General features: G+C 47.7%; 1 protein-coding gene and 1 long non-coding RNA gene across 2 annotated transcripts in view; one reads left to right on the top strand and one right to left on the bottom strand.

The window, feature by feature from the left end:
• ZNF367 (zinc finger protein 367) overlaps positions 1–20,667 on the bottom strand; it is a 63,405-nt gene extending 42,738 nt beyond the window's left edge. Inside the window, exons 1-2 of the mRNA XM_085640209.1 lie at positions 19,651–20,667; positions 783–933 (exon numbers count right to left, since the gene is read on the bottom strand). Coding sequence (XP_085496335.1) covers positions 783–933; positions 19,651–20,040 — 541 coding nt within the window. The 5' untranslated portion in view covers positions 20,041–20,667. The remainder of the gene's footprint in view (positions 1–782; positions 934–19,650) is intronic.
• A 33,061-nt stretch (positions 20,668–53,728) lies between these two features.
• On the top strand, positions 53,729–64,173 carry LOC146865925 (uncharacterized). The gene is made up of 3 exons (XR_014976727.1): positions 53,729–53,853; positions 63,867–63,964; positions 64,067–64,173. It is a non-coding gene; the product is annotated as an uncharacterized LOC146865925 (long non-coding RNA).
• Positions 64,174–72,089: the final 7,916 nt, after the last annotated feature.

Raw genomic sequence — 72,089 nt, 5'->3', positions numbered from 1 at the left:
AAGCTTGGAGGGCAGAGTGTGTACTGGTAGGGCGGGATTTTTTGGCTGGAAACATCGTTATCATGGCATTATATTAGGAAACCTCATTGGGTGTGATGAATTGCCTTAGGAAAGCACCAATGCACTTAAAACCACAGGCATAAACTAACCAAATCGCAACATTTATTAGTGGGGGAGACTTCGAGGTTCTCAAATGAGACATCCACTAAAATGGGGTGGATGGCTAGTACACAAACTGCGCGGGTCCCCGCCCTTTATATCAGTGGACAAATGCTGGGTTCCAACTGGTGGTCATTTCTACTTGTGACGGCCAATCACCAAGTCTTCTGTCTACCAACCCAATTTAGGAGAGACCAACAGTTCTTGGATTTTCCAGCCACAGAACCTTCATGCTAAGTATAGTAGACCTGGGAAGAGGAAACAAACAATGGCCCATGATTCACAGGGAGACTACAGTAGTGAAAGGGGGGGGGGTCAAGCAAGATTCCCCTGCAGCCCCATGTGTGTCATGCAGCAATCAGTGTAACAGACTGAGCTACACAGGCGTATGCAGCCCCTGCAGTAATGCCATACGAAAGTGTCCCAGGGACACAAATTGGGCATGCATGCCCTTTGCAACCCCAGGACACTTTGCGTAATACAGCTGCAGATTTCAAGGGGGCTCAGGTATAGAAAATGTTGACACTGTTACGCAGCATTCAAACAATTTATGGTCAATTGGGACTGCATGCATTTTCTTTGGCATTATAGCTAGCTTTCTGCTCATAGCACGCCCCACTTACCGGTGTGTGTTCTTTTATGAGCTTGTAGCGACTTCTCTCGTGGGAACACCCGGTTGCAGATGTTGCAACGGATTCTGCTGGAGGAATTCTCCCCCTCGTTTATCAATTCTCGAACTGTATCTGCTCTTGGTCTGCCCCGGCGAGTACCATCCTGCTTAACAAAAGGAGAGCAATTAAAAATGGGGTCCTTTTTCCAACACATTCTACTAATTTACACTATGTTCTTCCTTGTTAAATTTCGTCAGTTCATCGCTAAGTGCAAATCGTGGATGGTATGAGGAAAAAAAAAAAAAGATAAGGGGAAAAGGCTGGTTCAGATAGAAAATACCTGCCACGCATTAGACCATAGCTGATCCATCACATTCAAAGGGCAAGGAATTATTCTGGACACTGAATAGTTATTGGGTGTATGATGGGATTCTTAACATTTCCTTTGCAATGCATGGGACAGTATGCAGAATGGTATTGAGACCGTGATCATCAACATGCTTTGAAATGTGTAACAATATCTTGGCGAGCCAAACCAATAATCGGTGTGTCATTGACAAGAGTGCCGGGATTGCAATAATTTGATTAAACCGCTTTTGCCCTATGCCAGATATCAGCTAATCCAACTTAATGTCATCCAAAGTATATATTACTTCAGTAAAACTACACTGCGTGATTCCAACTAAGTACCTATGTTGTTGCTACTTTCCTGGAAAGTTCACGCACATGATTTGGAACTTTCCTAGGAGTTCCAACACAGTGGAAATGGGCAACACGTTGCCCTCCTTTGTTAAGCTTCACTTGCCTACTGATTTTCAGGTATGCCTGCACCCAATAGGCAATGCAAATCCCAAAGTTCAAACTATCCGACTTCTTGATAATCAAGCACTTGCAGGCAATGCTTGGACTTTGTATTCGGGTACCACATATTCTCAGTGGCTAGACATACAGACACAAAGGCCTAGGCCCTGGATTGAATAAAAAAAAACTCCAGTCCTGCCATATTGGGAAATATTTGAAGCCAATATGTAGACTGCTAATGCAACATACATATTCCAATGCAAATTCTCCTTCTTTGCTTCCTATTCGGGATGCATCATCGAGTGCCAAGGAGAGTGTAATGGTATTTCATTATAAATAGTTATATTGCATGCATCCATTGCACATTACTGTGTACTTTGGAAGCTTACCTCCATGTATCTATGTGAAAGTTGCTTCTTGAACTGTTGACATAGGGCTGCTGCTTCTCTGTTTATGTTTGTTGAAAGGTTATTTACTATGGGGGAAAGCAATTGATTTTTAACTTAATTTGAAATTAACTTAAATGGGCCTGTTGTGTAGTTATGGTTAGTCTTTACCAGACCTATAGCATTGTGTGCAGTGTTCTACCAACTCTGGAGATTCACTGCACTGTTCCGCTCTGAATGCATTCCCTCACCTAAAGCAGCAAAACATAACATTTTCCATTCCAAAACTTTATTCGACAACATTTTCCATTCCAAAACTTTATTCGACAATTAAGTCAAAAGTAATATATAAAAATCATTTACAAATATACAAACTAAAATACAAAAAATCATTACAGATTTAGATAAGTACCTAAAACATGATTAAGCTCTATACATGTTAAATGAGCCAATATCTTTAAAATCAAGTATAAAACAAACAGTTTTCAGATTTGTACAGCAATATGCCACCATCCCTTAATTTAAGTAACAATGCAGCAATGCGTCCTAAAATGAACATTTTATTTGATCAGGGGCTATGCATATTCAGTGGGCACTTTAGGGGCTTATCAGTTTTGTCCAGATTACCCAAGCCCACTTTATAAGTTTTGCCATGGCTATTGCAATTGCCGGGCTTGGGTCAGAACACAAAATTCGCATAGCCTCTTCATGCCTTCGAGTTCCAATCAGGCGACATATAGGTGTTACCCATTTCTTCCATGGTAAATTTTAAAGGGGGCAAAAATACATAAAATGGCTCAAAGATTCACTCTTGTCCCTGCACTTTGGGCATTTATCGTGAGACGCTCCAGCCCATTTAGTTGTAATTGATCAGATCGGAAGCGTACCTGCTCTAAATTGGAAATAGAGCTTACGATCATATGGTTTCTCAATCAGGCCCCAATACAATTCCAATTTTGGGTAAACCTTGAATTCCAAAAATCTGCCTGTAAGGTGGGATGAACAGCCTTTAAAAGTTAAGTCAGAACAGATCAGTTCCCAATATTTGGTCTTCATGGTTTCTTTTTAAGGGAAAACCGCATTTTGAGGATCTTCCCATAAATCCCCCATTCCCAATCTATCTAACAGCGATCTTATTGACCTCAACCAATATATCTTTTGAGAGAAATCCTTTTCCATGATTTCCTTCAAACCCAAGGCATAATGCTTGAGCTCCTCGGTAGTCCATACCCTGCGCCAATACAGCAGTGGAAGTAAATAAGCTGTATCTTGGAGCGTTTTCAAACCAAGGTCCCAGAATAGTGGTATCAGGGGGGTACTTTGCGGGACACCAGTGGCTTTCCGAATAAACTCATTTTCCACTAGTGTCAGGCATTTTAAATTTTCAAACCCCCATAGCTCAGACCCATAAAGGGCCGAGCTAAGAACCTTCATCCCATAGATCTCAAGGAATGGTCCAATTGGTTGAGTCTGTGAAGTTTTGAATCTTTTTAAAAGGAAACCTGCCTGTTGCTGGTACTTCATTATAGCCAAATGTATTTGGCTTTTCCAGCACATATCCTTCTGCAGCGTGACCCCCAGATAGGTAAATGCGCCGACCTGCTCTAATGGGGAGCCATTCATAAGGATGGTTCCTCTGAAAGATTTATAAGACTTACAAGGTTTAGGTCCATTAAGGACCATAAACTGTGTCTTGGCAACATTTATTTGTAGGCCACGCAGCAGGCAGAATTCTTCAAATCGCCGGAGGGTCAGCTGGAGACCACTAGGTGTTTTTGAGATTAACAGAGTATCGTCCGCGAACATGAGGACCGGAACACGATTACCAGCCATAGCATCCAATTTCATGCAGCGGGGTAGACACTTAAATCAAAGGACTAAATTGGCTGGGGTCCGCCCATAGATAAAAATATCAAATGGAAGGAAAAGCAGCTGGCTGCCAGAGAAGGAGGGGTCATTTTCTTATCCCTCGTGAACTCTATAGGCGTAGTAGTCCTCTCATAGACTACCTTAATTGTAATTCTCCAACAGCAACAACCTCATTCAGATACAGACACCCCACTTTCTAGGTTCCCTCGTCTCTTTTTTTAAGAAATGTCTCAATTATCACTTATTCTGTGTTTTAATGCTATGACCATGACAGCACTTGGATTTCTATGTCAGTGGAGACTGCACTGCCTCCCCTGCTTTTCTTCAACAGGGCACCCTATCTAACTTCTCACTCTGAAGGAGAACCAACCAATAGCACAAAAATGTACAATAGGTACTGTGGCAAGGGGGGGCCAACCAACATCGCATAAATGTGTACAAGTGACTGTGGTTTGGAGAATTAAGATTTTTACGTGACCACTCTAATCGTCGAAACCAACAATTTGCATTCAAAATGAAATGGACATTGCTTACAACACTCAACCAATACAAATGTTTGGGCTTTCATTTGTCATCCAACAGCACTCTACCATTAACTAAAACATCACATACCATTGTTGCACTCATCCCCACTAATCAATAGAATCAAAACTCATCAGATAGACCTACACCGTCATGTACACAACACGATTACAATTCCTCATAGCTGGCAAAGCACAGTGAAATCAATAGCTGTCATTCACCAGTCCAACTTACACTTTAGAAACACGCAGGCAATGTTAGCTTAATCCCTTCTCTGCTCATGACGGAACCACTCCGTCATGAGCCACGGTCGCGCTGTGCTCATGACGGAGTGGTTCCGTCATGCTGCGGCCGTTGGCTGCCGCTCCGCCCACGCGGCGCCTTTTCCCCGCATGTGCGGGCGTCTAACGTAAGTGGGCGGCGCCGTGACGGAACCACTCCGTCATGAGCACAGCTCGCCCGTGACTCATGACGGCGTGGTTCCGTCATGAGCATGGCGGCGCCGCGCTCACAGAAAAAAAAACCAGCGCCGCGGCGGAATTCACGCCGCGGCGAAGGGGTTAACAACTTTTCATGCAGAGCCCTGCAAGTCAGTGATGTAGCACGTAATCTTTCTATAAAAAGCCCTACACTCAGCGGAGTGAGGAACAACAGATTCCCCACAATCAACAGAAAAACAGTTGCCACGACTGCTAACACACAACATAGAGCCTCCTAAAGTTGCTTTACATGCACATTAAGGAAGCATGTTGAATAAATGCTTTCGGAGAGCAAGATGGAAACGAGCTGAGCTCGCGCTGCTCGGCTGCTCACGCCGGACGCGTAACGCTCGGCTAGCTGCCCTGCGCTGCCACAACGTAGCGTTTTCGGCTCTGCAACGCATACACTAAAATTGCTCCTCTTGGAAAGGGGACTCGTATTGGAGATTTCATCCTGGTCGAGGGGCAGTCGGTCCATTTTCACCTGTTACAAGAAGCTGGTGAAAAAAGCATTTGTTACGCTGTACATCGCTAAAGACCCGCTTTTGTGCTCTTCCCCCCTGGCACTTTCTGCAGCTACTACCGGTGCTGACGATCTCCAAGACCCCTGGACTGCTCCTTACAGAGATCCTTGCGAGGCGAAATTACTGAAACACAGAAGGCTTATTATGAGCAGACGTGGAGCCCGGAGAGGCTCCAAACAAAAGACTCCCGTTATTACACCGGACCTTAAAGATGCAAAAGCCGCCAAAGATGTCGCCATCGCCGCTACTGAGGGAGCCACAAAACCTAAAAACGAGGTCAGTGGGGATAAGAAACCGCAGGGGAAACATGGGGGCAAGCCGGGGGGGGGGGGGGGGGTGCTGTGCCTCGAGACAAAAATGCTGAGACCTCTCTCCCCCCCCCCCCCCTGCAAAAATCTTTCTGGGACTTAAAAAAAAAAAAAAAATCTTAAACCCCAGTACGAAACCTCTATTCTCCCTCACTACCTACCTACCAGTAGATAACGCAAAGGTTGGGACACTCCAAACAGGGTATGGAGCTGACCCCGCTGCTCTATCCACTCTGCCAGAAAACGATTTGACTGAAATAAGAGAGCCCACAGGGATTCAGGATGGGTCTTCCCCTGTCCCAGCGCCACCACCACTACTCAGACAATAAAATTTCTCTGCCACAGCCCTCCCAACAGACACAGGAAGCTGGAAATGTACTCAGCAAGAACAACCCAGAGACCTCTCGGCTTATTTCTGATCCAGACCTCGGAGTAGGGATTTACAAAGTAATTCAAAACCTGTTGGTACCCCCTGGACTCCTGAAGCAGGGGGCGGGGGGAAGACTTCTACTCTGTATCAGACAGCACTCCAAACTCTTCTAACGAAGATGTCTCTGGAGAAGCTAGTGAAGAGGACAGTGAGACCTCACTTCAAACCACAGGCACAGTACAGCGCCAGAAAAAGTCCGCCAGCAAAAACAGGCGTCGTAGTCATCTAAAATGGGATTACTCCGACTCTCAGGTATCATATCCCCTAGATGAAGACGATCTAAACTCTACTTAGTGGGGCAGTTCCAAGAGCCTACATGCTGAAACGGCTGAACCTTCTTTAGCTTCTATCTTGACTTCCATTAAGGAGTTTCACGAAGAAGTTCGGGCGGACAATCGAATCGCCAAAAATGCTGCAAAAAAATTGCAGGGTGGGTTAAGGCGTCTGAACAAAACCTGTGTAGACATTAGCGAGCGGGTTTCTATGGAAGAAACACGAATTGATAATCTGGAAACTGATGCTGCGATCACCAAAGAGCAGGGAGCGTCTAACACCGCTTGTTTGATGGACTTGATGACAAAGGTGGAGGACCAGGAAAATAGTCAGCGCCTGAACAACCTCCGCCTTCTTGGCATTCCAGAGGGGAAGGAGGGGGATGACCCCTGGCGCTTTATAGTTCAACTACTTAAAAGTCTCCTTTCCAGATCATCCAGGTTGGGATTGGGACTATGAAGTCCAGAGGGCACACCGTTTCCCCATCTATCAAAAGCGACAACATAGCGGTGCCAACTCGTCAGGAGGGCACCCTAGAGTGTTCCTCGTTTACTTTGGAAATGTTTGTCTTAGGCAGATGATCTATGACCAGGCCCGCTTTAACTCCAAGAAGGGAGCAAATGGTGTAACATTTTTTGCCAAACCAGACTTCTGCCACCAGACTGTTGAACGAAGATGGCGTATGAGGCAACTAATCTCCCCTTTTCAACAACTGGGGGCAGAAGTGTTTCTCATGGTCCCCTCAAGGCTTAAAGTAATACTAAATGGGAGCACTAAGGTACTTGGAGGAATTGAAAGGCAAGAACAAATGACACTTGCTCAATAGGGCTTAAGAACGAAGTCAGACTTCAAATTAACTTCTTTATTTTTTGTTCCTGGCATTATTTCTTTTTCTCTCTGCTTCTCTAATTGCTATTTCGTCATATTCTTCATTGTATGTTTTTTTTTTCTTTAGGCTGTTACTATATCGCTTCACTTTATTACGTTATTACGTTACTATTGAAGATAGCTAAGAGCTAAGAGAAAAGGGCATGCGGCTGAACCTATAAAACCTAGAGTCATAGATTATATCAGTCCGGCGTGGCAAGCAGTTGGAGCTCAAGCTGATTTCCATCATTCAGGCACTGCCCGATTGCTCGAAGAAGGGCGGGGGGGGGGGGCGGGGGTGGGGTGGGGTGGGAAACGCACAACAAGAGAAAAGTTTTACACAGATAAATTCACCATGTGTTTTTTTTTATTATTCTTTTTTTGTATATACACATGCATACCTAAGATGTACTTGCTATGGCATAAGACAAGACATCAGGAATTTATAGCGCTATTATCATTTGCTGGCCTCCTTTTTTTTTTTTAAGAAATGGCTAAGTCAAACCCTCTAAGAATTGTCTCCGTTAACATTTGTGGGCTAAACGACCGCTTAAAAAGACAGAATGTTGCGCTGGGGCTTCGCTCTTTGGGGGGGGGGGGGGGGGGGGATATCAATTGTATCCAGGAATTTCATATCGAGGGTTCTCAGAGATATTTATTAGATTCGATGGGCTTTCAAGTCTTAGGAGCCACTACGCAGGGTTCAAAAAACAAGGGAGTGGGTATTTTGGCTGAAAGAAAACTCTATTTTCTCACCCAGGGCCAAGGCTGACCCCTTAGGCAGATGGGTGATCTCAGAGTGCCATGTTTCAAATAACCCCCCTTTTACCCTGTGCTCAATTTATAGGAGCAACTTAGACGATCCAGGAGTCATAAATTCGGTCTCCGGGGAATTGGCACACTGGCCCATCCCTATTGTCCTTTGTGGCAATTTGAACTTGCATCTACCCTCCAACTGGGACAGTGTTAGTCACTGGAAATACAAGGGTAGGAAACCACAGGTATATCAGGCATTGATAGACCTCGCACAGGTACATGGTCTCAGAGATTGTTGGGCAAGCTTAAATCCTTCCTTGCCAGGGCATACTTTCTACTCTGCTCCGCACCACACCCTTGTTAGACTAGATTATTTTTTCCTTTCATCCTCGATTATTAATAATTGTACTATTGAATTGGCCCCGCGTTTTATGTCCGATCATAATCCCCTTATCAATATTAGAAGCCTAGGGAAAGCCAAAGCGGTCTCTACTTGGACCTTTGAAAAAGCTCTACTCCAGGATCAGTTGTACAAAACACATATGCAAGGGTGGATAGAGGAAGTTCTGGAATTCAATGTTGGCTCGGCCCCTCTTATGATAGTTTGGGAAGCATTAAAAGCTGGGGTCAGGGGCGAAACCCTGGGTTTCTCAATACGCAAAAACAAAAAAGAGAAAGCGGTGATAAATAACTGACAAGGAAAGCTCAGGGAGGCTGAAACTCAGCTGACTCACCACATTCAGACCGGACAAAACATCGATACAGCCCAGAAGGAGGTAGTGTTGGCCAGAGCCGAAATTGGGGCAATTTTTGCAGAAAAGGTCGCCTCAAAATGGGCAAGTACCCGGGAGAAAAATTATGACTGTAGTGACAACATTGGACACCATTTGGCTGTCAGGACTAGGCAACAGGTCTCCTATAACGAGATTCGTACGATCAAACTCACATCAGGGGTTGAGACTAACAACTCAGATCATATTCGAAACGGATTTCAGGATTTTTATTCCAAGCTTTATACTGAAGAGATCTGTGGCCCTAGCGACCTAATCACCCTTGAGACCACCAATTACCTTAGTGAGGTCAACCTCAGATCTCTTCCTTTAGAAGACATGAATAGACTAGATACAACTCCCACATGGGATGAGATATTGGAGTCGCTTAACAGTTTGCCAGACGGGAAAGCCACTGGGCCAGATGGCATTCCAGTAGAATTTTATAAGTCCTTTGCTCCACAGATTAAGACAATCTTTACAGAAGTAATAACTTCTACATTTAATGGAACTTCACCACCAACATCCTGGTCCATGGCTAGAATAGCTATCTTCCCAAAGAAGGACAAATCTCCAATAGAGATGAGCTCATATCGACCGATAACGCTCATTAACTGCGACTCAAAAATCTTTTCCAAAATATTAGCTAATAGAATCTCTTCTGTGGTTGAATCGCTGGTCTCAGAGGGGCATTTCGGGTTTAGTCCGAAAAAAGGGACAACCGAACATGTTAGAAGGGCTATTACTCTTTTTGACGCCGCACAGGCTTCCGGAGTCCCGATGTCTCACACTCTTGGATGCTGAGAAAGCCTTCGATCGGGTCTCCTGGCGATTTCTGTGGGCAGTCATAAAGAGAATGGGATTCGGACCTAAGATCACGCAGGCAGTACAAGCTCTCTATCTTAAGCCAACAGCCTGTGTCTCAGTGAACGGGCAACTAACCGGTCAATTTAAGATCTCCCGGGGTACTAGGCAAGGCTGTCCATGCTCCCCACTGCTGTTTGCCCTTTACCTTGACCTCTTCATCAAACAAATAGAGGAATAACGAGATCCTTCCAGTCAACCTCCAAGGAAGCTGTATTAAGATCATGGCTTATGCTGATGACCTGGCTATCACTTCACCTGACCCCTCAAACACCATAGTGGCTCTGGAAAATGAGGCGAAAAAATTTGGGAGGCTTTCTGGCTACGCTCTGAACCAAAACAAAACCCAAATTATAATAAACAGCCAAGTTTTATGGACTGACTTTCGAGTGGTCTCTAAAGCCAAATACTTGGGAGTCTCTATTTCATCAAACTTAGATGAAATTGTTACAGACAACCTAGCCCCTTTGGCACTACACACAAAAAAGGCCCTGAAACAAATGAACAATTTGCATCTAACCCTTGTAGGCAGATGTAATGTCATAAAAATGACATATTTTCCCAAACTCTTGTATTTCTTCCGTACAATACCCTTGGAGTTCAGTAAATCCAATTTGTTAAAATTTCAACGAATTTTCACACAGTTCATTTGGGCTTACTCCCAACCCAGGAGGGCACTAAGGCAGCTTTGTCTACCAAAGGAGCGAGGGGGTTGGTCCTTTCCCAATATTACACTCTACTATTGGGCCTCGGTCCTACAATACAGCACAGAACTGCTAAAAGAGGCTCCACCCCTCCAGACTATAGGCCTCCCCACGCCTTTTCAGCTATTGCTGGGTGAACAGACCTGGGGCTGCCTACTTCGGGAGACCACCTACGGATACTACAAAAGGGTGAGGTTTAAGACACTACTAAACTCCTTTAAAACCTTTCGCAGCATCCGTAAACTTTTTGGGCTGGGTAGACTTCACTTTTACACTTCTACACTAAACAATGTCAACCTACCTGCTATATTCGGTAGGGCTTACTTTTCAGACTGGCACAAGGCCGGCATACTGAAATTAGGAGACCTTGTTACCTGTGAAGGGATGGTCCCTTTTTCGGAGCTACTGACTAGGTTTAAACTCAAATATGAAGACGCTTTTAAATACTACTGTGTATCTGACTTTTTGTCTAGGAAGGCAGGTGGGCCTTCTGGCTTCAGGGAAATTGACATACTTAACATCATACGTAAGCCAGTCTCGCCACGAATTGGTCTATTATATAACATAATAGACAGACCCCCGACGACCTACAGAACATAGCCGATAAATGGTCCAGCAAAATTGACACTTCTAATACCACTTTTTTTTAATTCACTCTCCCTTTCACTGAACATTCTAATTTCAGCTAAACTACAGTCCCAACATTTTAAAACTATTTTTTTTCTATATCTCACCCCTAGTAAGATCGCGAAGTGGGGCACTGGCCAAGGCACCCTCTGTCCAAGATGTGCGGAATACGGGGCCAACTCTATCCATATCTTCGCTACATGTTTAAAACTTTCCATCACTTTAAACAGAATACAGGCATTCTTAAGGGAAGTTACAACTCAGCCCATAATTTTGAATCCTACCATTATCTTGCTAGGAACACAGATCGAGACCTCCCAGCTGAAAAGAGATGGCTTAATTTTTATTGCCATGGCTGTTTGGAGGTTGTGTGTGGCCTCCTCCTGGTTAGATCCGGAGCCCCCAGCGTTCTCACATTGGTTAGCCCGTTTTATTGCCACATACTACTTAGAAATCGCTATATATGCAAAGAAAGGAAGAAGGGGACGGAAGAAGGGACTAGAGCTATGGGAAAAAAGGAGTCTTTGGCTTGTACAGTCAGGATAATGTATGCGCTTTTCCTCGTCTCCTGTTCTTTTTTTTTCTCTTTTCTTTATGTCTTCCTGTTCTCTGTGTTCTTTCTTTTCTCATAATCATACGCAAGTTTTTTTTCTCTTTTTGTGGGGTGGGGGATGGGTGCCATTTTGTAATACATATTGTAATCTTTTCCTTTTTTTGTTTTTTGTACTGGCAAATTAAATCAAAATTACAAAAACAGGAAGCATGTTGAATATTAAATGTTGTATAGATGTTCTACTAACACAACACCAACAAAACAGACACGAGCAAGCAACTGTTTCTCCAGTCAAATGGATAGCCTTCCCAGATCGAGAATTTATTCTTGCCACAACAATGGTTGTTAGTGAGTCTTCCTTAGTCCCTTGTTTGAGGCCCATCTGCCTGTTGCCACGCTCCAGTCAAACGGATAGCCTTCCCAGATCGAGAATTTGTTCTTGCCACAACAATGGTTGTTAGTGAGTCTTCCTTAGTCCCTTGTTTGAGGCCCATCTGCCTGTTCCTGTTGCCACGGTCAGTTGCAGTTGGTGGGTGCTCCATGGACTGATGCGCTCAGTGGTGTCCCTGCCAACCAACGCACTGTGGCAGTTTCGTTCGGGAATGGAGCAACACAACAGAATACCCAGCCCAGCATGTGGGATCTCCAAACTGAAATCAGATGGGTGCTCCTTGTGCAGTTGTGGCCTCTTGGCCAGGTTCACCCGGGGAGAGAGATTAGAAGATGCTTCGTCAGGCAGTCACAACTTCCAGGCTGAGATCAGCTCCTACTATGATATCGGCTCCTCTTTCAGATTAACAGGGGTTTCAGGCACCAGTAGGGTGCCAGGCAGCACAGGTTGATTTCAAAACAAATTTAAAAGCTATTTAGGATGTTACAATAGGCCGGAAAAAGTTCCTATTTGACAGAATAGCCAACTGTTTATGCTTTCCGAGAAGTAGACAAAACATCTGTTCCCAGCCACCACAGACGACGATCCCAAAGGCGCACATCAGAGCAGGTTTATTGAACACATGTGTTCCCGTCCAGCCCACACAGCAGCCGCTGAGAGAGGGACTAAAAAATGACTCGCTGTGGCGAGTTTTTCAGGACAAGACAGTTTTCCTGGCTACTTGCCTCGCTACATATATTTGTGCTGCAGAGTATTTTTTCTTGTCATTTAGTTATTTGTCTCCACATCTCGGACTTGGGCTTCTACGCACTGCACCCGCATTCTGCTATCTTTAGAACTTCTTGCTGTCATTTAATCAGGCATGGTATTATAATATTGGCTGTGCTTGGCTCTCCCTGCCATGACAACAATGCCATTAGTGAACTAAGAAGCAAGTTAGTTATGTGCACTCACGTGCAAAACCATACACAGCACTAGACCAACATGCCATAATAACCGCAAACTTTCACCAGTCAGCCAGCCACCCATGATCAACCTCTCGTCTCGCACACACACCTGCAAGCACAAATACTGGGCAGGGGGTCGCTCATTCTCCTAAATCACGTTCAAAACCTGGAACGTCCTTCCCAACACATCATAGCCTCTTCACTTCCTGAGTTTAACAAGAAGCTGAAGATCCGGTTTCTGAATAACTCCGCGTGGACCAGAAGCCCACTAAGCTGCTCTAGCACCTCAATACTCTCATGGGCAATGAGTTGTGCTCCACAAATTAAGATAATTTAACAAGTCTTGTATTCACTCTTACAGAATCATCTGTGTGCGAATGACTAGTTAAGCAAACCGCTGTGGACTTTGTCCGCGCAGCTCCTTGCTCTTTGTTCCCTTCTCCTTGGGCAGGTCTAATTTTCTGTTATAATCCTCCCACCTTATAAACGTTTACCTCACCTCACTGTCATCTGTCACCTTGTATGTAAAGTATCAATGCATGTAAAGTTTCAATGGCTGTCCCCTATCGAGCATCATATCTCACACTACTCCAGCTTTTGTGCTTCCCGTTACATATTCCCACCTACCTTTCTCCCTGCTACTATTCCCCGAATCCTTTATTTTAGTCCCTGCTATGTTTCTCTGCACCCTTTTCCTCCAATCTCTAGTGATATCGTTTAGAATATTAAAGTAAATGGATGGTTATAATATCATAAGACATAAGGTATATTACATGACTGACCAATTCACCTTTTGGCAACATGTTAGGTTGTCAACTACATCTCATACATGCCCAATATTGATACCGTACTAAGAAACTATGATCAGTGTAGTTTTTTTGAGGTAGTAGTAGTATGGTGTAGATTTAGAATCCATTACAGTTATAAAAATCGCTTAAAATTAAACATATACAACTTTCGACGGTTCTTAAAAATCGTCCGCAAATATTTACTGTGCACATCACACAAACCAAGACAGAGGCACAAAAGGTTGTGTAGGTATTGAACCTTACTGCGATCTACAGGATGTTTGAAAAAGTGCGATATGCACGTAGCCCTCAAACTGTCTCAGTGGAATATATATAATGTACGCGTAGTTTTATAAATGCCCGCTTTGTTGCATAAGCCAGGTTGTCTGGGCTCACACCTGTAGTGTCCTGAGAAATGGGGCACTAGGACCCCGAGGAGGGCAGAGGGCAGGAGAGGTCACCGGACACCAGTTCCGGTCAAGGGGTGAGGGGCAGACCACAGGAAGCAAGGGACGAGGCAGGACGTGCAGCATGCTGGCTGCAGATACACAACGATACAATAAAGAATAGAAGCTGACCTGGCTGTGTGGTGGTTATTGCTGAGACGCGACGCGACAACTGGCGACGAGGCGGGATCGAAATCCACGCGTCGCGGCGACTGTCGGAGCCCACCCGGTCGCGGAACAAAATTCGGAGCCAGGAGCCCACCCTGGTCCGAAGCGCCAGCAGAAGAAAACATCGTTGCGGGAGCCCACCCCGGCGCTGCTAACAGAAGTAAGAGCAGCGCGTTAGTGAAACTGAAGGAAAGATCAAGATCCCTCCCGTGCGTGAGCTTTAACGAACTCTCGCGAGAGGAGGCGGCCATCTTAAAGTCAGGCGAATTGAGCCAATCAGCGCCCAAGATAGACGGCGGCCATTTTGAAGGGTCAGGCAAAGTCCCGAACAGCGCGAAATCGCGCGAGAGTGCGGCGGCCATCTTGGAGTCAGGCGAATTGGGCCAATAGGAGCACAGGAAGGCCGGGAGGCCATTTTAGAGTCAGGCAAAAAAAAAAAAAAAAAAAGGAAAATAGACGAAAAACGGTCCAAATAAGGAGAAAACGATAAGAAAAGGTGCCAAAGAAAGAAAAAAGCACCAGAAGAACAAGAAGGAAGAAGAAAGAAGGAAATAAGTACATAAATAAAACAAAGAAAGGAAGAATATGGGTGACGAAGAAACAAGGAGCACACAAGCTGTGTTCCGCAGGCCACTGCCATTTAACATATCGGAACCACAAGCAGGCATCAGATGGGAGAGATGGCTACGACAATTTGAACGATACATGCGCGCGACGGACGTCGCAGAGAGCAAACAATTAGATCTGCTGGTCAACCTTGCGGGAGACGAAATAGAAGACTTAATGATGACACTACCAAGTGAAAAAACGGCAGATTACAAAGGCGCGAAAGCGTGCCTCACAGAGAAGTTCGACCCCCAACGCAACATCGATTTTGAAAGGTACACGTTCCACACAGCATGCCAGCAACTAGAAGAGAGCATGGATGATTTCGCGACAAGGTTGCGGAAGTTGGTGACATACTGCGAATTCGATAAATTCGACAACGAAGAAGCAATACGAACGCGTCTCATCGTAGGGTGTTTGTCAGTAGAGTTCAGAGCACGCATCCTAAAAGAACCAACAACACTTGAGAAAATACTGACGATGGCCCGCACAGAAGCACGGGCCACGCAACATGCCAAACAAATACAAATTGGAAAAGAAAAGGGAGAAGCGATGGCACATCGGATGACGGAACATTTCAAAAGGAACGACAACAGGGAGCAACAACATCACAGGAAACAAGCGGTCACCTGCTACAGATGCGGCCTTGACTTCCCACACGTTGGCACCTGCCCAGCAATGGGCCAGAAATGCAGAAAATGCAATAGGGACAATCACTTCGCAAGCACCTGCATGAGCAGGCAATTTAGGAACGAGAGGGGACGAACAGCAAGACAAGGGACAACAGGCACCAGACACGCCAGACATATGGAGACAGCAGAGAGAGGCTCGTCGGAAGAGTCGGATGAACAGACGACGGCTGGGAGAGAAGCACGGCTATACCTCATGTCCGACACACCCAAAGAAGGAAGACAGCAGGAACACATCCAGCTGATGGAGAAACAGCAAATAAAAAAGACGGCCACAGTAGACATCGACGTCGGGCGCCACAGAACAAAATTTGTGCTAGACAGTGGTGCCACATGCAACATAATGTGCATGTCCGAGTACGTGAAAATGAGAACAAGGCCAACGCTATCGCCATCAACAGTAGATGTGTTCACGTGGGGATCAAAGACACCAGTAGAAAACATGGGCAAGTTCACTGAGACGCTAACATATCAGGACGTGACGCTACAGGAAGAAATACATGTGCTGAAAGGGGACATCCCAGCGCCCTGCCTGCTGAGTAACGTGACGGCACAAGTCATGGGGCTGTTGGCGATGACGTACCACATGACAGAAAAAGAAAACATACTGCAAGAATATCAAGAAATACTGCAGGGACTGGGGAAGCTAAAAGACAAACAGGTCACCCTACACATAAATGAGGCGGTGAGACCAGTGGCACAGCATCACAGGAGAGTGCCGATTCACCTACAACCGCAAGTGGAGGAAGAAATAAACAACCTACTGCAGCAAGACATAATTGAGCCTGCAGACGGGCCAACACCGTGGGTATCACCGATTGTGGCAGTCCCGAAGAAAAATACTTCCAAAATAAGGATCTGTGTGGACATGAGAATACCGAACACTGCAATATCGAGGGAACGTCATCCAGGACCTCATCTGAACGACATGATCAGCAGGCTGACAGGGGCGTGCCGATTCTCAAAGCTAGATCTATGCAAAGGGTATCACCAACTAGAGCTGGACCCACAGTCGAGGTACATAACAACATTCTCCACACACCTAGGACTATTCAGATACAAACGGCTCAGTTTTGGTATCTCGTCAGCGGCCGAAATATTTCAGGAGACAATAAGACAGGTGATACGACCAGTACACAACAGTTTCAATTACAGTGACGACATCCTAGTGTTTGGGAAATCGGACGGAGAACATGACAGCGCCTTAAGGCAAGTGTGCAAACAACTAAAGCAGGCTGGACTAACACTAAATGGAGAGAAGTGCGAGCTAGGGAGAACAGAACTGATTTTCTTCGGACACATATTCTCGGAAAAAGGGATGAGGCCTGATCCCAGCAAAGTGGAAACGCTAAAGAAGACAAAGCCACCGTCAGATGTGGCAGAAATAAGGTCATTCCTAGGCCTGGCAAGCTACTGTGCCCGATACATACAAGACTTTGCCACAGTGAGCACGCCGCTGAGAGAGCTAACGAAACAGGGCCAGAAATTTGTCTGGTCTCAAGAATGCAATGAGTCGTTCGAAGAGATAAGGAAGGCTGTGATGACGGTGGAGCACCTCGCATACTTCGACCCTCGGCTCTGCACCGAGCTGACGGTTGATGCCAGCCCAGTGGGGTTGGGTGCAATATTAGCACAACACCTGCCGGGAAAGGAGTCACCAAGGAAGATTGTCTCATACGCCAGCAAAAGCTTGACAGACATTGAGAAGGCGTACTCCCAGCCGGAGAAAGAAAGCTTGGCGGTGGTATGGGCATGCGAGCATTACCACATGTTTGTGTACGGAAAGCCATTCACCATCATCACAGACCACCAAGCACTAGTAACAATTTACGGCAACCCAGCAGCAAAGATGCCGCCTCGCATTGAGCGCTGGGGCATCAGACTAATGGACTACGACTTCAAAATTATACACAAACCTGGGAAAGAGCAGAATCCAGCCGACTACATGTCACGGCATCCGCTGCCACATGCAGAAAAAAAGGCCTCAATGGCCGAGGAATACTTAAACTTCGTGCTAAAGCAAAGCACGCCGGCACCAGTAACTCTCACAGAGATAGAGAGAGAAACGGAAAGAGATGACACACTCCGAGCGGCCAGAGAAACGACGAGACAGCAAAGATGGAGACATATAAACAACAACTGCACATGGAAGGGAGGAGTACAAAAGGAGGAGATGCTGGCCCTACAGAAAATAAGTGGGGAGCTCTCGGAGACAAACAGCGGAATCGTAATGAGGGGCACCAGGATAGTCATTCCAAGTTCACTACGACGCCAAGTGGTCAGCATTGCACACGAGTCACACAGGGGCATTGTGGCGACAAAAAAACTGCTGAGAGAAAAGGTCTGGTTCCCGGGGTTAGATCGTCTAGTCGAAGATACGATCGCGGCCTGTCACCTCTGTCAAACGACGGGTCCGCCTGCAAGAAAAGAACCACTGCAAATGTCGGAACTACCAAGAGCAGTATGGACAACAATGGCCGCTGATTTCTTTGGACCTCTAGACGCGGGAACTTACCTACTGGTCATAATGGATGAATACTCCAGATTCCCGATTGTGCGATCAGTCTCCTCAACGTCAGCAGCCGCAACGCTACCTGTTCTAGACGACATATTCGCAGCCTGGGGCTCGCCGGAGACGTTGAAAACGGATAATGGCCCTCCGTTCTCAGGAGAGGAATTCCGAAGGTTCATGGCTTACCTCGGAATACAGCACAGAAAGGTAACACCACTATGGCCGCAAGCAAACGGCATGGTCGAAAGATTTATGGGAAACATCAAGAAGGCAGTTCAGAGGGCGAAACTGTCGCAGATTTCCCTAGGCCAAGCACTATGCCAAATGCTGAGGGACTACAGAAACACGCCTCATGGATCGACAGGGAAATGCCCGGCGGAGTTAGTACTAGGTAGGACAAGCAGAACAAGGCTGCCGCAGATAGAAGGACCGGCCGCGCCGGGGCACGAAGGCGTGGCAGCAAAAGATGAGGCAGCCAAGAAGAGAATGAAGGAATATGCTGATGGAAGACGACATGCCATCAAATCACACCTCCATGAAGGAGATACTGTCATTGTACGACAGAGACAACAACGGAAGTCGGACAGTGCATTCGCCCAAGACCCATTGACGATAACACAAGTGAAAGGAACAATGATAACAGCAGAGTCAGACAGCAGGCGAATAACAAGGAACAGCTCACACTTCAAAGGCTTGAAAGAAGAAAAAGAGGAAGAGCACGTGACAGGCACCGAAGGGATAACAACAACAAGGGAGTGCAATGGAGCAGGTGTCGCAGAAGCAACAAGGCCAAAGGAGGGCCAAGGACAGGTGGAGAGGCCAAGAAGAGACATTGTGAGACCGAAGAGACTAATAGAAGAAATGTGAAATGCCGCTCTAGGCAGCATCTCACGGGTCACATCAGTCGACAGTTCACATCCTGCAACTGACTACAAAAGAGACTGTCCCATTTTATTACTAACGAATGCTACTGTCGTAATGCCTTTGTGACAAAGGGGGGAGATGTAGTGTCCTGAGAAATGGGGCACTAGGACCCCGAGGAGGGCAGAGGGCAGGAGAGGTCACCGGACACCAGTTCCGGTCAAGGGGTGAGGGGCAGACCACAGGAAGCAAGGGACGAGGCAGGACGTGCAGCATGCTGGCTGCAGATACACAACGATACAATAAAGAATAGAAGCTGACCTGGCTGTGTGGTGGTTATTGCTGAGACGCGACGCGACAACACCATACAACTAAAAGTCAGAATCAACCATTTAAATACCTAAGCAAATCGCCAAAAACGTGATTCGCTTAGCCTACAGCCCACCCTCCTGGTGAGAGCAGGAAGGCGCACAGTTGGGATGCCTCCTAAACAGAGCGACGCTGTTGCGTCTTCTACGCACTTGGTTCCGGAACCTGTTGGGAAAATGTCCATAGCAACCAGACAACACGCGCAGATGCACTGGAGTGATTTGGCGCGCGGAGGTGACATCATAAACATCCAGCTAATACCGCCCCCAGAACTTATTTAAATTCACACTACCGCGAAAAGGGCGCCTGTATGGTAAAAAAAATAAAAATAAAAAAAACATTCAATGAACTCCTGGAGCGTCAATCTTACCTTGTAGCTGCCGCTGTCTGGACTGCAGGCAGATTCACTATCAGCGCAGCCCCCTTCTCCCCGTGGTGTTCGGCTGTAGGACTCCGGGGAGCAGCAGGGGCTGGCAGTAGCAGTCGGTGTAGGTCCACTCGCACTACCTCCAGGATCTCGCGCCACCACTCCCGTGGGGCCCGGGCTGAGAGTCACGTTGTGCGCGTTCTCACCCCAGCGCCACGGGTATACCATGAAGTCGCTGAAGCCTGGGCTAGTTGGGGCTTCGGCCGGCCGCTTGGGCTTGATGGGCGTGGTGGCGGCGGCGCTCCGGATGACAGACACCAAAACCCGTTTAGGGGAATCGTGGCAGAATACGACCGGTGTTTGGAGAGGAGCGGGCGGCAGCTCGGCCATCATTCTCCGGTGTAGGCGCGCAGGACCCCGCGGGCTGCTCTTATACGGCAGGCAGCGGTCGATCCGCTGTGAAGTCAAAATGATTGTCCCGCGCTGGTTCCTGTCACCTGCGCCTCTAGGGCGACCCAATCCCCCAGTTTTCTGATGGGACCCTCAAACTCTTCTCTTGTTCTTTGGCACTTAGGTCCCCTGCCGTGCGCTGACAGATGGCGGGCGAGCTAGGCGGTTCTGACAGGTCAACCGGGCTGGCAGCACCGAGCTCCCTTCGCCTCTTCCGTTTTCCCGCGCTACGTTTCGCGCCCGGCAGGAACGAATCACCTTTGGCGCTAAGGCGCGGGTTGGGACTGTCAAGTGACTGACAACAGCGGTAAGCCAATACGCGTGAGTATGGATGGTGTGGGCGTGTCGAGAAGCGTGTTTTCTTGCGGCGCGTGTGGGAAAGGAGGCCGGGTTGTGCGCCTGGATCTGAAGGGGGCAGGCTGATGCCGGTGTTCACAGTAGACAGGCCGAAATGGGTTATGTTGTGTATAGTGGAGCGGCGGGGGGCAGACACAAGAGAGGTGGTCGCGTGCTAGTGACCACCGACTGGGGCGTGAGAAGTAGTGGAGGCTCTGAGAAGGGCAGTTAATCTCAAGAATAAGTTTCCCGCGCGCCCTGTCATAAACGTCTTTTTTTCGTCTTCCGGTAACACGTGACTTACCCTTTAAAGGGATCGTACACCAAGAATAGTTAAAGGTTATGCTAATACAAATGGTGGATTAAAGAGTAGTTTGGTTGATTAAGAGCGATCAACAAGGTATGAAAAGCATGTCGCCTTTTTAGGACTTAAAATCTAGACAGATTTTTGTCTGCGAGTCACTGTCATTTGGATATTTGTCACGCTTTTTGTCACGCTTTTTATTCCGGTTTCCCTTTCAACGCGCTCAATGCACTTTTCTTAGATATGCTCACCCGCCATGTAAAGTTTCACTGTCCGAAACGTTACCTCACTGGTGGTGTTCCTCAAGGGGCAGCATGTGATTCACGTGTTAAATGTGAGTGGAGTGAAGTAAACACAATAGTCTTGTTTTACTTGTCGAAGAAGTTTATTATAATGGTTAAACCCACTACAGGAAGCGACCTCCTGGTCCAGTGATCGTACAGCAACTGACAAGATGCCCTTCGAACCCAGGTCAGTGTCAGGCCTTAAAGGGCTTCAGCCCCCCCTCCCCGTTGTGTGTGTCAGCCCGGACTGAGACAGCTTCCTGAGCACACACACAGCCGCACCCAAGTACTTCACAGGTCTTTAAAAGACCATTTACCGTTAACGAGGCTTTGTTGTTTTTCACCCCTTCTTAGAGCCCCTGCATCTCCACTCTGCCTATTGCTGGAAGAATTAGCTCCCCCACTCTCGAAATATTCTAGTAGTCCCCCAAAATTTGGCTGTAGTTGCACCTTTGGTCAGTGTCCACTCCATGCGAGAGTAAACACGGTAGTCTGGCTTTACTTGTCGAAGAAGTTTATTGTAATGGTTCCACCCACGACACGAAGTGACCTGGCCCGGTGATCGGACAGCAACTGCCAAGATGCCATTCGAACCCTGGTCAGTGTCCACTCCATGTGCGGGACACATTCGAGCAATTACAACAAACTACATGCACGATGCCCAGTCTTATAACACTACAACACGTTCTCCCTTATAAAACGAAAAGGAATTTGCAACCCCCTGAAACATCACTATACATATCCTTAATATCTAACAAACATGAATACATATTCTTAATATCTTCTTTTCTTTGATAGCTTTATTTCGATCGGTGACCATAAAAGCACAGATAAAATATATACATAGACATAAAATACATAAATAATTCGGCATTTGAGATAAAAAGTTATTAAACAACAGTTATCAAAGTAGCAACATAAGCCATTCTAATTCCATTCTTTGTTTCGGCCGTGGCCAAGAGAAAGAAAAAAATATACAGTACACATATTCAATCACTGTTAAAAGATAAAAAATTTTAAGAGGGACCCACCGCCTTTAGAATACGGTTACGCGTATGCCAAACATTGGTAAGAAATTTTGTTAGTGCGAAGACAGTTGGGCCAGAGACATCAGACTTTAAAATCCTATACATTGGTGCATATTCCCTGCAGCCCATATTCCTTATCAACGGGAGGAGCCAGTATTTTCGTGCTACCTTGTAGGCTGGGCAGAAAAAAGCCACATGCAAATCAGTTTCCTCCGTAGCATCACAAGCCGGACACTGCATTGTGGTAGGAGCCGATGGCCAGGTGCTTGTAAAGGACCGGAAAGGCAGTGTGCCGTATCTCCATTGGAGAAACAGCTTCCGGGCCAGTACAGGGGAGATAGGATCCAATACCTTCTCAAACCTATAAAGATCCTTGCTTTGCAGAAACACGGAGGATAAGGACCCTTCTGCCTGGGTGGCTTGGGCCCTGGCTAATTTGTGTTCGTGATATACGTTAGCCAGGGACTTTTTGGAAATATTTAGTGCGGCTTTCGCTGGCTCAGTCCATAAATCGGGGAGCCCTATTTCCATGCAAGTGGCTTGGATGTTTTTGACCCAAGGGATATTGAGCACTTTCGGGTGATTCAGAAGTTCGACCAGTTCCGCCCTATATTCTGCGAGATCATTGCTACTCCACAGCCTTCGCCAGAATGCTAAGGGTCTCAAGCTTATTTCGTCAGCTAACGGTCGTAGGCCCAAATCAATCCTCAGGGGGAGGAGCGGGGTGCTGGGCGGGAGTGCGGCTATCTGTCTTATAAACTTATTTTCCGTTAATGACAGACTCCGGCAAGGCGTGTGGCCCCATAATTCCGCCCCATACATTATCGCTCCCCTAGCCTGGGCCTTATATATCTGGATTAGTGCCCCCAATGGGCGGTATGATGAACCAGTCATCATCCGGGCGATACCCCCAGTGGTTTGCGTAAGTTTGAGGTTAGCCCTACTCTGGTGAGATCCCCAAGTCATGGTTTCGTTGAGAGTCACACCAAGGTATTCAAAGGTGGCCACTCTCTCGAGCCGTGCAGCTCCCAATTGCGGATTTGGCCGCAATTTTTGCCTCGGATTCAAAACCATGAATTTAGTTTTTGCCGCATTAATTTCCAGCCCCCTATCAATACAGAAGGCCACGAAGGAGTCAAGAATCCTCTGTATACCCATAGGGGTTTTGGATAGCAGCAGGGTGTCGTCCGCAAACATAATTGCGGGCACCCTGCTGCCATTTAGTTTCGGGGCGTCAGTATATTCAGTGGCATTCAGATGGGCGATTACCCCGTTGACGAAGAGGCAAAACAGGGTCGGTGCCAGCACACAACCCTGTCTTACCCCCCGGCCAACGGGGAATCTATCAGTCAGTTCCCCCGACCTCCCGCACCTCACTCGGGCGTAATTATTGTGGTGCAGCCTCTGTAAGATCAATAGGATGTCCGGGGGAACACCCATCTCTGCCAGGACGCTCCAAAGTTTCCCCCTGGGCACCAGATCGAAGGCGGCCCGTAAGTCCACAAAAATTGTGTACAGACTACCGCCCTCGAATTTTGCTGCCCTCCAATAGATTAGGTTCAATCTAAAAACCTGGTCCACTGTGGATACCCCCTTCCTAAATCCCGCCTGGTAGGGACTAAGGGCACCCACCTCCTCCATCCAGTCCTGGAGCCCATTCAGCAACACCCTACCAAACAGTTTCTGTGCCACGTCTATTAAACTGATTGGTCTGTAGTTGGCTGGGAGGAGAGGCGAGCCCTTTTTAAAGATGGGGACCACCTCTGCCCCCAGCCAAGTACTAGGGATTTCCATGCCACCAAGAACTCCATTGAAAAGGGCGGTAAGGTAAGGGGCCCAAACAATGGGCTCCTGTTTAAACATATCCCCTGGTAATCCATCCAGTCCCGGCGCCTTTCCAGAAGCCAGTCCTGAGATGGCAGCGGTGACCTCGCCCAGCGTTATTGGCTCCCCTTCACAGTCCGGCCAGCCCACCTCATCAGCAGCAGGAGATTCTCCCGGCTCAGAGCTGTATAGGGTCTGGAAGTGAGCCTGCCACACCCCTGGGGCAATATTGGGCTCTAGTGCCGATTGTAAGTTTCCCGACCCCCCGTTCACAATCCTCCAGAACAGACGTTGGTTTTGGGTCGCTAGGGCCTTGGTGAGTTCTACCCACTGGTTTTCCTCCCATTCTACCTTAGCGTGGGCAGTGAGTTTCTTATAAGCTTGCCTGCTTTGTTTAAGGCTATCCCCCCCCTAAACCCTCCTTGATTAGTCTAAGGAGTTCTGTTTTTGCCCTTCTGCAAGCTTGGTTGTACCATGATGTTTTGCCTTGTCACCCCCCTTTTACTTTTCGTGGACTGCAGGTGAAATGAGGTGCCGCAGCTTTTATGAGGTCCTCATGGGCCTTGAACAATTTGCCCTGGGAGTCTTTATTGTTTGCCTCAGTGTCCAAGCACCCCACAGTTTCCAAGATGGGGATTATCCCATCATAGAGCCTGGGGAGTTTATTCTTGCTTGTAGCCAGGTGCTCCCACCTGATCCTTCTCCTGTTATTGTCAAGGAGAAGCGCGGGGTTGTTCCCTTCCGCATTAATCGCGAGGGCTTGGGGGCCAGGGTGAACAAGGTCAAGCTCAAGTGCGTTATGGTCACTATCGGTCCTTTCCGTCACCCTGAAATCCTGGATTGTCGGCCACTTCACTATTTGAGCCAAGACATAATCCAGACGGGTCTCTCTTCCCGGTCTGTTGTAGGTGGTTTTGCTGGGTATGTCGGATTTCATTCGCCCATTGCAAGCTCTGATTCCGAACTTTAGGGTGAGGGCTGTAATTTGTAGTGCTAGTGGGGTCCAAGCCTTCGGAGGTGGAGCTTCCACTAAAGGCACTGCCCATCTGGCCTCTTCTTCCGATGATAACCCGTCCAGAAGGCCAGGGAGTGGCTCAAAATGAGAATTAAAATCCCCTCCCACTACATAGAATGAATCACTCGGTAGGTCAGATATAAAGTTGGAGAGTTCATCTATGGTCGGTGATTCCTTTGCAATTCCCATTGGCCTAGAATAAATATTAATAAACACAAGTTTAACTTGGTTGGGCCATGATAGTGAAATCGCAAGGATGTCTTCAGAGTTAGTCGACAGCCGCATTGCCACACAGCCCAGATGAGAAGCGACCCAGGTCGTAAGCCCTCCTGACGGACGGCCTTTGCCTTCCCACCTCGCTGAAATGAAGAATGACATGTAGCCTTGGTGACCATAGTCCTCTCTGGCCCAGGTTTCCTGGAACATACATATGTCTCCAGTCTCGATATAATTTGCCCAGTCCGGGTCACCCAGTTTATTAGCCAATCCAGCAACGTTCCAGCAAATTAGCCTCAGATGATCAGGGGTATTAGATGCCGTGCCAGGGGGGTTAGAGGAGATGGTTCCAGACTCTACTGCAATCGGGGATTCTGGCGGATTACCAACAGTAGGGACCGATGGTTCGGAAAGTCCACTGGAGCCGTTCTCCACAGGTGTTGGCTCATTCAATATTCCAGAGGCATTGGCAACATTGTGGGCAGATAGATCATCCAGGATCACTGGGTTGTTCGGTGGCCCAGGGATTTTACCCACAATCGGGGTGAATGGGTTGGAAAAACTGCAGGAGCCGCAATTTTGGGTCATTGGCGTATGAGCGGAAAGTCAATCAACCCCATCCAAACCATTCAAACAGTTGAAACGGTTAAAATGAAAATAGGGTGTATCCTGCAATTGGAGATTTGGGCGTTGTACATAGTCCTTATGTCTGCATCTATGTTCCACCCTTATCCACTCATCCTGTGATGGAACATGGTGCATGCGGATAGGGGGGAAAAATAAGGATACTGGAAGGGTCTGAATAGTAGAATCCAGTGATCTATTTGTTCCTTCGCAGATGTGCAGAACAGTGCCCGGATCCTTAAAACTTACCAGGATACAATCCCCTATTATTGTTTTTCTGGTCTTCCCTAACCAGGGGACCCTTCTAACCATAATAATCTCATTGTTGAAATGAGATGGTAGAGGTCGGTTCAAATTTAGCCATTTAATGACCTTATTCTTTAGGGATTGGTAGACTTCATTTTCCCCTGATCTTAATTGGGGGGCACCTGCTAGGACCACCGTTAGACTATTGGCTTCTGGCGGCAGATCTGGTCTCAGTGGTCTTGGGGCTTGCCGGCCCGGGGAAATTAGAGGGGCGCTGCCGGCTTCTTGATGGCCGCCATTAATCCCTGTCTGGAAGCTTTGAGGGGCAGAGTCTATTGGTTGTAAAGGCCTATGAGTTGAGTTACTGCACGGTGCCTGGACTGAAATAGCCATTAATGGCTGCAGGGGGGGGGGCAGTAGGCACACTCTGAGGGGGGACTTTATTAGCACCCTGTGGGACTCCTATTTTAGGAGGGTTTCCTGCGGGGGGGTGAGGTCCCATATATTTAGATTGCTTGCTAACTAAGGTGTTCAAGGTAGTAAGAGATGTCTCTAGTAGAGTGAGCCTAATCTCCACTTTTTTCAGGCTATCGCTAATGGGCTGCAGAAGGGAACAAAGTAGGAATTCTATACTCTCTATGGATGTGAGGGGGGGATTTATATTAGATGTATTGGCCACTGGGTCGTTATTAGTGACAGCTATGTTGGAACCGGGGGCCTTGGAGGGAAAAGCAATAGGTACAGTCTCATTGTCCCTCCCAGATTGTAAGACGTTTGTATGTTTTTTGCCAAAATCTAGATGGAGTGGTTTGGCTTTCCCCCTCCCCCCCCATTGACTTCCTACTACGTTTGCTTGGAGGAGGCCTATGCAGCTCCAGCACAGCACTTTGTTTTGGGTTACTTTTCTTAGTTGCGTGCAAAGGGGGTGTTTGGGTAACCAAATTAACGGGGGTAGCACATGTCGTAGGAGGAGTTGTGTCTGTGAGCCTTCCAGGGGCCAACCCAGGGGAACTAGAAATTTCCCGAAATAAGAGGGGGAGGTCCTCAAGAGTCAGAGGATTTAAGCTATTGGGGGGCGTACCTTCCTCTTGGGACATAGGATGCGGGATGATCTCTGTCAGGGGTCTGCTCTTCATGGATTCAATGGAGCGCCGCCGCTCCGCCCTACGTCTCTCCAGGGAATTTTCTTTGGCTGCATCTCCTTTGGCAGATTTAAAGTAGTTGTCCAATGTCCCTGTGTTGCTACCCCCCTCCCTTAATGGAGTTTCACGTGGTCCTGGCGAGGGCATCACCTTAATCAGATTGAAAAGTTAAAAGTAAGGGATATGGCCCAGCCCGGCCTCCTTTGGCCCCTGACGGCCACAGACGGCCCGCCCTCTGCCCGGGCTCAGCCCGGCGCTGACCGCGCGCGTCCCGCGACGCGGAGGGAGCCGCGATGTTTTTATCCCCTCCGGTCGCGTTGGCGGCGTCACCGGCCGCAAAGGAGCCTGGGGGCTGTAGTCTCTCCCCGCTCTCGGCCGCGAGGTGCTATGGCGGCGGCGGGGGAGACACACAGCAGGAGACGGCCCAAGAACAGCGGCAGCAGCGATACAGTGGCGGGTCCACAAGAGGTTCACCCAGCAGGTAGGCAGGCTCAGAATTAGGCGATTCCCGCTCCCCAGAGGGAGCCGCGATGTTTTTATCCCCTCCGGTCGCGTTGGCGGCGTCACCGGCCGCAAAGGAGCCTGGGGGCTGTAGTCTCTCCCCGCTCTCGGCCACGAGGTGCTATGGCGGCGGCGGGGGAGACACACAGCAGGAGACGGCCCAAGAACAGCGGCAGCAGCGATACAGTGGCGGGTCCACCAGAGGTTCACCCAGCAGGTAGGCAGGCTCAGAATTAGGTGATTCCCGCTCCCCAGAGGGAGTCGCAATGTTTTTATCCCCTCCGGTCGCGTTGGCGGCGTCACCGGCCGCAAAGGAGCCTGGGGGCTGTAGTCTCTCCCCGCTCTCGGCCGCGAGGTGCTATGGCGGCGGCGGGGGAGACACATAGCAGGAGACGGCCCAAGAACAGCGGCAGCAGCGATACAGTGGCGGGTCCACAAGAGGTTCACCCAGCAGGTAGGCAGGCTCAGAATTAGGCGATTCCCCATTCTTAATATCTAACAATGTCCTCAAATCTTTTAGGTGCCCTTATGACAAGGCCCCTGCTTGAACCACCTGAACTCATGATGATGATCTCTTGACTCGGAGCGGACTCTGTTACCCCCCCCCCCAACTGTAACCAATGCCCCCAATCATGATCGTCTTCAACACACTTTTCTTTTCCGCATAATATCAGCTTGCGCAGAGTATACTCTCACTAGCTGCCTCTTGTTCTACCATCCTTTTCCTTCCTCAAAAGCAGCCCATTTGCTGACCCTGATCACAGGTTCAGGCATTGAGAATTTTGACTCTCCTTTCCTTACTTTCAGTGGTTTCTTAATCAAAACCCAGTCACCGACTGACACATCCTCGCTACTAATATAACATTTCCTGTCAAAAATTTCCTTCATCAGGGCCTGCTTCGCGGAGACCCTGTAGGACACCTTCTCCAAATCCGACTCATCACTCAACACATTTGCTAAACTGATTTTGTTACCACCAGACATTTCACTCCACTTGGTTGGAAACAGTGGTTTATGTACCTCTGATTTACCTTGTTTCCATTGAAAGAATTTAAACCTAGTAATACCTATACATACCTTAGGTGCAAAATAATTATCTAGGTGTAGCAAAGCCAGATCAAAAACAATAATATCACCAGAAACATTAACCTTAGTCATCTCATTGTAAACCTTCAAACCTGCAGGACGTAAAGAATGCAAAAGTAGTCTTTTCTTCTGTGCCACTGCCATCTTTCCTGCTTCATCCACAGCCTTTATAAAGTTAGTGAAGTACGCTCTCCATTTTAACCATTTCATAGAAGGTTCCGATCCGCATGCCCAAAAAAGACTGAGATGCACTTATATTATAATTATGGGTGGATGTGGAGTATGGACTATTTCAGTGTCCAAATTCACTATCCTGCTCTTCACCACTCACCAGGGCACTACTCAAATCAATGGTGCAAATCCACTTAAAGCTGTAAACTCCAATCCACGATAAAATAATAATAGACAGAAAATAATATAATAATGAAGCAAATACTGTGTAAATATTGTCAAGTACTGTCAAGGCAGATCTCGGTGGAAACACGTTCCTTCAGTTAATTTGCTATGCCGGTAACTGCAGCTCATAAGGAAACCCATTCTTGACAGCTGATTGATCTGCAATGACTGCGGCTTACTTGAAAGGAATCCAAAATGGCCGCCAATGGGGTCACTTTGCGTGAACCTGCGTTGTCTTCACTTCCTGGCGTGCATCTTAACAACAGAATCGCGCGGCAGTCGGCACAAACAGAGGCAAGGCAGCGCACTCTAGAACTGGCGCATGGAACCACTTTATGCTCGATGCTCAAACTCACCTGGTAACCAGGTAAGCCTCCACCTTCGACCTCGTCAGCACACACGCCCTTGCCTCCACAGACTACATCCTCCTCGGAGACTTGAACTTCCACCTCAAGAACAACAACAACACCATCTCCACCACCCTGATTAACAACCTCGCCAACCTCGGACTCAGATAGCTCATCACAACGCCCACTCACTCCGCCGGCCACACGCTTGATCCCATCTTCTCCGCAAGCCCCCACGTTACCTTCAGCCACACCACCAAACTCCACTGGACCGACCATCGCTGCATCCACTTTACCTTCCGGAAACCCACCACGCACCACCGCACCCAACGGATCCCCCGCCGCAGCTGGAGCAAAATCACGAAGACCAGCTTAACACCACCCTCGCCCTAAGCCCACCCGCCGACACAGACGCCCGCAACCTCAGACGCTGGATCGACAACTGCGCCAACACTCTCGTCCCGATCAAGAAACTCTCCAACAGACACACTAACAAGAAAGCCAGCTGGTTCACCGCAGACCTCCAAGCAAACCTGCCGTACACTAGAGAAGAAATGGCACCACTAACAGACACCAGACAGCGTCGCAGCCCACAAGAACGCCATCTGCAGACACCACCAGATCCGACAAATGGGCCTCCTTCAAGGACCGACTCGACAACAACGCGCACAAGAGCAAAGTGCTCTTCAACATCGTGAAGGAACTCTCCAACCCCAGCTCCAACACCAATGACATCCCACCATCACAAGACCTGTGTGACTCCCTCACCACCTTCTTCCATCGTAAGATCGCAGACATCCAGGACAGCTTCAACGACCTGACCACTTCAACAACCACCGACACCTCAGACCCCGCGGCTACCACCCACATCGTTCCTCCTACTCACCTGGACCAACATAAACAACGACGACACCATCAAAATCATGAACACCATCCACTCTGGCTCTCCGTCAGACCCATGCCCACACCACATCTTCAACAAAGCTAGCGCCACCATCGCACCCCATCTCCGCAAGGCCAGCAACATCTCCTTTGAGACCACGACCTTCCCAGAGAGCTGGAAGCACGCCACGATCAATGCCTTACTGAAGAAACCCAAGGTGGATCCAAGGGACCTCAAGAACTTCCAGCCCATCTCTCTGCTCCCGTTCCTGGCGAAGGTCATCAAGAAGACCATCAACAGACAGCTGACCCGCTACCTCGAGGAGAACAACATCCTGGACCTGTCCCAGTCCGGGTTCCTCAGCAACCACAGTACCGAGACTGCCCTCATCGCCGCCACCGATGACATCAGGGCCCTGCTGGACAATGGCGAAACTGCGTCCCTCTTCCTCCTGGATCCGCCTTCGACACTGTCTGCCACCGCACCCTGCGCACACGCCTCCACAACGCAGGGATCCGAGACAAGGCTGTGGAATGGACCATCTCCTTCCTCTCCAGCAGAACCCAGAGCATCCGCCTCCCCCCCCCCTTTCCGTTCCGAAGCCTCCAAGATCATATGCGGCGTACCCCCAGGATCATCCCTCAGCCAGACACTGTTCAACGTCTACATGGCACCGCTCGCCCACTTCGCCCGACTGCACGACCTCAACATCATCTCCTACGCCGACGACACCCAGCTGATCCTCTTCCTCACCAAAGATCCCCTCACTGCAAAAACCAACCTCCAGGAAGGTATGAAAGCTGTCGCCGAATAGATGAAGACCAGCCATCTGAAGCTGAACTTAGACAAGACAGAGGTCCTCATCCTCGGCTCCCTCCCTCAGCCTGGGCCGACTCCTGGTGGCCGTCTGCACTGGGAGCAGCACCAACACCCACCGACCACTCATGCAACCTGGGGTTTATCCTCGACTCAACACTCCATGACCAAGCAAGTCAACGCCGTCTCGTCCTCCTGCTTCAACACCCTCCGCATGCTCCGCAAGATCTACAGGTGGATCCCCACCGAAACAAGAACGGTCACCCAGGCCCTCGTCAGCAGCAGGCTAGACTACGGAAACGCCCTCTACGCAGGAGCCTTGGCCAAACTCCTGAAACGACTACAACGCATACAGAACGCCTCTGCTCGCCTGATCCTGGACATCCCACGCCACAGCCACATCACCCCACACCTGAGAGACCTGCACTGGCTTCCTGTCAACAAGAGGATCACCTTCAAGCTCCTCACCCACGCACACAAGGCACTCCACAACACCGGACCGGCATACCTCAACAGACGACTCACCTTCTACACCCGAACCCACAGCTCCGCTCCGCCGACCTCGCCCTTACCACCGTCCCCCGCATCCGAAGAGCGTCCACCGGCGGCAGATCGTTCTCCCACCTTGCCGCCAAGACCTGGAACACCCTCCCCATCCTTCTACATCAGACCCAGGACCTACTAACCTTCAAGAGGCTTCTCAAGACATGGCTATTCGAGCAGTAGCAGCACCCCTCTTCCACCCCTCCGCCGCCCCCCCCAGCACCATGAGACCCTCACAGGTGAATAGTGCGCTTTACAAATGTACGTATTGATTGATTGATGGCGATTTGGTAACCGTTGGCGATGACGGTGGAGGCCGAATCATTACGATCCAAATGACACTGACGCTTGAAATAAGGGAATATTCTCAACGTAGTAGACTCCCTCAAGTATCCGCCTGCAGTACGAATTTCCAATCACGCAATTGTGCTCTCTTCGTGAATTAAATCTTCAGATTTTTGTAGACAACAACAAATTGGTTCCCTCTTGTATAATCTTGCATGCATGGGTTCCGTAGCTCCTCCGCGCACGCCGCCAGTGAGAAATAAGGCACTGACTTCAAGGCAAGGTTAAAGCCTTTATTAACTGAGGAGCAGAGGAAGGCACCGGCTTCGCCAGTGTCCCTCCAACAACTGCTCCTATAACCACCTCACTTTGAATACAAACATTCCAGGAATACTTGGGCAACATCTGCAATGGTTCCATAGTTTGTGCATAACTAGGCACAATACAGGCATCATAATCAGCCAGACCGAGGAACTAACGTAAGGAATCTTTGTCTGTGGGTGCTCTGGCTTCTTCATTTGCCCTCACTACTGAAAATGTTGGTTTAATCCCAGTACTAGACACAGTGTGACCTAAGTAGAGAAAGGAGTTGGCCTAACAGCTAGGGCGGTCGACTTCGAATCTGGGGAACTGGGTTAGAGTCTCGGCAATGACGCTGGACATCCTGTGATTCTGGGCAAGTCACTTAATTTCCCCGTGCCTAACAAAAAAAATGAATGCGTCCTTATGTAACGCAACTGGTGCTATGTAAAGCACTCTGATACCCTTACCTTCGGGTCACGTTTGCGCGATATAAGACTCCGTAAAAAAAAAAAAAAAGTACTCTAACTCTTGTATGGCAAATTTGCACTTCTCTACCCTAACTTCCATCTCTCTAGACCTCAGGATAGTCAGTACACTCTTTAAAACAGCATTATGTTCCTCCAAAGTTTTTGCGTATATCCGAATATTGTCCAAGTACGCTTGTACCCCTTTGATGTTTGGAAATAATGTATCCATAAGTTTCTGAAACACGCCGCGTGCCGATGCCAACCCGAAAGGCAGCCTTAAAGACTTATATGCACCGAAGGGGTCACAAATGTAGTCAAGTCTCAAGACTTAACAAACAAGGCCACTTGGTGATACGCTGATCTTAGGTCAATCAAACAAAACCACCTTGCTCCTCCAAGATTTGCCAATAACTCCTGAATTCTGGGCAGTGAGTGGCAATCCACGATTATGTTTTTATTAAGTGCGCTCAAAGTCTAATCTCTCCGGACTTTTTGCGCTCTACCACAATGGGAGCCACCCACTGCGACGAATCAGTGGGTTGAATGATGCCCTGCGAACATAAGTTATGCAAGGTACATTTCAGTTCCTCCCTGACACTCATAGGAACGGAACACACTTTATGAGCCACATGTTGAACGTTAGGCACTAATCTTATGTGGTGTGCCGTGCCCTTCACCTGGCCAACATGGTCACTAAACACAGTTTTGAAATCAGATCGCAAACCCATCAACACACCTACTTCCTAGATCCTACATTGACAATTACGTTTTGATTGTGTGTTGGCGGTATATTTCTTATTTTTAGCTTAGATCATTTTAATTTCTATTGTTGGTTTTAAAGCAATTGGTTTTAAAGCCATTTTAAAGCATTTTACCTCCTCATGTAAGCCGGTGCACTTCTCCCGGCCTTTCTTCCTGGTTGTGCGGCCCGTCCGTGCGAGCGGGCCCGCTCCAACACTTCCGGTAGAGGTTAGCGGTCTAGCGCTAACCTCCCAGCAGCCTTAAAACACACGCTGGTGTGAGCGCGCCGGCGGCACGCCAAAGGCAAGCCCGTCTGCGCCCGTCTGCGCCAGGAGCGTGCCAGGGACAGGACCCCCCCTTTACATCCCTCCCCTGTCCCATACGATACTCTCGAGTAAGGCTGCTAGATTTGCAGGTGCCAGGATCAATAGACTGTATCCCAGTCTCAGACCCAGATGATTTGTGCAGCTACCTTTGCCCTGGATGCCGGTTCTCTGCGGTTAGAGAGATCATGAGTCATGAAGTAGGCCCTATCCACTCTCTACGCACCGTGTCAAAGGCTGGACACTTCATTGACCCTGATGAAACCCAGAGGCAAATCACTGACCATGAATCTAGGGTGAGCTTCAATAATCACTTGGTCTGTACCCTCCTGAACTCCCGCTCTGTGGTCAAACACAAATACGAAATTGAACTCTTTTTGACCTCCCACTCTCCGGATATAGCCTTCATCAAGGAAACATGGACCAACGCGGCCTCCTGCCCAGATTGGAACATCACCCTGCCTCCTGGCTATTCATTTCACTGTCTTGATAGAAAGGTGGGCAGAGGGGGGGGCTTAGCGATCATTTACAAGAACCACTTAAAAGTCCAGGTTAGGGCCATTGAAAACCTGCATGCAGAAGCATTGCATTTTAGTATATTTTTTAAAGATACTAACGTTTTCCATGGGCTATTGGTGTATAGACCTCCCGGGCCTAGAGCCGCGTTTCTGGAGGCTCTTCAAGTTCATCTAGAGTCTTGTACAGAGTTTGAGGCCTACACAATCCTTGGGGATTTTAACCTGCATTTGGAGGCCGAGAATAACTCGGATACTACGAGACTTCTGGATAGCTTAGAGGCCTATGGACTACATCAATTGGTGGTAGCCCCTACTCACGATGGGGGCCACACTTTGGATGGTCTCTTTTCTAGCCATCCAGACTTACTATACCTTAGGGCTGAACCCCTCCCATGGACCGATCATAGGGCGGTATTTTTTAAGATTGGCCTAAAATCAAGGGCCAGGAGTGATCCCCACAAACCTACTAAGATCTTGTTTAGGAGATGGAATAAGGTCATCCAAGTATCCCTGAGGGAGGCACTGGGTAATTCCCCTCCTATCTTGGAGGATAACAATGATACAGCTGTCTCCCAGCTCACAAACTGGATTGGGGATGCTATTAACCTGGTTGCCCCCTCCGGACAGCCACCAGGAATATGCGCCCCCCGGATGCCCCTTGGTATGGCCCGGAGCTAAAATCCCTGAAGGTAGAATGTAGACGGCAGGAACGGCTTTGGAGAACCGAGTACAATATGGGCCATAAGCTAGCCTACAATCAGGCCTTGCACTTATACAAGCAGGCCATCTGGAAAGCTAAGCAGGACTACTTCTCCCGTAAGATCTCCGAGGCTGGGAATTCCTCTAAAGAACTTTTTAAAACGGTGGCCTTTCTGACAAATCCGCAGCAGACCGACCAGTTCAGCCCAGATCAGTCCTTCTGCGACCAGCTAGCTACCTTTTTTAACACTAAGGTGGCCACTATTTATTATGATCTGCTAAATACACCGGGATCCCCTACTCTGGATTTTCAGCAGGAACCACCCATATGTAGGCTGACTACCATTGATCCCCTAACCAGCAGAGAAGTCTCGACACTATTAGGCTCTATAAAATCTGGTGCTGCCTCCGACCCATGTCCCCCTCATATCATTCATCTGGTGGCGGACAGGATAGTGCCAAGTCTCACGATCCTAATTAATCAGGTTCTAGCCACTGGTATCTATCCAGTCACCTGGAAGTCTGCATGTGTCAAACCCCTTCTTAAAAAGGCCTCTTTGGACCCCTCTGAACCCAAAATTATTGTCCAATCTCGGGCCTCCCTTTGATGGCCAAAGTTACTGAGAAGGCCAACAACCAATGCCTGATGGGGTATCTGGATAAGAACGACCTGCTGGATAGGTCCCAGCATGGTTTCCGGCCCAGGCACTCCACAGAATCTGCCCTTATAACGGCAGCTGAGGGGATTCGGGCGACAGTAGACGAAGGGGGGAGAGCTATTCTCGTCCTCCTGGATCTGTCTGCTGCGTTCGATACCGTGAACCATGCGGTACTGATTCAACGTCTGAGGGAGGTTGGGATTGCTGGCCAAGTTTTGGACTTGCTTTCTTCCTTTCTGGACAAGAGAGGGCAATGCCTGAACTGGGCCGGGCTACACTCAGCAAATTTCGCTCTGCCTTGTGGCGTCCCTCAAGGTTCGGCTCTTTCCCCGACCCTCTTTAACATTTATGTCCGACCTCTAGCTAGCTTGGTCAGGAAACATGGCTTCATGCTGATTTCCTATGCGGACGACTCACAACTTGTGATATCCGCTGCTGAACATCCTGATCAAATAGCGGCCAAGTTCCACGCCTGTCTTTCCGATGTGATGAAGTGGATGCATTTGAGCTTCTTAAAAATCAACACCGAAAAGACAGAAGTGATGGAGTTTGGGAAAGGTCCCTCAGTCTGGAACTCCCTCTGGGGGCCATCGGCGGCTGGACAATGTCCCTCCCCGGTCACTAAGGTAAGGAATCTGGGGGTGATCTTTGACCAAAAGCTGAACATGTCAGCTCAGGTCAACAGCCTAACGTCTTCCTGTTTCTTTTTGCTTAAAACTTTGCGTAAGCTCTTTCCATACATACCGTCGGCATTACAAAAGACGGGGATGGCCGCACTTTTTATGTCCAGATTGGACTATTGTAACGCCATGTTTCTGGGCATTGACAAATTTCAGGTCAGAAAGCTCCAATCCTTGCAGAATGCCGCGGTGCGGGTAATTCTAAACTTACCCAGGGGTAGCTCTACCTCAGCGGGAAGGAACTCTCTTCACTGGCTACCGGTTCAACAAAGAATCGATTTTAAAGCACTCTGTCTGGTGCATCGGGCCCGCTTTGGTGGGGGCGCGAATGATGGGACTGATAGGTTCCTACCTTACATCCCGCCCCGTGCCCTGCGGTCTGCCAATCTTGGCCTCATCCGCATCTCCAGATTCAAACTAGCTAGATGGGGCGGTCGCTCCTTTGCCATTTGTGCAGCCAGACTATGGAACCAACTGCCTGTGGAGATGCGACTCCAAGCTAGCTACTCCCTCTTCAGAAAAATGCTCAAGCAAATGCTCTACCTGACCCACTTGTAACTCCCCCACTTTGATAGGGTTCTCACCCCCCGGGACCAGGTTCAGCCCCATGCAAGCTAAGTCTCTTCACCCGATAATATTTTTCCCTTTTTCTGCAACGTAAACCTTAGTTTCTGTCTCTCTTCCTAAGCATTGTACAATGCCCACGAAGTATATAATCGTGTTGATGTCTTCTTCCCCGAAAGCTTTAGGGTTCACGTCCGATTGTAATAACGAACCCTTTTTCCCCAATGATCATCAAATGTGGTCTCCCTCAGAATGGTTATCTGTGAACCTGAGTCCACCATAACCTGTAGTGCAATGAAGACCAACTTGACCCTCCTCACCTCCAACGATGATTCTTCGGCTACAGAATGAAGTGGTGCATGATGCCCAAGCAGGAATGGTAAATCACACCTCCCAACAGCCTAAGGACCAAACCGCTAGCTGCAGGAAGCGAAGCGGAGGCCTTAGCTGCGATGTCGAAGATTCCACGTTACAGCTGCCAAGCACACACTCGTTAGCATATACTTGTATTGAAGCAGCAATGAACTGGGCCCAATGCAGTATGGCTGACACGTTGCGTCTTGATGTCAGTGCATATGATCGATGAGGGTCAATCGCGTTGTGCTGGATGAGGTCTGCAGTGAGCTCGAGCAACAAGACGCGAGCTTTCCAGCAAGCCAACAAACCCCCACAAACACGGCCTCTGATAGGGAACACGTCCACGGTGTGTCCGCTCACGACGCAGGAGACTCGCTTTACCACACATCCCCAGGATACTCTGACCATTGATTTGCTCAGGTATCAGCTGATCCTCTGCACAGCGTGGGTGATCAAGGTGGGTGGCAACCAGCTTCCCAGTCGTCGCCAGATGAAGTAAACACGGTAGTCTGGTTTTACTTGTCGAAGACGTTTATTGTAATGGTTCTACCCACTACATGAAACGACCTCCTGGCCCGGTGATCGGACGGCAACTGACAAGATGCCATTCAATCCCTGGTCGATGTCCACTCCATGCAGGGGACACGTTCATGCAATTACAACAAAGAAGGGGTCTCGGGCACTACATGTGCGATACCCAATCAAACAATAACACTACAGTGGGGAAACATCATTGTGGTGTCGTAGGCGCCACATAAATCACTTCAAGTTCTAAGCTGAGGCGCGGCTCCCCCAGAGGGATGCCAGCACTTTGATTTTCTTTTCTCATTGTGTTTTTTTTTAGACCCTTTCAGCTGCTGTTTTCATTGTTGTGGTAAATAACCTCTTTTTAGCATGTCGGTTTGTTTATCCATGGAGTGTTAATGTTAGCCCGTTTAGCAGTGAGACAGGCATTCATCTGCATATCAAAGGCCATCTCTGCACTCTTCCACACTGGGCTGTTTAACCCTTGAATGTTTACCAACAAAAGGCAGAAAATTGGGAACTATATTGTCATGCATTTGCGCTCCTCTCCATACAGGCACAGGCTACCAGAGTCTACTCTGGACAATTCTGACGCTGATTTAATGCTGCTTAAAGCAGCATCATGATTGGCAGGCCCCAATTATTTGCACTCCCAGTTGGACTGGGAGCCTGTGCCTGCACTCTCCAACCCAGCAGCGCAGCTCAAGTTGGAGAGAGCTTCAGTGCGCATGACAGTTTGGGCGGCCTGACCGTCATGCGCACTGATTAGCAGTGCAACCATTCCTCTACCAGCCTTATCATCCCCCTAGCCCTGCCCCAAGCCTCGGCTCCGAAAGCAAAAATAGAACGATAATAAACAAGGGTTTATTATAGTTTTATTTTTTTGGCTGCTGGCAGGTGTGGCGATGCTCCTCCGCCATGGCAGATGAGCCGCCACTGGTGTCGGCGTGCAAAGCGGTGTCCTAAAACTGATTTTTGTGCTCCCTGACTGGACCTGTCTCTCTTTTACAGAGCCCAATTCTATTTTGCGAGCCTTAGACCCACATGTCAATGAATGAAGGGCACAGACACAGTGTGGCATGGTGCTAAACTGGCTCCTACCTTGATCGCATGGGCTCTTTTATTGGCAGGGTCACCTGCCCGGTGACGCCTCTGTTCGATGGGTGCGGGTGTAAAGCCAGCCCTCAAAGTGGCTGGAGGTAGCTACATGACAAACACAAGTATGTGTCTTGCAGGACACTACATTCCTTCCAAACTTTATTGAAAACAAAACTAGATGTCCAAACTGTGGGAATGAAAACAAATTAGACACCACTGAGTTACTCAGTCTTGAGGAGCAGTCTGCAAGACAGCACTGGACAAATGAACAGGTTCAGCTGGAATCACCCGGGCATCACTGCACGCCTCTATGGTTTAACAGATGACTCTGGGCACGAACACTGTGCAGATGGAGTCCAGATCATTTGACAGGCTGTTGGTTGGGTTGAAGTCCACCCTTGCAGTGCTGGTCAGTCTTGAGTGACCAGGTGATGATGCTGTTGGTGTTAAAAGTTAAAACTTGGGGTGCATCAGAAGCATTGGTAGAGGTCTGCTGCAGAGCATACTCTTGGGGTGTCTTGACTCAGGGATGGGCAACTTGGGTAGGACTGTGACGTCTTCCTCTGAGGCTCATGTGTATCCCGTACCCTGTCAGTGGAGCAGCTTCCAGACCTTCTCTTGTGCGGGAATCCCCTTAAGGCTCTTTCCGGTGGGTCGCCACTGGACCACATGGGTTGTGCATGGCTGCGAGTGGACCGCTGCAGGTTCACCGACAGAAACCACAGCCAAGTCATTCGTACAACTGCAAGAGTGGATGAACATGGTCAGGTGTGCTTGCCAACAGGACCCAGGTGCGGGTGGGGCTAGCAGATAATCTCTGTACAACTGGTCGCCCATCATGCCATGAGTACCTCCTTGGTCTCTTGATGGTTTACAAGTGTAAGGCTCCACCCTAGTGGTAAGATGCTCCTTTGGTGATTAGGGCGATGCACATGGCATGGTGGTGTTTTTGCCATTAGACGACCTGTATGACAGGTGGCTAGGACTGGCAGGGAGTCGGTGGGTGACTCAAGGCATCGCACGTGCACATACCTCAATGTGTTCACTGGTGCTGTTGTTCTCTCATGGCATGTGCGGTTTTAGCAGGGATTGCATCTTCATCAAGCAGCCGGTGACAGTGGCTGGACGGTAACGCTGGGAAGCGTGGGATAGATACACAGTTAGCACTTGCAGGCAACTTACTTTCAGTTTCCTCTGGGCTGTCGCCAGTGATGTCACCACACCTCGGTGACTTGCTTTTGTCAGTGGGTGCACTCTCCGTAGTGGTAGAAGTCCTCGATCTCGTCACCTTTGATCATTTCACCTGTAAATCTGTGGCATGTCAGGTTCTTCAATGTAACAGGGATGGTCACATACTTCTCTCCTCTATCAGTTCTTTCTGGTGATATGATGTCCTGCCAGGTGTTGCACATGCTCTCTTCCTTTCTTGTGCATGGTGGTGCCAGGCTACATATCTTTGGTTCTCTTCGCATGGACCTCTTGATGGTCCCGTCCTGTTTGTAGGACTGTGCATCTACTCCCATTATGATTCCTTTGCAGGCCGTCTTCTGTCTGAAGGGCTGGGCGTCTTCTCCTGTCTTGGACCCCTCCTAGGCCCAGTCCTGTCTGTAGGACTCAACTCTTCTCATCCGGTCGGTGTGGCATCCACCACAGCTCACATGTCCCCATCTCGGGGTTCTTCTTGGTGCTCCACTCTGTGGATTGTGGGTAGCCTTCCATTCGCTAGAGGGTGTAGTGCTTTGGCCTCAAGGCTGCGCTTTTGCCTTGATTGGTCCTGCCTCTGGTTGTGCATGCTTAGCAGGGTTGGTCACTCCGTGTTAAGTCCTCATTGACAGGCCAACGGTGGCCATTCGATGCTGTTGCGGCTGGCTAATATTGCTTCTTTAATGCAGCCATGCATTGTCCTTGTACTCCCTTGCGGCTGCCGGGCTGCACTGCACTACAACAGTAGTTTGTAAAAAGGGTGGGCGGGATGGTGGAGCACCATTAGCCAGTCCACCGTATCTCTTTCATGCACTGCGTGGTTCACAGCACGCAGGTGTGGTGGAGGGAAAAGACCTGTGAGGTTTGTTGATGGCGGGTGGTTGCAGGGTGCCCCCCAGGATGGTTCACTCTTTATGCCAGCACTTGTGACTGATTTCATGAGCAGGGTGTGGCAGCAGCGATACGTCAAACATCACCCTCTCCCACAGCAGTTGCCAGTGAAGCACCGGGGGGGGGGGGGGGATCAGACCCTCGTCGCCAATGTTATGGCGTGGGCCTTAGGCCCACATGTCAGATGAATGAAGGACACAGACAGAGTGTGGAAGGGTGCGAAACTTGTCTCAAGCTCAAATGCTTGGGCTCTTTCATTGGCAGGGTCATCTGACTGGTGACGTCTGTGTTGGGTGGGTGTCAGGTTGGTGTAAAACCAGCCTTTGAGGAGTGGCTGGAGGTAGCTACATGATAAACACTAGAATGTGTCCAGCAGAACACTACCCCCAATGCCAGACTCAGAATTATAGCATCATTAGTAAGAATGACAGGCACAGTTCAAGATTTAGGGAGTTTTATCTAAAGTACCGGTAATCAGACTATATGCAGTATCTCACAAGCATAAATCAATAAAGAATACAAATCATAAGTACAAAGAACTCAGTAAAGGTCAATGCAAAATCCAGCATAGATTGCATTATGAAGTGGGAATGGGGAATCCTAGTTATAGACGAAAAGTACATCCTTTTACTGGACTTTAGACAAAGAATTTCATAATTTTGTTTGTGGGGAGTTTTATATAGTGCATACTCGACCCGAAGGCATCAGAGTGCCTCGCGTGAGCACCATTTGCGTTATAGATCGACACATTCATTTTGTTAGGCACGGGGAGATTAAGTAATTTGCCCAGAATCGCAGGATGTTGAGCTTCCTGTCGAGACTCGTACACGGGACCCATCTTCAAAGTCGACTGCTCTAACCGCAATAAGGAACAAGCAAGAAGTAATTTCCACAGAATACGTTCGAGGGTTCTCTCATAATACTAGTACATTGAGTGCAGTCGTTCTCACAGTTTATTCAAGCACACTAGTCAACACATTGCATAAACAATACCCTGGGACAGTTGGAATGTCCTTGCATGGGTACAACATGGTGAGAAGCTCTTGAGAGCACCCACTGTCTTTAAAAGGGAAGATTGTAATTCTTTATTAGCCAAGAAATAACAATGATCACGTGGTGTGGTGCAGCATCCCTACATAATGGAAGACAGTACATCTTACGTTATGTTAGTGTGAGTTCGATTTCAAGCATTTTAGAAGCACAAAGGATGAAACGATGTTCACACGTGAGATGCCCTCAACCATTACTGATGTTTCTCCTAATAGTAGTTTTGGATGAAGTGCTTGGACCATTTCCTTTTAACACTGTCTTTATGGGATCAAGCCCCCAACCATGCAAAGCGCCTTTGGCTAAAATGACAGAATTGGCTGATAAGGTTGGATCAGTTCAGGTCCCATGCACAAATGTCTTTTCCTATCTTGGGGTCCTGTTAGATGATGAGATGAAATGGGGGCCGTTAAAATATACGAAGAAAGGAAACTTTGTGCTAGCCAATACCGCCATTTTTAACTTTCCCTCGATACTAGGAAAGAGACCTCCTTCGCAACCTCCATGGGGCTTACCTTTTGGTTGGTAAAGTGCCTTGTAGCGCCATTGTTCTTTGAACAACCATGCACATGATGAACCTCTGCTATAAGTGCAGGTAGCCAAGGGCTTCCACAAATGCCAAAAATGAAAAACAATTGCAGTGGGTACTCACATTCATGGAGGAAAGTGCCACCTGTTACTAGGATAGTTGGAGTGCTTCTTGGTATCAAATGACTAGTTAGTGAAATTCACACAGGAAACTTAAAGTTTACTTGTAGTAGCATTTCTGAAGAGGTATGCTATACTTTTCATTGATGGTACCAATGCTTCTCAATAGAGTTGCCTTTTAATGTCAGAAAGAAAAATCAAAACCATTATGCATTATTCCTTGAATGCCACTCCACAGAGCATTTGAAAGACCTTTTACATAATAAAGCAAACATTCTAGAACCGAACATCCATTACATATAAAAAGTCCATGCACATAACAATCTTCCTCTTTTAAATGCTACTCCTTGCAGATAAGTACCTTCATTTTTCATTTGTTTGTATATCGCTTGTGTTATTTTCATATTTATATAATCTTTATCATGTTTTTATGTGTCTTCTACAGTTCCAATTTATGAAACCCAGCTGTACTGTCTAGTTATAGTTAATTGTTAGCGCTCGTGCTTGTTGCCATTCTGGGGTAGCGTAACATTTATCTAACTATTAAGGTATTCATCCCATAGCCTGCTATCCGGTACCCGCACTGCTCTTCCATCTCGAGGGCCGGACTACCAAGGCTGTCTTTGGGGCCCGTGTACAGACCACAGTGCATACACAGCCAAACTCCTGGGCAGTGTCTCTCACTACTGTGGCCCCCGTGCTGTGCCTGCCAAGAATTGACTGGGCAGAATTGATGGGGCGTTTCGGTTCCCTAGGAGCCATAGGCTCCGTAGTGGACCCCATTCACACGACGCGTCTCAGGCAATGACATGTTGGGTTGAGATAAAAGAGAGCTCTGGGCAATGGCCCAGCGCACAGCGTGCCGCCATCATTGTTTGGGTTTGCTCTGTGCATCCCAAAGCATTTAAGTAGCCGCAAGGAGACACTGCAACTTCACAGTGACAGTTGCCAGTTGCAGTGTCTCCGCGATCAGCTGTTTGTTATTCAGGATTTATTGCTCTTCACCCTGGTGCTGTTTTTAGGCAGTCATTTAGCTCTTGCTGTCAATTTTCAAATTAACAATAATAAGCTGTGAGAAGTTGGCCTGATATATGCTGTCCACTGGTTATAGTGGGCACTTTGTATCAGTCCAAACAACCCCTTATTGGTTATAGGTTAAAGACAACCTTTATTGAAAGCTATCCTAGTGGTAGCTATGGAGAGCAGCAGTCAGGCTAAGTCTTGAAGGAATGTAAAGCAGCTTGTTTTACCAGTCTATAATCTCTTGAGTCACTAAATGAAAGATACCCACACCAGGTGTATATATAAAATATATGTATTTACTACTAAACACACCCCCTAGTCTCTATATGAGACTAGAGGTTAAAACACATAAGTTACACTTCAATAATCACAGTAAAATAGCACAAATACACGTCAGGCCCTAGGGGCGAGCCAAACCATATACTAAAATAGTGGTATAAGAACCCCAACTTAACTAGACACAAGGCGTAGAGCCTGTAGAATCGCTGGGACCCCAAGGAACCACCCAAGGTAGTGACACAGGGGACCCACGGGGGCCTTGTGCAGTATGTGAACACAGCCGCGAGCTCAAGTTAGCTTCTATGGGGAAAGTCGCGGTTAGATTTTTAAAGATTAGGGACACTTAGAAATGAGTCAGGACCAAACCCTTTTGGACTTAGGAAGTTCTAGGGCTAACACCCACGGGAGCACCGGAGTACTCGTGTTACCTCACCCAGGGAAGCCTAGTGCGTAGGTGTCTTTTGGTGTCGGGTCGCGTCGTCGATTTAAATGGGAGCTGGCGAAGAAGTGCTGCTGCCATGAAGATGCAAAGTGTCCAAAGAGATCCAAGCCTGGATCGAAGATGAGAAGAACCTGAAAGCAGAGGGGACAGAGTCTGGGTAACTAGCCAGTGACCAGGAAGGCGATGGACAGATGCCCACTGATGTCGGGTGATTTCAGGTGAAAGAGGTGAAGCTTGACTCTTCAGCCACAAGGACCAGGAGGCGTTGAGGATGACCAGGAGCTGGATTCGAGCTGTCCCACGAAGGATGTCGAGTGCTGCAGCGTCGGTGCCCGGATTGGAGACAACAAGCCTTGGCAACAGCAACCCACGCAGAAACGAGAAAGGTGCTTCGGTGCAGACCAGCAAGGTCTGTGGGACTCACCACTTGGTAGGGAGTCGGGGCACGTCTGGAGCAACCAGGGAAGCCCAAGGAAATTCAAAGTTACCCCCTCAGGGACCCACCAGTCAGTGGACCAGGGATCGCAAAGGGACCTTGAGACGAAACACAAAATGGCGGCCCACGGGTCACTTGGAATGACCAGGCCGACAATCTTCGGTGGATTCAGTGCTCGAGGTGAGGGCTACCAATCAGCCCAAGCACGACTTCAAGAGACGTTGAGAAGTCAATGCACTTGCAGAAATGCACGGTGACCAGGAGTTCCGGTTCCACGCTGCTCATGAGGGCTGCGGGTCTCAGCTTTGCTGGGGACTCGGGTCGGCCTCTGAGATGTCTGGAAATTCTCTTCCTGGGCTGCAAATACTTCGCAGTCCGGCGGGAGCTTCGGAAAAGCAGACCGGCAAATTGCTTCGTTGGTGCCTGCCAAGCAGGGGAGTCACTCCTTGACCCCAAGGGAGATTTCTTCTGTCCTCTGGTCTTTAGCAGAGCGTCGAAGGTCCAGGATTTGGCTTCAGAGTTTCGTCCAGGGTAATCTAAAGTTCTGGTTACAGAGGTTCCTTACTTATACCTAAGGAAGGGGTTGTACTAGCTCTGGGGACCCACCTATGGGAGGGTTTGGAAAGAGGGGTGGCTACACACATTTCCTTTGTCCAGTTTCGCGCCATAGCAGGGGCTGGAAGCCCCTGAACCTGTCTGAGCTGGACTATGCACAGGGACACCAAATGTGCCCCCAGTGCAGGACTTCAAAGCACTCAGAGAGTGCTCCCCACCCCGCCCCAATACACATAATCCTGTCTGGGAGGTGGTTACACCTCCCTGTGACAGGAAACCTATTGTCCAGGCCTCCCCGGCCGGAGTTTCGGTCAGCAGCAGGAGGCCAGACCCGTGTCTGTGGCTACAGCATCCATTTTGTGATGCCAGGGCTCTATTAATTTTCCAGTGGGTATAGCAGTGCTGTCATGTCTCTCCCTCTAGAAGGGTGGGAGTATGATTCCAAGGTGTTTGACACCAAACACAACATGTTTCCGTGCAGCCAGTCCAAAGTTAGCATTTACCGTTTGGTTATAATGCACTTAAGAGTATATGGTCAGGCTGCACTACTTACAACCCTGGAGAAGAGATTCCGAAGGCTGCAGAGGGGCTCAGCTCATGCCTGGGCACCCCTTCACATATAACCAAGCACCCTGCCTTCAGGATTTATAAGGCCTGCCATAGGGGTGACTGATAGGTTTGCATGTGCAGTATATGGTGAGATATAGTGAACCTATATCTCAGTAAGGGGCGCATGCACCACCTCACCCAGGCTGCAGTAGCAGACCTGTGGTGTCATTTTGGGTGGTTTCCCAGGGGTGGCAAAATACATGCTTCAGCCCCTGGTAGGCCTCTGGGGTACCTATGCCCTGGGTACATAGTATACCATATACTAGGGACTTATAAGGGCACCTCAGATCCAATCTGAACTGTACCTAAAGTGCATGCAATCAGTTTAGAAAGCAGCTAGGCTGAGGCCCTGAATAGCAGGGTCCCAGCCAGACTAAAGTCGAAAAACAGTGAAACACCAGCAAAAAGTGGGGGTAAACGTGAAGCAGATCCTACTCTCCTACATAAGCCACTCCCTTAATATAACTACAAGCTACCGTTTGAAGATTATTGGAAAGTTGTCCCCCTTAGTACACTAAGGATCTCAGATCAAGAAACAGAGAGCCCTGAGATTTCTCAGGCAAAGAGTTATGAGGCACTAATAAAGAACCGGATTCAGTATGAGATGCGTGCCTGCCTACATGAGACTCTTGATCAGGTTATGGCCAAAAAAAGGTCTTTGGGTTCTAATTATGAGTTAGACTAGGGGTCCATCTCCGAGTACAGAGAGAAAGGAGGTAACAGAAGGAAAAAATCAAAACATATTAAAAGAAGGATCATGCTCCCTAAACAATTGGAAGGTCCAAGCACCTCAAAGAAGACAGGGGGGTTCTAAGCACCTCGAAAAGAATGGGATGTCTAAGCACCTCGTAGGGTATTGGTGTCTTATGCGGCCCTAATATGAAATGTGTACTAGACCTTACCCAGGGGGACTTTGATGAGGACGACCTCTTTAACGAGGATCAAACCCCTTCTACCTCCAAGGGAATAGTTAAAGACCCATTGGGGGAGGAAATGTTTCCCCGCACAACATTAGACACCCCAGGAGTACTGGGTGGTGGACCCTGGACCATGTGGGCAAATTAATCAAGCAATGAATTAGAAACCCGAATGAGAAAGAGGCGCGTAATATTCTAAAGGCCAAATGTTCAAGGCCTGTGATACATAAGAAAGTGTGCGTGACCCCTAGACCCGGACCTCATTACCTTCCTCTTTAAGCTAGGGAGGGACTTAAGGAAAGGGCTTGAAAGATCTTTTAAGGCTTGTCAGAACCGCCTCCTTGACATTCTCTGACCCCTGGCAAGAATCATCGACGTGGCGGAAGAGACACATGTCAATGAGCTCCCATTAGATATAAACCTCCTCAGAGGCTGGAGCCAAAGGGCTTTGGCCCTTTTTGAAAATGCCTATGCTGACATTAATGCCAAGAGGCGTAGAGTAGTTCTCATGAAGATTAGCCCCAAACTCAGGGAACTGGCTGAGAGACAACTCTCCAAGAATCCCAAGGGCCTCCTCTTCGGAGTGGACATTATCAATACCCTAAGCAAGTACGTGGCACCCTTTACTGCCCTCAACAATGCCCTATCTGAGGAGGAGCCTAGCGCGCATCCAAGATGGTCGCGTGAGCACAGGGCTCCCCGGACCCTCGCTGCTCCTCGGAATTTATCCTGACAATATCCTGATTTGGTTTATGGAATCTGGGAGATGACGACCGGCTGAGCACGTATCTCCTTTCAGAAATTTAATCGGACCCGGGAATCCTGAGTTATCGTTGTTTGAACTTTTGGGACCCACCCGACGGAGGTGCCCGGGGCGAAGGTGGGCCGTGGGGCCGTGTCGCAGTTGAACAACAACGGCTGCTTCGCGGTGCCAGGGGCCGCTCGGCCACTTTCGGTTTCACTTTCAGACCTCAGGGGGCTGGCCGGTGGAGCGATTGAGGTGGCGGGGTGTTTCCCTGACCTCTGCACAAGCTTTGTCACCACCTGCCACTAGAGTGCCTATCGCCTTGGGTCCCCCCGCACCGTCGTACTGTGGCCTCGGGTGAGGCGCTGGTTTCCAGGGCCGGTATCCCAACTACTTTTGTCCGGCGGTCCCCCTCGGAGTCCGTGGCCTCATGGGGGGCAAGGGGGGCCCCGAGGGGCGCAAGACTAAATCCTCCCTCCGTGGAGGATCGGTCCAGACCAACAACATGGACCGCTATACTCAGGGCAGAGGCTCTCCTGGAACGGCCGGTCCCCCCTCAGACGTCGCCGGTGGTGGCACATCCGTCTCTTCGGAACTTTCCCTACAGGACATCATGGGCGCCATTGATGGCATCAGGGAGACCATCGCCACGCAATACGAGGCCCTGGCCCGCAAGATCGATACGGTGGCGATTGATGTCACCTTAATACGGGCGGACCTCTCCAAAACAAACGAGAGGGTTCAAACTCTCGATGCGCGGACCTCCACCCTGGGTGCGGATGTGGAGGACCTGCAGGCCGCGCTCGGCGACATCAAGGTGGTCAATGAGCAGATGGCCCGGCGGCTGGAGGACTTCGAGGGACGGGCCCGACGCAACAACATCCGTGTCATCGGCGTACCGGAGTCCTCCGACGACCGCCCGGTTGACCTCCTGGTCGAGGAACTCATCCTCCAACAGCTGACCCCTGCGGGCTTGAGTAAATTTTTTGCCGTTGAACGGGCTCATCGAGTTCCGGGCGGGCGGCCACGGCCGGGGGCCCCCCCGAGGCCTATCGTGGCCAAACTGTTTTACTACAGAGACCGGGATGCGATTCTGCAGGCCTCGCGGGTCCATGGCCCGGTTCGATACGAGAACTCATCCATTAACTTTTATCCGGACTTTACTCAACTGGTCCAGAAACAGCGGATGGGATTCCAGGGGGTGAAACGTCGTCTTCGTGAACTGGGCCTAAAGTACTCTATGCTCTACCCTGCCAAACTCCGAGTGGAACATGAGGATCGGACTGCCTTCTTTGACTCTCCTGTGGCCGTGAGTGACTGGTTGGACTCGCTGCCGGACAGAGGTGGCCGTCCCGGGCCCTCTGCGGGTGCCAACGGTGACGGGTCCCCTTTGGAGTGACTCTTGGTCCTTGATTTTGTCAATTTGCACTGCTCAGCTGGGTTGTACTTCTTTGGTTCAGTGTGTTTTGTTAGCACCTGTATGGGGGGCGGGCGGGGACGGGTCCCTCTCCTCCTCCGGGGTCTTTTTGTAGACTGGGGTTAGTTGGGCGACAGGCACACTGCAATTTGGGGGGTTTTTTTGGCCCGCAGGGGTGCAGGGTGGGGGGAGTTGGGTGTTGGGGGGGGTGGGGGGGAAGGAGGGGTTGTTTTGTAGTGTGGTTTTTGTTTGCAGGGCGAGGTATTGATTTTCTGCCACCTTTGGGACTTGTGCTGCTTGCGGGGGGACCTCTGAGCTATTGGAGGGGATGGGGGGGGACGGGTTGAAGCTGATGTCATGGAACGTCAATGGGTTGGGGGACCGTATCAAACGGGGTGTAGTTCTGCAGTATTTGCGTCGTCTGACTCCTGATGTGGTGTTTATCCAGGAGACGCATTTGGTTGGCAATGTCTGCCATGCAATGAACAGGGGGGGATACCGCCTCGTGGCCCACTCTGGTTTCACAACTGGCTCCAGGGGGGTGGGCATTCTCCTGCGATCCTCACTTCCGTTGGAGATCACGAGGGTGGTCTCAGATGACAGAGGGCGTTATGTTTGTCTGACTGGGAGGTGGGAGGGGCATCCCCTTGCCCTGGTCTCAATTTACGTCCCACCGGGCCTCCAGAACTCCACCTTCGCGGACTTGGGTCGAATGCTGCTTGAACTTCCGGATGGCCTTTTGCTTATGGGCGGGGATTTTAACTCGGTGGTTTCGGGGGACCTGGATCGTCACCCACCCAGGGCCCTCCCCGCTGCCCAGGCTTGGCTAGGCGGTCTGTTGGAGACCTTCGGCCTGGTGGATAGTTGGCGATTAATGCATCCGACCCAATGTCAATACACCTTTCACTCTGGGGCACATGGGAGTCTTTCTAGGTTAGACTATTTCCTTATGCCCGCGGCGCAGACGGGTCGAATTCGAGAGGTCAGGCACCTGGCGAGGGGTATCTCCGATCATTCCCCGCTGTGGCTTCTCTTTGACACCGAGTCGCGGTCTGCAGGGCGGATCGCTCCCATTAACCCGTGGTACCTGCGAGAACCCACGACCCGCGAGAGTCTGGTTAAGGCTATGGACCAATACTTTCTTGAAAACGAGGGGTCTGTGTTGTCTGCAATGTCCCTGTGGGAAGCCTTTAAAACCGTAATCCGCGGACACGCCCTCTCCCAGATAGTAGTGGCCAAGAAGCTCAGGAGTGAGGCGGTGGTGAAGCTGGAGACTGACATCTCGGGGCTGGAGTCGGCCCTGGAGGAGGGTGTCACTCCGGACGGGCTCCATGCCCTCAGCCTGAAACAGTTTGAATACAGATCTCTTGTCACCGACGCTGCCAAAACTATGTATAGGGAGCAGCAGGGTCGGTTGTATGATGCCGGGGACAAGGCGGGAAAGCTGATTGCGTGGCTGGACAAGAAGGAGAGAGTGAATCGTGTGGTCCCGGAGTTGCGTGTCTCGGATGGAGTGTGTGTGACTGAGCCTGGTGAGATTGTGGAATGTTTTGCCGACCACCTCCGGACTGTGTACTCCCCGGTGACTGATAGGGATGAGGAAGATTCTCGCCTTCTCCTGAGGGACATTGCTTTGCCTGGCCTTTCTGCCGAGGACCGTGAGCAGCTGGACGCTCCCTTGTCGGTGGATGAAATCGCGACGGCGATTCGGTCCCTTCGCTCGGGCAAGGCCATGGGTCCCAACGGTCTACCTATCGAATTATATAAGTTGCGCCCGGATAAACTAGCTCCCTTCCTCAGTCGTATGTTTCAGGAGTCCCTCGAGGCCGGTTCCCTTCCGGTCGACCAGCGACTGGCCACGATAGTCGTGATCCCCAAGGAAGGTAAGCCACGGGACCGCTGTGCCTCTTACAGGCCTATCTCACTGCTAAATGCAGAGCCTAAAATCCTGGCTAAAGTCCTTGCCAATCGTTTGTTGAGCGTTATCTGCGATCTGATTCATCCTGATCAATGCGGCTTCATCCCACATCGCAACACCGCCCTCAACTTGCGGCGACTCCACGGCGCCCTCGCCAGGGCAGAGTACCTCTCCGAACCGGCCGTGCTGGTTTCTTTAGATGCCACGATGGCCTTTGACACCATCGAGTGGCCATTCCTCTGGGCTGTCATGACCAAATTCGGCTTTGGGGAGGGATTTCTTGGCTGGGTGAAGCTTCTCTACACGGGACCCATGGCTCAGGTGGTGGTTAATGGGCGGGTCTCTCGGCCCTTCGCTCTCGGTAGGGGTACGAGGCAGGGGTGCCCGTTGTCCCCTCTGCTCTTTGCTCTCGCCCTGGAGCCACTCGCCGCTTGGCTCCGCTGGGAGCCCTCGATCAGGGGGATCCGGTGGGCCCCGGGCTTTGAGGATCGGGTCTCGTTATATGCTGACGATATCCTCCTGTATCTTACCTCGCCGCGGCAGTCGCTTAACGTTCTCTTCGACGTTCTGACTTCCTACGGGAGAAATTCGGGTCTCACGATTAACTGGTCTAAATCCTGTGTCTATCCTATCTCCGGTGGCCCCCCTCTCCTGCCGCCTCGGCTTCCGATCCAAATATCTCTGTCCGGCTTTAAATACCTGGGGATACACATCTCGCTTGACCCGGTAGCTCGCTATGAGCACAATCTCCTGCTTCCACTTCGGCGTTTGAGGGAAGACACGGCTCGGTGGGGTAGGCTGCCCCTGTCCCCACTGGGTCGGGCCGCATTGTTTAAAATGATGTCCCTTCCCAGGTTCCTCTATGCACTTCAGAACTCCTTCGACATCATTCCAGTGGCCTACTTTCGGGAAGTAGAGAGCCTGCAGAGGAGACTGGTGTGGGACGGACGGGCGCGTCTCGCCCTGGCCAAACTCACTCTCCCCTGGTACGACGGGGGCATCGCGCTTCCCGACATTCGCAGGTATTATTGGGCCTCACAGCTATCAGCCATTAACCATGCCACGTATGCGCCTGGCTTGAACCCGGCGTATGAGATGGATAAATTCCTGCTTCCCGGTGGTAACTATAACAGGGCGCTTTACTCCCGCTCGGCTGGACGGACCCTGACGGGCCCCACTAAGATCGCGGTACGGATTTGGAAGGCGGCCAATGAAGCCATGGGCTGGAGTGAGCGACTGACATGCGCTACTCCTTTATTTGCCTCCGACCGACTGGGAAGCCTCTGGACAACGAAGGGGTTTGACCGTTGGGACACGATTGGCATCAGTAGAGTGGGAGACTTATGGATGAAGGGCGCGGTTAAGACCTTCGCGGCGCTCCAGAGCGAATACGAACTCACGGAAAAGGAGTTCTTCCGATACGCCCAGGTTCGGCATGCCCTGCTCTCTGTCTTTGGGGAGGGGACCAAGATCCCGGCCTCTTCGCCCCTCGAGGACCGCATACTTGATGGTCATGTTCCCGACAGTACTATCTCCTTAATCTATAAAAAACTCATTAATAATCGGGCTGACCTATTGGTGCGCCTTCGGGAGACGTGGACGGGGGACGGGGTGGAATTAGACGACGAGGACTGGCAGTCCGCACTATCGTCCCCCAAGGAAGTCGCCATTCCAGCCCGTCTCCGCCTGGTCCAGTTAAAGATTCTCCACCGGGTGTATGTGACGGGCCCCCGTCTGGTCTCGATGGGATTCTCGGAAGATGGGCTCTGCAAGCGGGGGTGTGGGCTCAGTGCCACCTTTCTCCATATCCTTTGGGAGTGCCGGGAGGTGGCGGAATACTGGCGTCGGGTTCATGGGGTCATGGGACAAGTCACCGGGGTGGCGCTGCTGCCGGAGGTGCGTCGCTGTGTCTTGAATGTGTGGGAGCCTAATGATTATAATGCGGCGCAGACTCGGTGGGCGGCCCTGGGCTACATGATTGCTAAGAGGGATATAGCGCAGCTTTGGGGTTCCCAGCGGCCACCCACCGTGTCAGTATGGAAGGAAAACATGGACTGGTGTATGTTCAGGGAGAAGACGGTATATGTGGCCCGCGGTAAACCCGGGGCATGGGGTAGAATTTGGGGGCAATGGAACGTGTATCGTGGGGGTATCTGTACGCCCCCCCTAGTGGACACCAATATTGCCTTGTCCCCCTGACCCTTGATGGTTCCTTGCGACTGATTGTAATAATCAAATATAGATGTTCCTTTCCCGTTACCCCCCCCCGATCTTTCAGTACTCCCTCCTGTTGATAGCTCATTGAAGGTTTGGAGTAAAAGTCCCCCGGATGTAGCCTGACACACGCCTTTTGCCCGTATGCCTCGCCTTTTGTTTTTTGTTGTTATTTATGTTAAATGTATGTCTCCTGCTTCTCTCGAGCCATCCTGAGCCATTTACGGGGCTGGGCCCCAGGTGTCGCCTACTGCTTTAACTAATGTACGATCCTTTCTGAGTCTAGCGGCCGGCCCTGGTGGTTGTAGGCCCATGCTTGTAACTGCTTTATTGTTTTAATAAAATTCTTGAAAAAAAAAAAAAAAAACAATGCCCTATCTAACATGCACAGGGTTTTCATCCCAGGTGTTTTTGGACGGGCTGGCAGAAGGGGGCTTTCTGCCGGCCAAGGCACCCAGAGGTCCCTCTTCTCAAACTTCAGACAAAGAGGCTTGGCAGAGGATGTCAAGCCGGAGCAACTACAGCCTTCTATCCCTAAAGAGGACGTTTGCATCGTGCAAGGGGAGCCAGGTCGCGTGGACAAAGCTCAACCGGTTACCAAGGTGAGTACAGTAATTTCACCGGCTTCTTCTTTCCTGGAAAAGGTGAAAGGTCGCCTCAGACTTTTTACCCAGGCCTGGGCTGCAATAACGCAGGACCCTTGGGTGCTAGAGACCATCCAGGGTTTCAAGATAGATTTCCTGATGGAACCCTTTCAAGCTGTTTCTCCAAGAGGATTAGGTTTGACCACAGATCAGTAGAGAGTGGTGGAAGAAGGGGTAACATGTATGTTGCAGAAGGGCGCCATAGTAGAGGTTCCCTTAGACCACAGTGGTTTCATAACTACACTCTTCCTTGTGGAAAAGTCAAGGGGTGGAGATCCGTGATAAACCTTCGAGATCTGTTTGCTTGTACACAGACATTTCAAGATGGAAGGAATCCAACTCTTAAGAGATATGTTGCTAGAGAAGGATTGGTTGGTAAAATTGGACCTGAAAGATACCTACTTTATCATTCCGATGGCCAGGGAGTGTCAGCGCTAAATTCAATTCACCTGGCAGGGCTGGTTTTACCAATTCCTTAGCCTTTCTTTTGGTCTCTCATCGGCTCCATGGTGCTTTATCAAGGTGATGATAGCTTTAGCTTCCTACCTCAGATAACGAGGTGTGCATATGATCATCTACTTGGGTGATATCCTAATCATGTCCCAATGCCAGACACAGGTTTTGAAGGATTTGGATATGATTATGCCCCTTCTAGAGAGATTAGGTTTCATAGTAAACAGGGAGACACCTATTCTTATCCCCTCCAGGTCTCTGGAGTTCTTAGGCTTCACAATAGACAAAGTGAATATGGTTGGATTTCTGCCCTTAAAGGAGATCAACAAAATTCAAAAGGATTTAAGGTATATGCTGAAACTGGAGTCTTTGACTCTGTGGGAACTAGTCAGACTTCTGGGTCTTCTGTCCTCTTCCATTCAGGCAATGTTTCCAGGACCCTTACATTACCGCACCTTGCCTAGAATGAAAGCGAAGACACTTTGTGCAGGATTGTAGTATGGAAGCAAGGTAGCTCTAGATCATGAAGGCAAGCTGGAATTGAAGAGGTGACTGGAGAATAAGGATGCCTGGAACGGCAGGGCGATTTTGGATGCTCCCCAGAATTCATCCTTGAGTCGGATGCGAGATTAAATGGTTGGGGTGCACGTTTGAATGCACTGGGGATTTGTGGTCGCACACAGAGAGATCGCATCACATAAATTATTTGGAGTTGACTGCAAGACTCTATGCTATGAGTTTCATACATTGTTTGCAAGGCAGAGCGGTTTTGTTAAAGATGGACAATGTTTCTGCAGTAGCATATATAAATCGGTTGTGGGGGAGAAGATGTTCAGACCTATCAGACTTAGCCAAATAACTCTGGCGGCTTTGCTTGGAGCACAAAATCAGTTTAAATGCAGAGTATTTGCTTGGGAAAGCAAATGTGTCTGCGACTGCAGTTCAAGGTTTTTAAGGGACTTCAGCTATTATAAGTTGAGCAGGGCCTCTTTCATGAAACTGTGTCAATTTTGGGGTGCACTAGATTTAGACCTCTTTAGGAGCAGGCTGACATTTCAACTGCAGAGAAACCACAGTTGAATGTCAGACTCGGGTGCTCTAGCGGTGAACACCTTCCTTGCTCATTCCCTCCTTTAGCAATGATTCAGAGAGTTCTTCAGAAGGTTAGACAAGAGAGTTGTTCTCTTGTCCTGATAACTCTCTTTTGGGTATCACCAGTGTGGTTTGCAATGACCTTGAAGTTAGCTTGCAACATTCCCTTTTTTCTTCCTGCCATAGAGGGCCTATTGAGAGACACATGCGGAGAGGAGCATCCTCTTGTTCTGACAGAAACTTTGAGCCTTCTTGCTTGGAGAACATCAGGAGGTCTAGAGAAATGTCAGGCCTTTTGGGGAGGGCTGAGGAACTAATCGAGGAGTCATGGGCTCCAAGAACACGCTCTAGGTATTAAGGAATATGGAAGATGTGGTTACATTGGTGCTTGGAAAGGGATTTGAATCATGCAGAACCTCCTATTGTTGAGGTGGGGAATTTTCTGGTAGAATAGATTGATAGTGGCCTTAGCAACAGCACGTTAAACGGCTAAAGGCCCGCAGTTTCTGCAGGACACAATCTAGTTAATGGCAGGAGGGTGCAAAAGAATGTGATGGTCTGTATGAGTATACGGTTGAGGAGACCCCCCAAGGTATAGGTATGAGACCCTATGGGATGTATATTTAGTTCTAAGTATGTTTTCCTCTGGGCATTAGTTGCAACTTATTAGTACCAGTTTAACACCCAAACATGACAAAAATCGACATAAAGGTGACCAGTCAACTTTTGCAAAGGGCCTTCCACTGCGCAGCAATGTATTGCTATGTTTTTAGTAATGTTTGAGCTAGAAACAAAATTTTTTTGGTTAAAATCTGCAGATTATGCAGCAGATGATGGATTGTGTGTCAAATGTGTTAAATCAATAATTACTCGAAAATCGCTGCAGCCACACAATCGCATAATTCCAGTGGCCCCGCTCTATATCGGTATTGTACCCTTCCCACGCACACCACTGACATCCAGCAAAGTTACCACTCCTGTGATGCGCAGCACTTTACATCTAACCGATGTGGCCATGGGTGAATTAACAACACAGCAGCAGAACTTAAACAAGCATTTGCAATGCAATAGGTCTCGCATTTACGCGAGTTTAAGCTATTGGCATTGTAAATGAGTGCCTTTTATTTAACTTTTAAAAACAAAAATAAAAGGCATTGTTATTTGCAATGTGGCACAGAGTGGTATTGTGTGGAGTGTATTTATCTTGCATTAAGTAGAGAGTAATTATGTGACGTGCAATTATGTAGTACTGAGTGGTATGTGGAGTGTATTTATTATGTATTGAATACAGTGTAATAATGTGATGTGTAATCACACAACCACACACAACCACACACCCACAACCACACACACACACAACCACACAGACAACCACAAACACAACACACACACACCCACAACCACACACACAACCACACACACACACAACCACCACAACCACAACCACACACACACACACAACCACACACACACACACACACAACCACACACACACACAACCACAACACACACACAACCACACACACACCCAATCACACACCCAACCACACACCCAACCACACACACAACCAAACATATAACCACACACACACACACAACCACACACACACACAACCACACCACACACATAACCACAAACACACACACAACCACACACACAACCACACCCAACCACCTAACCACACTCACACACAACCACACACACAACCACAAGCACACACACACAACCACACACACAACCACAAGCACACACACACACACAACCACACAAAACAAAAGGGAATCGGTTAACAGAAAGAGAAAGAACTCTATCCAAAATCACACGTTTTCAGTCCAGTCAGAAAGTATGACTTGGCCCCAACGAGTCCTTGTTTTGTAGCTAAGCAGATACAGTCAATTATTTCAGTAAGCCTGACGCGACATTCGAAAATGAGGACTATTGTGCAATTATTAGGCACGCATTGTTTACCTTGTAACCGCGTAAATATTCGCCGCGCATTTTCATTTTTTTACCTTGTAACCGCCTTCATTTATTTTACCTTGTAACGAAGTAAATATTTGCTGCGCATTTTCATTTACTTTGCCTTGTAACCGCTATTTTACCTTGTAACCGCGTGAAGATTAGCCACGCATTCCTCCCAATTAAGCAACAAACTGTATTGCAGCCGCAAAGCCACAAGTAAAGTGATCGCAAAACTGAAAGCAAACCCACAAGATGCATTTGTTTTACTGTCTGTTTCTTCTCTCATAGTGTATTCATCTTTCTCTTAGTTTGTGCATTTCTATCTCTCTCTGTCTATCTGTGTGTCTCTGTCTTTGTATATGCTCCTCTGTGCCCGCCATGCTCCGCTATATATGTCTACCTATGTGTACAATGTATTTGCGTGTATGTATCAAACTCTATATGTGCCTTTTAGTGTTTATAAGTTTCTGTCTTTATCTCTGTTTCTGTTCCTCTTTGTCTATCTGTCTCAGTTTCTAGCTTTGTGTATGTGCCTCTGTTTCTGTATATCTCTTTGCTTGTTAATCTCCTTTTCTATGTGTGTGTACGTCTGTTTTCCTGTACCTAGGTCTAGCTCTATGTATTTCTGTCTATATGTCTATAACTCTATTTGTAAGCAAGCGCCATTTTAGATTAAGGGAATCGGGTAACAGAAAGAGAAAGAACTCTATCCAAAATCACACATTTTCAGTCCAGTGAGAAAGTATGACTTAGCCCCAACGAGTCCTTGTTTTGTAGCTAAGCAGATACAGTCAATTATTTCAGTAAGCCTGATGCGACATTAGAAAAAGAGAAGTAAAGTGCAATTATTAGGCATGCATTGTTTACCTTGTAACCGCGTAAATAGTTGCCGCGCATTCCTCCCGATTAAGCAACAAACTGTATTGCAGCCGCAAAGCCACCAGTAAAGTGATTGCAAAACTGAAAGCAAAGCCACAAGTAAATCGATCGCGAAACCGAAAGCAATCGCTTTTGGAAGCAGAAACAGCCGCCAATGGAGCGCGCGCGCGCCACAGACAACCATATGCTTCAATTATCGTGTCTGGGCACGATAATTGAAGCCAGATAGGCTTTAGTGCGCGTAACAGACACCAATAGGCCGTGGGCAGAGCGATGCGCCCGCCTTTGGCCTATTGCGTGCTCTGTCTAAAAAATACAGCCACTAAAAGCCCAATAATAGAAGACAAAACAAAAAACATACGCACAAGTGTGTACGATTCCAGGGTCCATTTCTGAACCCAGGACAAAAGGACTCTCGCTGCGCGAGCACTGCTGTGCAGTGCAACGCTAGGCGCAAGACCTAAAAAGGTGAGTGTGCTGGAAGGCCTGACTCCCGTGGCACAGGTTAAAAAGGAACTGTTCACTCCTATTAGTCACTACACAGTATGGTGCCACCACCGTGCTCATGCTGCTTAACTCCTGGGGAATGCAAAAAGAACAATTGATGGATAGAATGTTGAACAATGTCAAACATGAACCCCAATACAGAGATCTGGGCCTAAATCCATTGTTTTTTGTTCCCCATGCCATTCCAGTTTAAATCGAGCCATATGCAAATCAGTTTTGCTCCTGCTCCCATGGGAGCAGTCCAGCCTGAACTGCCAGGACAGGTCCTCCCTGCCATATCAGACTTCCACGTTATTTGTCTTGGTAGTAGGTTCCAGTATGTTCAACCAGCTAAATCTATGTATTGCTTTTATGCTACTGCGTGAACGTGTCCTTTTGTCTGCCCTCAAAAGAAATCACAAAAAGTTTAAGCACTTTCTGGGAAAAAGAGACTGGGGGGCAAATGTATTGCCTGGAATTCTGGGAGGAAATTAAAATTAATTGAGTAGCCCCTTGAAAAGCACTCTACCCATTATGCTGTCTCTAACCACAACTAAAACTGCTTTCAAGGTACAATGTATTTTTTTTTAAACAGCAGGAACTTAAATAGCCCGACCACTCGCTCAAACCCTCTCACAATTACTGGCAAATACGACTCTAATGCTCAGCCTGACACTTTGCATATGGTCAGGACAGAAGGAGGAAATAGTGTCATGTCCTTTCATGTATTCCCCTTTTTACACACATTGTCCCATCCACACAACAATAACAGTTCTGAACAGGTGACCTTTTACCTAGTATCTTGCTCCTGTCTCTTCAACACCAGGCTCTTAGTATTCTATCATAATCCCTGTACCTGGCATACATAAACATCTCCTCAGACACGGCATAATTATTCTGTAGAGGGGTCACCACTTTTTTCATCCTTGGCCAGCAGCCCGCTGTGTATGATCGCATCTGTATGGAAAAACATGATTGTTTTCAAAACATATTGATTCTAGAAGAAACCCTGGAGTGACAACTCCAGTATATAAGACCCTTATTCCCCCTACAAATCAGAGCAGAATTCCTTCCAAGTCAACACGAGGTCCTGCATGCTGAATCTTCGGCACACAGCGGTTTGACATCCCTTGCGGGGTGTCGTCCTCGAATCAGTGTTGGGGTCCTTCATTCTCTACCATGAGGGGATGGTTCTTCCTTATGATATTCTTGGCTACACATACAGATCTAGGCTAAGTACATTTAGGCAAATTAATTAAGGCGCACATTTTAGTATTATGCAAGTGCTACTGTTTTTATCTGAACTACTTATGTTCATCTTATTAGCACTATGGTAGAATTTGTATCTACTATTTACTATATTGGTACTTTTGTATGCTTCTGTCTCCTGATTGTTGCAGCAAATGCTTTACTCAAGACTGACGCTGGACCAATAAATGCTTATTGAAACGTTCTAATCGCCATCCTGTGTATTTTCTGAGAATAAGTGAGCACAAGTGACTGAGCGAAAAAGTACTGCTTTCCACGATCCCTGAGGAATCAGGGTTGTCATGTTCAGTGGTTGCCAGAAACTACCTACACCACTGTAAGATACAGGGGGTGGTAGTGGCACTGTATAGCTAGCTGGTCTAATGGCAGACATATCCTGTGGGGGCATCTGGAAGCGCTTTGGACACCAAGCCCTCAGTTTAGGTCCTCCAAAACATGCAAGTCCTGGGGATACCTAGGAACTACATGACATGGCACCGCCAACGTTGGTTTGGTTCTTATATTAACAGTGAAAATCTGAGTAGTTCAGTCGTGCTTTCTCAGAAAGCACTACTCACACTTTTCAGAGACTTCTGAATTGAGAAGGGAAATCCGCCTTAGCTGAGCAGATATACCCAGTGTATTGGCTGAATGTTTAACAAGCTTGTAAGGAAGAAGGTTCTCACATTGTGCAAAAACCCTAAATTTCTAAAAACATTTATTCTTCTCCTTTTTTGAGAATGACTTAGTCCTCGAGTAGTGGTCTAGGCACGGGGGAAGAATTTGCTAACGCTCTCAACATTACAGAGAACTGTCGAAATGCAGTAATAATTAAGTAGATAGAACACGGCGTACCTGCAACAGGTAGCTGTGTTACCTTCGTGATTGAGGCCAAAGAGGTGTTCGGATCAGAGGTATTCTATTCTTGAGTTCAGTTCCCGCCTGCAGATCCACAGACTAAATTGTTCCACACATCCATTGTAGTTAAACCATCAGATGAATACCTTCCATACGAAGACATTGAAGTCCTGTTAACTTACCAGCAACATAGAAACTGGTTTAAAGGCGCCCTCCCACACATAACATCTGTCATAATACTGTCCACTCAGCATAGAAGGAGCGACCTGGACAGTCTTAGCGACCTGAGATAGATACACTACCAGTGGATGAAGTCCGTACAACATATAAAGACATAGACCGGCTATACAGACACATTGTCCAGTTCGTCATGCGTACCTCAACAGTCCAACCTGCGAGAAATGCTCCAGTCGATCTATATCAGACCACACCTACAATTAACCCACAGACACTAAAATAAATGAGGGGAACAATTCCCTCCAAACGGGAGCAAATTCTGTTCTGTATAGCACAAAAAGAGCACAACTGGAAGCAGTATTTCCCCATACGGGTCCGCAGGAAAAACAGAGAATGCTAACCATTTGCTTGCCAATGGGGTTGGTTCCCTCAATTGAGGATTGTACCACTTGGGGAACAATCTTTGCTGACATATATATATCAGAATACACGGTACCTCTTCCATAGCAGTCGTTCCGGAGGTATTGAAACAGATACAGAATGAGTACGGGGCAGGACCTGCCCTGGACTTGGGAATGAAACTGATGAGTAACTTTGCCCAAATCTCTGCAATTATGGTGAGCAACATAAAAGGGGAGGCAGCAGCTGTGGCTATACACCACCACCTAAGGAAATAGCTCCTATAAATAAGGAGCAGGAATTACCAACAATTATCGAAGAAACCTATTAGGTAGAGATAGTATGGGAACCAAACCAGGGAAGCCACACATGGTGGGTAGTCCAGACAAGGACGCCTCGAAGCAAGCACCCTCTTCTTATAAAAAGTAATGGGATAACAAACAAAATAAAAATAATAAAACAGAAAATAGTTCACGATCAAGGGGTGGGTCCCCCCAACGCGAGTCCTCTGAAAAGAGGTATAAACTCAGAATTGTGATAACATTAGGAAACCTGACAGGTATCAGGCCACTGATGCACGTTTCTTTTGTTCCTTCCAGGGTTCATCAAAAAACTCAGAGAGGGATGGGCAATCAGAACAAAAGCAAGAAGATTGACCATAGACAAAAAGGGAAAAACAGTGTAATTCAGATTACATTATCAAACAGGAAGAGCAACCTAAAGCAAAGCCTCAATTCAAAAAGAAGAAAGTAGCTGGTTTGAAAATTAGACATGCCCAGGATACTGAGGACTTAGCTTCTGAATGGGGAATGGGCTCTGACGATGCTAGACAGCATGACAGAAGTAACAATAGCTCCCCAGAACCTGAAGGATTTTCTGGTGACAGCAGTATTGAATGAACACATCAAGGTGGAAACACCTGATACAAGAGTTAGTGTTCCACATCGATTACACAAAATTACACGTCAAATAGAGGGGGACATCTCAAGCAAAGTTAAAGGTCTCTTTTGGGAGAACTTAACATATGGATATAACATTCTGTTAGCAGAAAAAGTTTGTGCTCCAGAATTTGTAATGGATTGCCCAAAAGGGAAAAGCGTAATTTTTCCTGCTTTTTGCATTTTGGCCGGCCAAGCAGTCATACGCACTTTGCATATTCCCTACCAGGCTGTAATGGACAGCCTGATAGGGAATATGCACAGGCTCACTGTCCTGATCTGAGCACCGATCCACAACGCTCAGACCAATCACAACAATTGACTTAGGTGAGCCTGTGTGCACGAGAACTTCTGCAGCTTCTTCCGGACTGGAGTCAAGATGAGCAGAGAAGTGGAGGAGCGATGCAGCTGTCGGGAAAAAAGGTAAGTGCGGTTTTAAAAAAAGTAGCGTGTAAGTTCCGCCGTCTCCCACCACCCTCCCTTCCACCTCCATTACCTTCTACCAGCCACTGTCACAATTGAGGAATGCACCTCTCACACTGGCCTGACTTGGGGTGAACAAAAGGAGAAAATGTGTTCATGAATCAAGGGAAAACAGAACAGTGTGTATTATGCAGGCAACTGCTTGCTCCACCTGCCCTAAAAAACTCCCTGCACAAGCTAAAGCTTGCCAGCGCTCCCACCCAGCAGACGGCACACCATACCTTACCTCCGGTGGCTGCTCATAAATCTGAACCCCCGATGCTGGTACTGGCAGCCGGCATGACACGGGGGGAGGGGAGATCCAATGCAAGGATCTTCCAACGCTGATAGTGCTGCTAGGTGCAAGGCACCTATGACTCCAGGCCAGGCAAATAAATGGTAGAAGGGGCACTCCATGAGCAGGGCGCCTCAGGAGCAAGGTTTTGCGACATGGAAACGAAGAAGAGAAAATCTTTGGTCTGGATGCGACAGCGAGGGTCACATCAGCGGTCATCTAAGGCACACAGGAAACAACATGCAGACTAGGTGGGCATCTGCCGGCTGCCCAGGCACCACGCCAGAACCGAATATTGCCATCTGCTTTTTTGCTTGGTTCTGGGTCAGGCTGCGAAATTTAAACAAGCATTTGCAATGCAATAGGTCTCGCATTTCCGAGGCTTAGAACTATTGGTGTTTTAAACATAAAAGCAGGCACTGTGTTGAAACATAAAGCGCAATACCTGTGTTGTAAATATGAAAGCAGGCACTGTGCTGAAACATAAAGCATGGCGCCCGTACAGAATTCAGACAATTTAAACAATCCTTTCATATCAAATTCATGTCTGACCGCTTAATAGTCACTCTATTCACCGATAGTACAATGTAAATTAGTTAAAAATTAGAGATTGTTCAGTATGCTATACAAATGTCTAATCTAAATCACTTATAGTACTCATTCATTTTTATGTTTCTTCTATATTCTTTATTAGTCCGATCTTTTCTTCTTTTCTTTATAGGTTACATTGACCCTGTAGAATTTCACTAAATGAAACAAGTTCGTCATTCTAACGACTGCAAATCATTATCGACTAAAATAGATCTTGCATCCTAAGAGGTATTTTTCATTTGTGAATTGTATTAAAATCAAAGGGGACGCGCACATCGCAGCCCGTTAGACAAATAAATATGTCCCCGCCCCTCTCTCTTTTTTCCTCAGATCTAACAGTCCTTGCACCTATCCAACCAGCCTCATGAACGAAGTACTTTCTAGTACCAACCTATATGTCGCTACATTGATGGCTACATATACATAATACCTTTTAGGTACATAATATAACCCTCAAAGATATTATTTGATTTTGATGTAATAATATAGCTACACCAACCTCACTATTTCTTATCTGTTTGCTTAACTAGATGCTTTTATCCCTTGAAGACATCATTAGTCTCCAATCCTACAGTAGCTCTCTTTTTGAGCACAGGTATATAGACTTAATAACTGTCTATATCTTATCACATCTGATGACTCAAATATGTCTACTATTTTTCCATGGGATTCTTTGATATTTACTTTATCACTCTCTATTCTCACCCTTTTTTATTCACGAATCCACTTTCACGTGTATTCATTCTCTCCTTCACCATTTCCATTGTCTTTTCCCCTTCTTTATAGAATTTCGTTTAATACTTAATATCACTTATTGATAGCAGAATTTCACTATACGCACTGTAATTCTCTATGAAGACATACCATAAATTAATTATAAAAATATGTGTCGGTCATGTTAAAACGCTACAATTGACAACAATGATAAATATACTACATGAGAATAAGTTGTTAAATTATTGTCTAAATACCCCTTATTTTAATTACAGGAACTGTGACTTTGTCCTGACGAAGGCGTCACTCACGCCGAAACGCGCGTCGAATATAATTTAGTCACTTTGTAATATTGTTCATTTTCCTATGTATAATACAATTTTTATGTTTGTCATGATTTTAACTTAGATATCTGTATAATACTTTGTTGTTTTCATACAGTTTCTTATGAATGATTTTAACTGAGAAAATAAATACACACGTATTTTCATGTTCATTGTTGCCTCCAGTTCTCTCTTTTTGACCCTGTGACACACATTCAGTTTTATTAGTGATGATTGCCTAGGTTGTTATCTGTCAAATATATTTTACCCTGTCCTAGCAATTGGAATTAACAGGGGGTCCGCGTTGTACTCGCATACATTCAAGAGATTATAGACTGGTAAAACAAGCTGCTTTACATTCCTTTAAGACTTAGCCTGAAGGCTGCTCTCCATAGCTACCACTAGGATAGCTTTCAATAAAGGTTGTCTTTAACCTATTCACCATAAGGGGTTGTTTGGACTGATACAAGGTGGCCACTATATTTAGTGGACAGCATATACCAGGCCAACTTCTCACACATGGCAGCCCGGGAAGTGGCCGCCATGGTAATAAAAAAATAATGATGAAAGCTGGTGGCATGCTAAAATATGAAGCACAGTACCTGTGCGTAATAAAGGTATGTACATGGCGGCCCATGGCGCAGGAAAAATGGTGATAAAAAATCATGAAAGCGAAGCCGTGGTGATACAATATCAATAGCACGAAATAAAACAAATAGTACCTGAACTAATCATTAATACATCTTTAGTATATGTAAATTATTGTCGGCCAGTGCTCTTTGCCGTTGAACGGAAGTGATGTATCGGGAGCGCCAACCAATAAGGAACTAAGAAATAAGAGCAATGCAGGTGTGAACCAATGGAAAGCAGCAGGCGGGATTGCACTATGTATAGTGATTTCAGCAGGTCTTCCATATAGCGCTTGTGCGCTGCCTAGGATCGACCACTCTTTTTTAGTGCAACAGACACCCAATAAAAAAAACTAAATAAAAGAAGATCAACATGTGAGAGGAGCCTTGCCCCCTCTCTTACTACTGCTTCCTACAGCTTTAATTTTTGGTTACGGCATAAGGAATAATTAGATGCGCTGTCAAATCTCACCTAAAAACGCAAGTCAGGCGCAATGGCATAGCAAGGGTGCCAAGGATCTAGGTGCAAGCAAAGCAACTGGGCCTCTTACTGCTAGACGACTAGTAAAATATAACAATAAACAGTTTTCAGTCGGTTCTGCTGCACATTTGATAGCTAGGCCCCCTGGTCAGGAGAATGTAATGAAAAAAGAGCTCCAATGTGTAAATATGGTAACAGTATACAGTGCATAGCGAGTGCAGCGTGCGAGCCTGACCACTACAAAGGTTTTTTTTCGGGAGGTTCTCCCTCCAAGAAAATTGGGGGGGATATTGGTGCATTCTACAACACATTTGTCATTATATATTCCATTGGATTAGCTTTTAAAATACAGTAAATGATGAACTTACTGTTCTCCAGGATACTACAATCTTTGTTGGGGCTCTTTAATGATTCCTTCACTATAACCTCCAACTTTGCCTCTCATCTCTCCATAGCCCTTCTCATATATTTTATTTGTTTTATAAAACCTCTGATACCAGTGTAAGGGGTCGGAGCACTTAAGATCACACACCAATACATTGACAATGAATCAGACATGTGTAAATTAGTGTATCGAAAATGTTACACAAGGCAAAGGAAACTATAAGGTGTAGGATTCACATGCCATTCATACTGGTAGGCACTTTTTAAGAATGATTGGCCTGGAGAAGCACAAACACATGAACTAGAACATAACACAGTGGTTAGGGTTAACTTTAATAATAGGAATTTGTTTACACGTAAACAACTCTTTTTTTGTATTTTCTCTTAGCAACATCAGGATAATGAAAGACTGGAAAAAAACTTTCTAACCTGTACCATGTAGCTTACATTTGGCTCTTCGATGATAATTCATAGCTCATTGTGTTAGATTACGATTGTCACATATGAGCTGCAGAGTAACAAAAGAATCTATGTGACAAAAGCAATAATCCTCGGATCTATTCATATAAAATATTGTTCTTTGATATGCATGGTACACGTTCTTTGCCGCAGGCATATTCACCCTCTGTGCTACCTTAGATAAGTAAGAAAACTGCTCCCATTTCTCTCCAGCAGATACATTAATCACCAGAGTTAACTTGACCATTTTATGTTGCCAGACAACTGCTGAATATACAAGGAACTTTGAAGTGCTTTAAAAACTGCTGCACTGCTACAAAACTGGCCCCCACTAATAAAACCACTAATAAAACCGGCCCCCACCCTTCCAGCCTCTCGGTTGGACGCTCGGTACGGCTTTCCAGCCCGTCTTTAAGACAGCTCTTTCAATTATACTACTTGCAGACATATGTTGAGGGATTATTAGGTACCAAATTGAACTATTCTTTGTGTTATATGACTTGTCGAACACAAAGCATGTTGTCGTTTGGTTCAGAAGAGGTTTAAACTGCCTTTAGACTGCAATGCATGTTTTTAGAAACAAGGGAACCCAATTGTTATGGTCAGGGACCTTGGATATCGATAATTTGTGTCTCAAATTGAAATATTATTAAACTAACTTTGTCTGGTTTGACAGTTTTAATATAGTACTGATTCATAGTCTATATTCATTCCCATTTTCTTGTACTCTCCTTGTCGGTTTGTGTTTGTAACGTTTAGACTGCAATGCAGCGTTCGCTAAATCATTGAAAATCTAATCAAAATTCACATCATATAGCTGCTCAGACGCCTCACCTGTCATCAGCTGCAGTGAATTCTACTCGCTCTTCCCTTGACGATGATAAATAAAGGGTCAGTGGTGCTGAGTCCTACGTGCCCTCTCTCTGCCCTGGCAGATGCCCCGTCCCCCTTTACCCTAGCTCAGTGTCCTTTCAGGTTGCAGAAAAGCATTATCGGGGTGGAACTTAAGCTGACAGTGGCACACATCGGGACCACGCAATGAATAACAGCAAAGTAATGGGTAACAATAACCAGGCTTCGAGGCAATTAGCGTTGCCAGTCAGTGCGTGCTATGTATCCATTGGAAACTGCTTAGGTCCATGGCCACTATAACCCACATGCATTAGTACCTTCCAGCACGCAGACATACTGGGGAGGTCATGTAAAGGATTACGAATGGGGAAGGTACACACAAGCGCTAGTGTTCCGGCCCAAAGACAAATGTTAACCGAAACACAAGCGCACAGTGACTCTAAACATAAGTACTAGTGTTTCGGCAAAAAAAACAAAAGTAAAAAAAAAAATGCGCCACAGGAATTAAATGGCCTGATGCTAAATGACACATGTAACAGGGCCAGTTGCAATGGGCATGACAGACACACCCAAAAGAGGGACAAATGGCACCAATTCACCACACAAAAGAAAGGCAGTTGCAAAGGCACAAGAAGGAACCAATAAAAAATCAGTGGGCGTGGCCAAAGCCCTCAGACGGAATACAACATGCTTCGCAGACACCGGAAGGAACCAATTAAAAGTGGTGGGCGTGGCCAAAGCCCTAAAATGGAATACAGCAAGCCTCAAAGAGCAGTGCATGCGCTGACTCTAGACTCGACCTAAAAATGTGATGCTTGCAGTTGCTCGCCGGTCAGATTCAGCCCACACCTGTAAGTGGGGCATTCCATTCTGGCACTGCCCTTTGATACAGAAAGGCTGTGTATTATTCTCCCTAGTGCAAGTGCAAATGTTAAATGATCACTTTTAAAAAATATGCTGGGGAAAAAATAGAGGGGGTTGTCGATTAGGCAAATTGACTTAGTGGCACTTCTCATAACACTTGACGAGAAAATCCTATCTATGTTTGTATATTTACATTTACCCAGTGATGTTTTCAAGGTAAAGTACGGAATTTTAAGTTGTAAAAAAGGAGCAAAATGAAGGTTTGAGCTGTTTAGAAATTGCTGGAGTTTGTGTTCGTTTTTTGGTTTTCCACATATTGAGAAGTAGCCAGAACCTAGGAGGACACGGTTATGTAGAGGAGCTCAGCCACAACCTAAGCAACTTTGCTGTAAACAGTCACACAAGTGCCAACCTTTTCTTAAAGGGTTTAAAGGGGTGCCCTCCACACAATGTGCAAGTACATGCTTAGTGTTCTGTTCAAAATGTTGAGGGCTGCAAACTGACTTCCAAGGGGTCTCCTCTCACAAATGCGCTCTGCTACACCTTACTTCACGGAGACTTTAGGTTGATAGGTATGCTTGGTAGTTTTCAATTAGGGTTGCCAAATGTACTGGAAAACAAATCACAACCACCAGACGCACTGATCAAACAAGTTGTATCTGTCTGCACCGGGGGATAAGGCAGGACGCACATCAGCTCTTGTGCTGTGTCTCAATTTCCCAACACTCCATGCATCTTTCTGACAACATCATTGAACAGCTGCTGCGGGAACTAGGTTTGCAAAAGGGCATTGGGAACACTGGCTAGAGTTGTCGCCCTCCTTTTAATAGGTGCTATTTGCACTTATATGTGTTGCTGATTTGAAAAAACTGATAGCAGGGGATGTAATTTAGAAATGATATACTTGTCCAACGAACATAAAAGGATTTACTTGCATAAAGATATTCTTTTTTTTTTTTGGTCCTCATGCGCCACCAAGGTTCTATGTGCGTGATCGATAGGTTAGCAAACAAAATGCTAGCTCAGTCGGCAACTGGAGGGGACCAAACGGTGAGCGAGAGCCTCGTCCCATAGCAGTATAGCTTCACATACCAACGATCAGCATAGCATAACCTTACAGAGGATTTTGAAGATCCACCAAGATACTGAACAGGAGAATCCAGGCATTACTCATACCCAGACATAGTATAGATGGCTTAATCATTGGACCTGGGGAAAAAAAAAAAACCCCAGACTCTCAATGATCCCATCTCAGGAGGTGCCAAAAAGATCTTTTCTCAGGATTCCCTATTCTGACCAAGTCCAGCTTGGAGACTTGCAGAGCAGAAGCAAACCATTCAATAACAGAGGGAGGTGAACAGTCCTTCCACTTCTTACATATCTCCCTTCTAGCAAGCAATATTGCATAGAAGACTAACTTTTTCGCCATATTGGAAACCCCCTCTAGGATTCCAAAGATCACTAACTGAGAATCCAATACTATGTTGAAATCGACAGAGGTTGACAGAATCTTACAAATAGCTTCCCAAAACTGCGACAAAGATGGACACTCGTAAAACATGTGGATGTCCGAGGCAGCCAAGAGACCACATCTAGCATACTTCACCGTGTTCCCTTGAGTAAATTTGGACAGGCGAAGGGGAGAGTAGTACGCTCTGTGGATAGTATAAAGGTGGTTCCTGCGCAACCATGCCGGCTTCACGACATCCCACATCATTCTACATGATTTCCCCCATACCTCTTGCAGGTTGGTATTGCTTATATCTGACCCCCAAAGCTCCTCAGGTAGCTGAAATTCCCCGTCTAACTCCTCCAAAATCAAATTGTACCATAAAGAGATCTCTTTCCTGGCAGGGGGTTTGTCGATCAACAAATTTATGAAAGTACGATAAGAGGGATGCCCTCCCTACATTATATTTAACTATTCTCCCCTTCCTCACCAAGGCAAGGGATATCCTGATCGCGGAAGAGCATTCTGCTCCCTCTGTGAACATGCTCACTCTTCATCAGGATTTGGTGGACACATTATCCGATATTTTTAATCCAGTCGTAACCTCCAATAAACCTATGGTGCCCCGCCCTTCCTCCTGGTATAATGCTGCGTGCAGGAAGTCAAAAACCAATTTGGTAAACGCAATTAAGGATGGTACGGATAGTTTAACTATTCGCGCCCTCAGACGCTCCTATAAGGAAGTAATGGAACAGGCAAAAATTGCCTGGGACTGGGAGCGCTGGCACGATCTTGCCTCTGCACTTACTAGTAAGGATTCGCGGAGATTCTGGGCAATTGTAAATAATGGGACTGCTGAACCCCGCAATGCTCTAGAAGTGTATCTAGACCCAGGGGTTTGGGAATCCCATTTTAAGTCTCTCTATGCAGGATCTTCCGACTTAGATGTTCTGCATTTTTATCCTCTTGTACCTGGAGATGATGAGGTTGAGACCTTGGCCTTCACCCACGATGATATTATCATTGCCCTGGGAAAAATGATGTGGGGCAAAGCCCCAGGTTTAGATAAACTACCAGGAGATATGTTTAAGGACCAGCCCCTGATTTGGGCACCGTATCTGTGCGCTCTATTTAATAATATCTTGCGAGGCGCAGAAGTCCCCGGGTCGTGGCTGGGAGCAGAGATTATACCTATCTACAAAAAGGGGTCACCTCTGCTCCCAGCAAATTACAGACCTATCAGTCTCATTGATGTCCCCCAAAAAATATTTGCGCGACTTATTTTAGATCGCCTGCAAGAGTGGATCAATGAGAATAATATTTTGTCACCCTATCAGGCTGGTTTTAGGAGTAAAACATCCACCACGGATCAGCTATTCCGCCTAGCTATGCTATACTGGAAGACCGTCACTATAGAGGGTGGCAGCCTCTATATGGTGTTCGTTGATCTCCGTTCAGCATTTGACACCGTGCCTAGGGGGAAATTGTGGGCTGTCCTTCGGGACCTGGGAGTACCTAATGCTCTGTTGAACATATTAGTGAGATTGCATACACAGAATTTTGCGCAGGTCAGGTATGCGAGGGGAGGAGTTTTGTCCGCAAGGTTCCCGGTAGACAAGGGAGTTAGGCAAAGGTGTGTCCTTGCCCCCACCTTGTTCTGCCTGTACGTGAATGGGTTGATCTCTCGCCTGGATGCAGTCCTAAACAACGATGCACCCAGGCTGGCAGGTAAGAAAATCGCGGCAATAATGTTCGCCGACGATACTCTCTTATTAGCTAAGTCACCCATGGGGATACAGCGCACATTGGTTGGGTTTCATGAATTCTGTATTGATCATGGTCTACAAATCAACGTAGACAAAACTAAATTCATGATTTTTAATCCCCCACGACGCACCAGACCCCCTCCTATATTGGACACAGTTTCGCTTGAGAGAGTGCAGACCTTTCAATATCTAGGTGTCACGCTGAGCGAAAACTTCTCCTGGGTGCCTCATCTCTTAAAATCCCAGCTTAAACTGACTCAAACAGCGGGTGGAATTTTGAAAATGAACAATGCCTCATCATATAGGCCCATAAGCCCAGGTTTAGAAATTTATAAAACCAGGGCAAGATCAGCGGCCCTGTATGGGGGGGAACTATGGGGGTATGTTGTGAGTCCCGAATTAACTAAAGCGGAGAATAGATTCTTGAGGCA

This window comes from Triturus cristatus, chromosome 2_1 (genome assembly GCF_964204655.1).
Source record: "Triturus cristatus chromosome 2_1, aTriCri1.1, whole genome shotgun sequence".
Classification (NCBI taxonomy): Eukaryota; Metazoa; Chordata; class Amphibia; order Caudata; family Salamandridae; genus Triturus; species Triturus cristatus.
This window is presented reverse-complemented; position numbering and strand designations above follow the sequence as displayed.